Source organism: Mytilus edulis, chromosome 10 (genome assembly GCF_963676685.1).
Source record: "Mytilus edulis chromosome 10, xbMytEdul2.2, whole genome shotgun sequence".
Taxonomy (NCBI): domain Eukaryota; kingdom Metazoa; phylum Mollusca; class Bivalvia; order Mytilida; family Mytilidae; genus Mytilus; species Mytilus edulis.
This window is the reverse complement of record NC_092353.1, coordinates 38,277,584-38,349,672: the sequence shown is the minus strand read 5'-3', so window position 1 is coordinate 38,349,672 and position 72,089 is coordinate 38,277,584. Positions and strand designations below refer to the sequence as shown.

Below are 72,089 nucleotides of genomic sequence, written 5' to 3'. Positions count from 1 at the left end.
TTTTAATTTTACAAGAATTTGGGACATACAATTATCTTGACTCTGCAAAAGAGGGACGAAAAATACCAGAAGGACAATCAAACTCATAAATCGAAAATAAACTGACAACGCCATGGCTAAAAATGAAAAAGACCAACAGACAAACAATAGTACAAATGACACAACAAAGAAAACTGAAGAATAAGCAACACGAACCCAACCAAAAACTAAGGGTGGTTTCAGGTGTTCAGGGAGGGTAACCAGATCCTGATCTACATGTGGCATCCGTCATGTTTCTTATGTGATAACAAATCCGGCAAATAGTCTAATTCGGTAGGTCACATTCATGAAAGGGAAGGGGATTGTAGTTACGACGTTGGGAACATATCCGATATCCTTTGTGAAACGGTTATTCCATAACGGTGAACCAACTCGTGATGGCGTCCGTAAAATTTACGAAGGGATGATTTCAACCTCCCCATTTGGAACTCTTGGTTTAATAGCTTCCTTGTAAGCAGCAACCCTCTATCAAGAAAATCATGATATGAAATGCAAGCACCGGAATATCGTATCAATTGGGATATATATATACACCGTATGCAGGTGCTGCTGGAATGTTTCTACTTAGAAATGGAAAGTTCACAATTGGAAAGCTGAAATCATCTCTTTTGTCGTAAAGTTTTGTTTTCAACCGACCCTCATTGTCAATTTCTAGATGTAAGTCAAGATATGAGGCCGACTTAACTGTATCTGTAGTATCCTATCTCTAGTTCGATGGGATAGATGCGTTAGAATTATTTAGTGATAGAACATCATCTATATAGCGGAAAGTAGAGTCAAAGGATATTGCTTACTTCTTATCTTTCTTCCTAAGAAGTTCCTGTATGAAGTCAGCCTCATAATAATAAAGAAACAAGTCGGCAAGAAGAGGGGCACAATTTGTTCCCATTATAATGCCGGCAGTCTGTTGAAAAACACGTCCTCCGAACGTAACAAATATGTTGTCAATCAAGAAATCAAGCATCTTGATAATGTCAGTTTCAGAGAATTTTTTGTTTGAATCAGAATGATCCTTTTCAAAGTAGGATTTATCCCTCCCTAAGACAAGATACTTGCATCTACGTTGGCCATTCTTTTTTATGAAACAAAGCAATACCAACTCTTTTAATTTGTCTTTTAGTTTGGAATGTGGAATACTTTGTATAGTGTAGAAAAGTCAAACGTTTTAATACTATTACAAGATGAAGGAGAGTTAGATTGTATGTACTCTAAAAGATCTTTGGAATTTTTAAGTATCCACATCTGATTCACGCCACCTCTAGAATAGGCAGTTCACAATAAATTTGAAGCCTGTCTTTGATTGCTGATAAAATAGATCTTAATAATTTAAAAAAAGGTTTCGTGGAGCACTTGGAAGACCAGCAATATACCGCTGTGTGTAAGGACACTTATGTAGTTTAGGTATCCAATACAGTGATGGAAGATCCAGTTCTTCATCTTTGGTTAAAATTAATGATTAAGTTTTTCTAGATCTTGGAAAAGTTGCTTTACCTTTTTTTAATTCAAGTTTGATCGTTGATTTATAACGGGAATTCGGAATTAAATTCCTTTCTATCCTACTTTCCCGCTAAGTACCCATATATATTCTGCACAAAAAAAGGACGTTTAGATAATAATTTTGTTCCCTATATGAATCTCCACACGAACGTGTTTTTTTTTTAGTTTTTCAACGCTATCAATCAAAATTTTTTTTCAATATTTAACACAATATGGTTTGGGGAAAGTTTGGATTCAGAATATTTTTTTTCTGTCATCTGCTTAAAAAATCAATCGTGAATTTATCGTGAATCTATATATATGTGTACCTTTGATGTGTTTGAGCTTTAGATTAGATTAGAGACTTTTCGTTTTGAATATTCCTCAGAGTAAGGTATTTTCGTGATTTAACTTTTTGTCTGGGTCATATGAATCCCCAACTAGACTAAAATATAAATCAGTAAACTTTAGAGGTTGCGATTCCCTCAGAGTTTGTTGATTACCTGTCGCCTTTATCGATTTATGAGATTTAAACATCGACAAACTACAGTTGAAATTGAGATGGAAAGCAGGTCACTGTTGAACCCACAGTCTATTAGCAACAAAAGAGCCAAGTGACCTTGAAAATTCTGAAAATCTAAGGATGAGATAAACTTAATATTTTTTTCAATAATACACCACTGTTATGATAAAACTGATTGATCAAAATAACTTTTCGTATATAAAGTTTTCACTCGTCAGCCGGTGATTGTGTTATTGCATGAAGTCAACAATTTTATATCAAAAGAAATTTGAAAAAAAAAAATTTCACAGATAAAATACAAATTATAAAATATTTTCAACAAATTTTTCAACAAATTATTTTATTATCCGTGTTTACAAGAAGAATGATTGCTGCTTATTATAGTCTACATTATCTGAACAATTCGTTGGCCACATATTTTTTTTCCTTTTTAAAATTTTCCTTTCGTTTAAAAAGATGTTTAAAAAGGGGATCTATTTCAACCCCTTTTTATAATGGATCCATCAGCGTTATAGCCTGTGAATACTAGTAATCTTTTATTGAAAACGCAAAAACATATTGGCATTATGAGAATTATGCATTATTTCTAAGGTACAACTGCACACTTCAGTGTAGAACAACCCTTGACCAAAGCACTAGCAGTGTCCGAAACAATTATCTGTACAGCCACAAGAAGCATTCCAAGTCTACCATGCTGACGTTCTGTCTTTATCAATAACAAAAAACAGAAACCTGGTAACAACCATTGAACTTTTGGAAAAATAGAAGCATTCTAGATTTTGAACTGAACAATCCTGCTGCATCCTGGATAGGAAATCATCGAAATTCAAAAGCAATGCACATGTGTACATTTGGTTCTGCGAATATAAATACACTAATCAGAGTAACATCAGTATCAGTGTCTTACTAAACCTTTCAGGTCTTTATTCAAAAAGACAAATAAAAGAATATTAAAACACGTAATTGATATAAGACGATAAACAGCGTCAGTACCTAACATGTATATTTCAAGACCATCGTCTATTACCAGTATTTGGGCAGTTGATCAGAATATTTATCACTCGGATGAACCTTATTTTTTTCTAAAAGGACGAGTATTTCTTTTACATAATCCTGGTCCATCAACTACAATAGAGACTGAATAGATATGCTACTAACAAAAACATGCTACAATGGCTATTCCGACGTTTATGAAATGACTGTTCAGCGTCCAATACGTCACACAAATTCTGTTTACCGCATGTACAATGTAAAAGATATACAACATTTGAAGTCTTGCAATTAACATTGTAAAATATTGATTACTCCATACCAGTGGTCTGGCTTTAAAAGCCTGGGTATTCAGTATTAGATTGCGAGTCAGACATCGTTTGTTTCTGCATTGCTTGCAAGAACCCACTGACTAAGAGTCTAATTTAGAGAATAAATCAGTTCTCATCAGCATGTCTTTTACACTTTGAGCATTCGGAGCCAGAGCAGGTGGATCGGGAAAGATCTTGGATAGTTTTAGCATGTTTTCGATTTCTTTCAAATTTTCTCGGATATAGTGTGATAACCTGATAAATTTTTGGATGATGAGTCAGCACAAACTACACCATTTTGTTGACCTTTTTGTCTTCATATTGTAAAAGTTCATCTAGACACTTTACCAATGTCTTTTTTTCTGTAGCCCTGATTTTTATGTGACCGCAGAGTTCTTGTAGTCGCCTTTTTTGCAGTTTCATTGTTGGAGCAAATCCGTTTATTCGTATTGCCTGGCTATATGAAACTCTCTTGGTACAATGTTTAGAATGAGTAGTGTATAGATAAAAAAAATCTTAGAGTCAGAGATGTCATAAAGGATTTTTTTGACACTCTATTTGATTCTTTAATGCACATATTAATGTTTAACAATTAAACTTGGTATACAGCATTTCATAAAGGTTTTTCTACATGTTATCATGATGAATGAACACTTTATTGGACAGGTCTGAGGCCGCAGGCCCAAGGCCTGTTTAATATTTTACAGAATGGACTGTTATAGGCTTATATATTACTTAAAACATTGTCTAACACGTCGAAAAAGATAAAACAAAAGAAAAAGCAATCAAAGATTTATTTTCATCAAGTATGAAAATTGCTTTTTTTAACAAATTTTCTGTACATTAAAATATATCCTGCATGTTAGCCCCTTTAAACAGTAGATCAACTTTAAAAGACAAAACAAAAGTACAACTGAAGGTAAACAACATGTATTGCTACACGAAGATAAGACACAGGGTAGACGTTTCATGATTTTTGCGTGCGCAATGACTACTCGCATTTTCCTCTTATGGTTTTAGTGAAAACTTTTACATACGGTTTCTGTTTCAAAATGGATAAAGTGATGAAAGTATATTCTTAATGCAAAAACGAAAAAAAAAGAGATGTAATTATTAGTGATTGTGTTGTTTCAAACATTGGATTAAAATCAAAAGTGTATTCAGAACCTATTCAGATAAATTATTGTGTGGATTCATATATTCATTACAAACAGGAGATAGCCAAAGCAGCTTATAATGGCAAGTTTTATATATATATTATATTTTAAAGTGTAGTCCACTTCTACTTAGTTTCTTCTTGTTTCTTCTCGGGTTTTATTTTTTACTAGGTGAATGAGAAAAAAAAAACATATGAAGACAGGTTCTTGTTGAACCATATCTCAAATATATAATTAATATGATCAATTGAAGAGATAAAAACATGGAATCAGTTATAATCTTTTGTTAGAATTTTCAAGACACTGTTATTGTTTACCAAAACACTACCACCTGAATCCCCCCTTTTTTCAGTTTTTTTTTTTGGCTTTCTGCAAGGTCGTGTCGCTCTTTTTTCGTTTATTTGTGTATTGAGTCCCCTGTGTTATTTATATGTTACTACCAAAACGTAATTTTGAATCGATTCTTTTTGCAAAAAAAAACCAAAAAAAAACGATAACTGCGAACAAAGTCCGAATCGGACACACGATTGGTTTGTTTGACAGATTAAATGCGACAAGGTCTTCCTTTATTCTGCTTCCCATATTCATCGTCGTTTATAAGCGAAGTGTTGCATTATATTCATATTTAAGCAACAATCAGATAATATCAGACTTAAAGAACAACAACAATTAACACCAAAACTTGAAAATTATGAAAACTATTATAATCCCCTAGTTCATGAAAAAAGTTCTAGATACGCACTTTGTACACAGAATAAGGTTTAGGCTTTTCATGACCCTTGTATTTCGGCATGATCTATAAAATTTAGAAGCATTACGTTATTACTTTTTTTCTGTGATATAAGTATTGGAAGTGTTAAAAATCAATTTGAAAGTGAATTTTTCCTCAAGAAACCGTTTTGATGAGTGACAAAATTATTGTATTCAATGGTGACTTTAATTATCATTTGTTTTTGGTTGTATTTTTGTTTACATGATGAAAACAATTGGGGTAATTAATAGTTGTTTTTATTTCAGTGATTGAACCATCATTTACCTGTAGGAATCAGTTACTCCACCTTTAGCTGTCCAATATTTTTAGGAAAGAGGAGGGCTATTCTTAAAAATATTGGACAGCTAAAGGTAACATAATTGTTTCTTACAGGTAAATGATAGTCCAATCACTGAAATAAAGAACGGGTAAAACAATAGAATGACGTCACAACAATGTTTTAATGTTGATTCGGAACCAAAAGAGAGGTTAATGAAGAGAAGAATTGAGAATTTGTTGTTGTAATTTGCCCATAAAAATATTGGCATAAGACGGGGCCATCTTTAATGCCATTGTTTCTCCTTTAACCTGACGAAAGTTTTCGCCATTGAATGTGACGTAATTGCATTTTAATATAAAAGTCAGAGACTTGACAAGACATTCAGTTGGTGGGTGGAAGATGTTTTGATAGTTTCAGACTTTCCTGCAGGCGTTAATGCAATTGTCATGGGAAATGTATGTATAGTAAGTAGTGTTGTCAACGGTTAACCGGTTAACCGTTCGAACGAGCAATTACTGAAAACGAAAACGCTAACCGGTTAACCGGACTTTTTTCAATTTTAATAGATTTGATATAAATTTGTATTGAAATCATTAAATAGTTATGTTTTCTTTAAAAAATTTCGTCGTGGTAATTAATTTGACGGATCGATTGTCCAGTATATTGATTGCTATTGTTAATCCAAAAATATAAAATTAATTAGAACTTGTCTCTCAGTACGGGGCAAGATCTTAAGGAAACATAATTAGTTACATGTTTTTTCAACAATAACTTTAAATCAGTAGTACGATTAAATTTTAGGATTTACTTCATTATTTCATTTTTGATCTACTATTGTGTAGACCTACATCTTAAAAGTGCAATCTCCGTCGAGCAAGTCTTTGTCAATAAACGAAAAGCTAACTCAAAAACGTCAAAAAGTCAACGTGAATGTAATCAATGTATAAATGATGGTACGAGTATCAGGATTAATAAATTGAAATTAAAACACTCCACATTATTTTCGGAGACAACTAGAGAAAACAAAAAATCATCGGTTTCAGACATATTCAATTCTACGTACGAGATACCGTGTATCTGATTATTACAAGTCAAACTTCGACAGGAATCTTCACAGTCAATTCTTATAATACCAAAGGACAAACTTCAATTCATCTATTATAAAAACGTATCTGTATGACTTGGATGGAAGGTAGTCACATTGACACTCATACCACATCTTCTTATATCTGTGTGTAGGGTATTATTGATAAGGCCTTCAACTACTGGTTAACCGGTTAATTGGTCGAACGATTATACCGAGTAACCGGTTAGGCAAAAGTGTACGATTTGACAACACTAATAGTGAGAGATAACATCAACATAATCAAGCTAGACGAGGATTGTTTCACGTGGTAGAGGGTTCAAAAGATTCCGTTTTATTACGATAGTGTGGTATGTCTTATATATGGGATGGTAAATTCTGATGTTTTCTCTGTATGGTGGTCATTGGTACAATCAATTGGTCTACTTAGATTATTGACTTGGTTTAATTGCGGCATATGATATCTTTTTGTGGTTTCAGATATTTAAATATGTCTTTATCAATAGGACCCTATTCACACATGATTTCCAAGTTGGTGGTAACTTTTTTGTTGAATAAAGGGGTAGGATCGAAGTCGAATTTCATCTGCCATCAGATAATTTTCGTTCTGCCTTTTGAATGTAATCACATTTGTCAAAGAACCTGCCTTTATCTTCTTTTTTTTCTCTATAATGTCGTCTCAGCTTTAAAGCAACCACACAGCTGTAAACGATAAATGGTTAAATGTTTGGGAAGCGGCACTTTTTAAATATATTTATATCCATGTGTATATGCACTACCACAATCAACTGTTTGGTAAAAATTTGTCTATAATTTAAAAGTTTGCAAATATCTTGAAGCTCCATGCCATAATTTAAGTAAAACAAATTAATAATATGCATTAAATCCTAAATTAGGCACATTATTAATTGTTTAAAGACCACAGAAACAAATGTTAACAGTTCAAATATACAAACTTGGCCTTTTTCAACTTTCTCAACAAACAGTTCAATTTCTTTTGTTCAATTTCAGTTGAGTTTCAGCCTGGTCTATTATCAGCGATTATGAATCCTGTTTTCCATCTGGGGTATCTATAAGAACATTTCAATCGATACACATTCAATGGATTCAGTTTAAACAGTCTTACCAACGGTTATATTCATTTGAAACTAATGTTGCAAAAATGAGGCAAACGATACCAAAGAAACATTCAAACTCATAATTCAAGAACAAACTGACAACGTCATCGCATAAAACGAAAAACGACCAGAAGACAATTAAAAGTACACAAAACACAACATAGAAAAACAATTTAGATTACTGAGCAACAAGAACCTCACAAAAAACTGGAGATGATACAGAATTGGTTAGCAGATTCATCACAACATGAGTCAAACGTCGAGTTACTCCTATAAAATACATTGCTAATTAAATTCATCATAGATACCAAAATTATTATTATTAAGTTATATCAAAGAGACATTGCATAACAGCGGTTGTGTCATTGATTCATATCTAACCTTAAGACATCACCTTGTCAGCAAAATATTGTTTTGGACCATGCAAATAAACAATAAGTGCTATAAATTAAAAAATATTTAATTGATAAAATTGCAATTCGCGATAATTGGAAACAATAGAAGGCAAACATGAATACGTTATTCAACTTGGTACTTTACAAGAGTACATATTTTAAAAGGTTGAAAAGTTACGAATCAACTACAATTAAATCAAACATTCATCGTAAATTACCGGTACTGATTTTTTTGTGTGAAATTATACAGCCTTAAAATAAGAAAATGTTATAGGTTATTCCTCTCACTAAAAACTGAGATGTTTTTCTTTAATTTTGCCCATTACAATTGTGGCATATGATGGTCCATCTTTGATCCCATTGCTGTACAATTATCTGAAGAAAGTATTCACCATCGAAAGTGAAACTATTGCATTTCAATACGAAAGTCAGAAGCAGGACAAGACATCAGTTGGTTGATCTTAGGTGTTTCGAGAGTTTCAGACTTCCCTACAGGCTATAATACCATCGTCATTGGGATGTATTTGTATAGAGGGAGGTAACATCAAGCGAGACAATGATTGTGTCAGGTGGGAGAGAGTTCAACGATTGCATTTTCTGAAGAAAGTGTGCTGTGTCTTGTATATATTATAGTAAGTTTTGTTTTCTACATGTGGTCTTACACATGCTAAATGAAAGTCCATACATTCTGATATATTTTGTGTGGGATGATCATTGGCAGAAACAATTGGTTAACCTCGATAATTGACTTTGATTATTTTGGGCAGAACATAGAAACGCTTTAAGTTTTTGTCAGGTTTGAGATATTTGAATTAACTCTTTATAGATACCAGAATTAAATTTATATTTCTACCAGACGCGCGCCTCGTCCTTAAAAGACTTACCTTTTGGATAAATTTGCCTTCATCAATATGACTCTGTTCACACTTGATTTTCAAGTTTGTGGTGACTTCTTTGTTGAATTAAAGGGTGGGGTCAGAGTCTTATTTCTTATAAAAATCTCATTAGAAAGCAAAACGCACTGCCTCATATGACAATAACAGAGCGGCTTTTATCTGCTTGCTTTTTTTATAATGTCGTCTCAGCTTTAAAGCATGTATGTTTATGCACGGAAAAGTTTCACATGTACTTGCACTTACCACAGTTTACTTTCAGTCAGTGAAAATTGGTCTATAATTTAAAAAAAAACTAACTAATATCTTAAAGGCCTATGCCAAAATTTTAACATTCATAATATGCATTAAAAGTTTAAAACCTAAATTATGCACATTACTAAAATTATAAAGGCCATCGAAATAGATATTTAAAACAACTCCAATTTACCAACTTGTTCTTTTTCACCTTCTCTAACAAATTAAAGAGTTCAATTTCTTTTGATATACCTAAACTCAAAATTCGAAAACAAACTGACAATGCAATGGCAAAAAAACGAAAAACGACCGAAAGACTTTAAAGAGCTGTCAAACACAAGACAGAAACTTCAAGAAACTTAAGAGAAACATACAAGAACCCTACTTACAACTAGTACTCTGAATGACCTCAGGTGCTTCTGAATTATGAAATAAAAACACGTTTTCATAACAAAGGATAGACGAGACTATTGCCGTTATAAACAAAACAGACTTTAAAAATTAGGAAGCACAAAGAACATTACGCAAAACAAACAAAAAAACCAACACGAACACTTTTTAAAAAGCTAGATTTGATCTCATGTTCTCAGGAAGGGTACGAAGATCCGTTGTGCTTCTCATGTAAGTACAAACCGTCGAGTGGTCTAACTCATTAAGTCACATTCGAGGAAAGAAATGGGAACCGGATTGTAGTTACGAAATTTGGATAACATCTTTTTTTATTTAACGATCAACCAAACGTGATGGGAAATACTTGTTTAAAGAGTAGTATGTACTTGGCTGCAACTTTCACGGGTAAGTAAATCTTGTACAAAACATGGTGTTTTATTAAATGCCTTTTCTCTTTGAGTGTACGTAAAACGTGATTCTTTTTATATATCTGTTATTATTGTTTGTTCACAAGAATCTTTACAGTCCCTAGCAAACGTACGTGATCAGTAACATGCGTTGTGATTTGAGAAAGAAGTTTATAATAGTTTTCTCTAACAATCATGATAAATATCTATATAGTATGATAAATAATTGATTAATATATTGAAATGTAATCAAATTTATTCTACGCATTCTTTTTGTACCATACATTTATTAACTTGACGCAAAATTTAGTTAAGTGACGTCAGAGCGTTGCAATTAATTTATACATCGCTGCCTATTTTCGAAAGACGGAGCGATAAGAATATCAATGAACGTCTGCTGGCCTTTATCCATATTTTGTAAGTTAAGTGTTTTTCGACATTCGCCGTGATAGCATCAACGTAACTAACGTAATGCGTAAAATTTGACATTGAAATTGTTGTTGTTGTTTCCGTATTACGTTTAGGAATTAAGAGTTTGTTTTTATTTTCCCCTTCTTGTGCATTTCTATTCAAGTAGTATTAATATTTGAATGTTCTAAAATTTTGAATGATCATTCGCATTATACAATTGTTATATTGTTTTTACTTATATTATAAAATACAAACATTGGTTCGCCTTTCTTATAGGTCTCTGATTAACAACTGGAACCGACCGGAAAGCGTTTCCATTTTGTTTTGATATTAACAAAAACTGTACTAACAGGATGCTGCTGACAAACGCATGTACTATCACGATCACTTGAAAACACTGTTTACTAGAAATTAAATCTAAATAAAAATCATTTTCGACAAACAATCAAATGTTAACCTTGAAAATTCCCGCGAACATGTTCATTATTTCTTTCCAAGTCCATATGTAAGGCATGTATGTACATGCATAGTTAAAGACAAGGCAAATGAATAAGGATATATCTTGCTCTATTGCTTTTATTGGAATCATAAAATACTGCAACAAATTGTTCTTTGAGTAATATGAATAAACTTCGATTTGACCAATGATTTAAATACAATTAAATTACACTTACAGGTTTATGGACTTTCTGATTTGAATTTTCTTCTGAGTTCAGTATTTTTTTTAATTTACTTTTTAAGTGTCAATTGGATATGTGTATTACCATGGTTACATTCCTCATGGATACTTTGAGAAAGCAAGGTGAATTGAAGGATGGAAAGTTATTTAAAACAATTGGTCTTAAAAAAAATGACCAAACACATATCTATCTTAGTCAACTTTGTCTGAGAGTGGAAAACTTAAGGAGAAGACCCTTTTTATGGGGGAGGGGGAGAGGCAGACATTTTGGAGAATTTCATTTTCATCTATTGCTTTTTCCTTTTTTTTTAGGGTTTGTTTCCTATATACAGGATATGTATTTCTATCCTGTCTAATGCAATGCAATGTTATCTATTGTTGAGTTCTCCACAGGCCAAGATATGGATTTGTAAGCATTCTCGAGTTAGAGCGTAAATGTACGTCGAGAAATTCTGTCCTCTCTTGATCTGTTCAATATCGGTATTGAAATATTGTAAAATATCGAAATTATTTCAACTCAAATTTGAAAAATTTACGAACAAGATAAAAAAGAAATATTTTGAATTGACAAAAACAAATCAAATGTTGGTTCTACTGTTTAATTAAAAAACGGCTTTTAAATTTATTGGTTTATGGCAGAGGAATCTCCAAATGCCAAAAAATTTACAAAAACCCAATCCATCTGAAACATCGCGTATTGTACTTTCATTTTTTTATTGCTTTGAATTGCGTATTTGCGTAGGATTTACATTCACGATTATTCGCAAGTAATAAACAGCTTCATACAAGGAATTACAATACATGTAATTTTCATTTTAAGATGACTCATTGGTCAATATGTAATTAGCGAGTGTAGGTAGTCTTTTAAAATTTGAAAGTGGCTAAACAAATCCTAAATTAAGCACATTATTAATTTTTAAAGGCCACTGAAACAAATGTTAACAGTTCAAATATACCAACTTGACCCTTTTCCGACAAACAGTTCAATTTCTTTTGTTTAATTTCAGTTGAGTTTCAGCCTGGTCTATTATCAGCGATTATGGGTCTGGTTTCCATCTGGGGTATCTATAAGATCTTCTATTATTTGTATCAACTAAGATTTTACCCGAAAATTGAGGGAACCAGTTTATAAGAATATGGCATAAATAATTTCATTGTACTCGTAATTAGTTATCAAAGGTACCAGGATTATAATTTAGTACGCCAGATGCGCGTTTCGTCTATATAAGACTCATCAGTGACGCTCATATCAAAATATTTATAAAGCCAAACAATTACAAACATTTTAAACAAATTAAACATCTTTAATAGCGTTATGAAGAATTTCCTTGAACTCGAAAAATAAGTATATCTTATTTGTTATTAGTAATGAAAATATATTATTGTAATTATGAAAATTACGGAATGTTTCACATGTTATGTACTGATTTATAATCACTTCACTTTACACGTTACTATATTATTATGATTTAATAGAACTGTTGAACTAGCATTTCAATCGATACACATTCAACGGATTCAGTTTAAACAGTCTTACCAACGGTTATATTCATTTTAAGGATGTATTTAAGTGAGGTTTTGGGAATTGTGTCAAATGTTCGGACTCCTTGGTGTTTTTCCATACAATACAATGTAAAATATTTTGCCCCATAACACCCATTTATTTTTTCATATAAAATTTAATAGCTCATGAAAGGTCATTTATCAAAATTTTAGAAGGTTCTTGATTTTCTTTCTTATGTTTTGAGACCCAATAATATCAATGCAAATATAAGGTAAAGTCCGAGTCAGCCTTTTCCCGCCATATTTTAAATCTCAAATATCTCGAAAAGGAGGTCCATGACCTATCAATATTTTTAGCTTATCTTTATCCTTAATTGATGCTCTACCAGTTTATAGTATCAATTTTAATTTCTTAATTTCTTAATTTTTACCTAACCTCACCTAAGTACATCCTTAAAGTAATGTTGCAAAAATGAGACAAACGATACCAAAGGAACATTCAAACTAATAATTCAAAACAAACTGACAACGTCATGGCAAAAAAATGGAAAACAACCAGAAGACAATTAAAAGTACACAAAACACAACATAGAAAACAATTTAGAATACTGAGCAACAAGGACCTCACAAAAACTGGAGATGATACAGAATTGGTTAGCAGATTCTTCACCACATGAGTCAAACGTCGAGTTACTCCTATAAAATACATTGGTAAATAAATTCATCATAGATACCAGGACTATTATTATTAAGTTATATCAAAGAGACATTGCATAACAGCGGTTGTATCATTGATTCATATCTAACCTTAAGATATCACCTTATCAGCAAAATATTGTTTTGGACTATGCAAATAAACAATAAGTGTTATAAATTAAAAAATATTAAATTGATAAAATTGCAATTCGGTTTAATTGGAAACGATAGAAGGCAAACATGAATACGTTATTCAACATGGTACTTTACAAGAGTACATATTTTAAAAGGTTGAACAGTTACGAATCAACTACAATTAAATCAAAAATTCATCGTAAATTACCGGTACTGTATTTTTTGTGTGAAATTATACAGCCTTAAAATAAGAAAATGTTATAGGTTATTCCTCTCACTAAAAACTGAGATGTTTTTCTTTAATTTTGCCTATTACAATTGTGGCATAAGATCCCATTGCTGTACAATTATCTGAAAAAAAGTATTCACCATCGAAAGTGAAACTAATGCATTTCAATTCGAAAGTCAGAAGCAGGACAAGCCATTCAGTTGGTTGATGTAAGGTGTTTCGAGAGTTTCAGACTTCCCTACAGGATTTAATACCATTGTCATTGGGATGTATTTGTATAGAGGGAGGTAACATCAAGCGAGACAATGATTGTGTCAGGTGGGAGAGAGTTCAACGATTGCATTTTGTAGAAGAAAGTGTGTTGTGTCTTGTATATATTATAGTAAGTTTTCTACATGTGGTCTTACACATGCTAAATGAAAGTCCATACATTCTGATATATTCTGTGTGGGATGATCATTGACAGAAACAATTGGATAACCTGGATAATTGACTTTGATTATTTTGGGCAACACATAGAAACGCTTTAAGTTTTTGTCAGGTTTGAGATATTTGAATTAACTCTTTATAGATACCAGAATTAAATTTATATTTCTACCAGACGCGCGCCTCGTCCTTAAAAGACATACCTTTTGGATAAATTTGCCTTCATCAATATGACTCTGTTCACACTTGATTTTCAAGTTTGTGGTGACTTCTTTGTTGAATTAAAGGGTGGGGTCAGAGTCTTATTTCTTATAAAAATCTCATCAGAAAGCAAATCGCACTGCCTCCTATGACAATAACAGAGCTGCTTTTATCTGCTTGCTTTTTTTATAATGTCGTCTCAGCTTTAAAGCATGTATGTTTATGCACGGAAAAGTTTCACATGTATTTGCACTTACCACAGTTTACTTTCAGTCAGTGAAAATTGGTCTATAATTTAAAAAAAAAAAACCTAACTAATATCTTAAAGGCCTATGCCAAAATTTTAACAATCATAATATGCATTAAAAGTTTAAAACCTAAATTATGCACATTATTAAAATTATAAAGGCCATCGAAATAGATATTTAAAACAACTCAAATTTACCAACTTGGTATTTTTCACCTTCTCTAACAAATCAAAGAGTTCAATTTCTTTTGATATACTTAAACTCAAAATTCGAAAACAAACTGACAATGCAATGGCAAAAAAACGAAAAACGACCGAAAGACTTTAAAGAGCTGTTAAACACAAGACAGAAACTTCAAAAAACTTAAGAGAAACATGCAAGAACCCTACTTACAACTAGTACTCTTAGTGACCTCAGGTGCTTCTGAATTATGAAATAAAAACACGTTTTCAAAGGATAGACGAGACTATTACCGGTATAAACAAAACAGACTTTACAAATTAGGAAGCACAAAGAACATTATGCAAAACAAACAAAAAAACCAACACGAACACTTTTTAAAAAGCTAGATTTGATCTCATGTTCTCAGGAAGGGTACGAAGATCCGTTGTGCTTCTCATGTAAGTACAAACCGTCGAGTGGTCTAACTCATTAAGTCACATTCGAGGAAAGAAATGGGGACCGGATTGTAGTTACGAAATTTGGATAACATCTTTATTTATTTAACGATCAACCAAACGTGGTGGGAAATACTTGTTTAAAGAGTAGTATGTACTTGGCTGCAACTTTCACGGGTAATTAAATATTGTACAAAACATGGTGTTTTATTAAATGCCTTTTCTCTTTGAGTGTACGTAAAACGTGATTCTTTTCATATATCTGTTATTATTGTTTGTTCACAAGAATCGGAAACGTACGTGGTCAGTAACATGCGGCGTGATTTGAGAAAGAAGTTTATAATAGTTTTCTCTAACAATCATGATAAATATCTATATAGTATGATAAATAATTGATTAGTATATTGAAATGTAAGCAAATTTATTCTACGCATTCTTTTTGTACCATACATTTATTAACTTGACGTAAAATTTAGTTAAGTAACGTCAGAGCGTTGCAATTAATTTATACATCGCTGCCTATTTTAGAAAGACGGAGCGATAAGAATATCAATGAACGTCTGCTGGCTTTTATCCATATTTTGTAAGTTAAGTGTTTTTCGACATTCGCCGTGATAGCATCAACGTGACTAACGTAATGCGTAAAATTTGACATTGAAATTGTTGTTGCTGTTTCCGTATTACGTTAAGGAATTAAGAGTTTGTTTTTATTTTCCCCTTCTTGTGCATTTCAATTTAAGTAGTATTAATATTTGAATATTCTAAAACTTTGAATGATCATTCGCATTATACAATTGTTATATGTTTTCACTTATATTATAAAATACAAACATTGGTTTGCCTTTCTTATAGGTCTCTGATTAACAACTGAAACCGACTGGAAAGCGTTACCAACTTTGTTTTGATATTTACAAAAACTATACTTACTGGATGCTGCTACTAAACGCATGTACAATCACGATCACTTGAAAACACTGTTTACTAGAAATTAAATCTAAATAAAAATCATTTTCGACAAACAATTAAATGTTAACCTTGAAAATTCCCGCGAACATGTTCATTATTTCTTTCCAAGTCCATTTGTAAGGCATGTATGTACATGCATAATTAATTAAAGACAAGGCAAATGAATAAGGATATATCTTGCTCTATTGCTTTTATTGGAGTCATAAAATATTGCAACAAATTGTTCTTTGAGTAATATGAATAAACTTCGATTTGACCAATGATTTATATACAATTAAATTACACTTACAGGTTTATGGACTTTCTGTTTTGAGTTTTCCTCTGAGTTCAGTATTTTTTTTGATTTACTGTTTAAGTGTCAATTGGATATGTGTATTACCAGGGTTACATTCCTCATGGATACTTTGAGAAAGCAAGGTGAATTGAAAGATGGAAAGTTATTTAAAACAATTGGTCTTAAAAAAAATGACCAAACACATATCTATCTTAGTCAATTTTGTCTGAGAGTGGAAAACTTAAGGAGAAGACCCTTTTTATACTCTGGTGAGATAATTTTTTTAAGATGGGGGAGGGGGAGAGGCAGACTTTTTGGAGAGTTTTATTTTCATCTATTGCTTTTTCCTTTTTTTTAAGTTTTGTTTCCTATATGCAGGATATGTATTTCTATCCTGTCTAATGTAATGCAATGTTATCAATTGTTGAGTTCTCTACAGGCCAAGATGTGGATTTGTAAGCGTTCTCGAGTTAGAGCATAAATGTACGTCGAGAAATTCTGTCCTCTCTCGATCTGTTCAATATCGGTATTGAAATATTGTAAAATATCGAAATTATTTCAACTCAAATTTGAAAAATATACGAACAAGATAAAAAAAGAAATATTTTGAATTGACAAAAAAAAATCAAATGTTGGTTCTACTGTTTAATTTAAAAAAGGCTTTATGAATTTATTGGTTTATGGCAGAGGAATCTCCAAATGCCAAAAAATTTACAAAAACCCAATCCATCTGAAACATCGCTTATTGTACTTTCATTTTTTTATTGCTTTGAATTGCGTTTTTGCGTAGGATTTACATTCACGATTATTCGCAAGTAATACACAGCTTCATACAAGGAAATAAAATACATGTAATTTTCATTTTAAGATGACGCTTTGGTCAATATGTAATTAACCAGTGTAGGTAGTCGTGTAAACTTATTATTATCAATGACGTCTGTTTGTTCGCCCTCGCACATTTCCATGTACTCTTTGAAAGTGGCTAATCAACAATTGTATACTGCTGACTTTGCAGTGTTAATAATTTGATCGATATTTTTTATAAGGTATTGCTAAAACAGCAAAACAACTATTATGTTCATACGGTCTATGTTATACGAATGTAGTTTCCGAAATCTCCCAGTCTGTTAAAAAACTATCCTTCTGATGAATGCGTTTTAATACTGACAAAGTTAAAGATAGTGATGCGAACAATTTAAAATTTAATATACCAACGGTTACATTCACCAAGTTGATACACTGATAAACTGATTAATTGCAAATGTATTCTCAACAGCTTTGGAAACACTGAACAATTCACCTTTTTAGAATCTAAGGGACTCTGGGTAATCTCATTGTTCTCACACCAAAAATAAAAATAACGTTACGTCATTGGTCAAATCTCAATTTTTTATTACCTCTTATTGTGTACACTTATAAAAATATAACTCTGAATGCATTATATTCTAAAAGGGCGAAATTAAGTATTTAGTCGTTTTCAGTCCCTCAGTCCATTTTCAGACTGACCACCTGCTGTATATTTTGTACTGTTTGCATTTCGGTTGATGTTATTGAAAGTGATTAAGATATGTGCAGTCTGTGTAAAGCAGGAGATGTAAGTTATGAGTTTACTCGGTACTTGTTGAGTCGAAACACCAACTTGGTGACATTGTAAGTATGAGTATCCTACTAGCAATTTATGTGACTGTAAGTCATAAAACTTCCGAGCCAGTTTTTGTACTCAAACTCCAAAATCAACCAATCAAATTGCTGGATTTCATATTTCGAGCATGATTTTTGTACCCCAAGCACTGAGCAAAGTTTAATGACTTCAACCCCTGGTCCCCCTCCTTTTTGAGTTCATGCGATGTCCACCAGTTTTTTTTTTTATTACCTTGATTTGTCTTCTTGATAGAGATTAGTTTGACTTTCCCTCTGGTATCTTTCGTCCCTCTGGTATCTTTCGTCCCTCTGGCATCTTTCGTCCCTCTGGTATTGCAGTAATGTGTCCATAAACCATACGTCATATAGACCAGGGATTGAGTTAATTTCACAACGTCATGCATATTATAACACAAAAAAAATGAAAAGATTCGAAAATTTACTACAAATCATGAAACCTTTCGCAATTTCAAAGAAAATGGTCAATTATCCATATGTTACAGAAAGAAATTTTCATAAATAAAATTAACGATTTTAAGGGAAAAAAATACTTTTATTTTATTGTACTATCTGACACACCAGTGGATAAGGTTTCAAATATACCATGACATATTGGAAAGTGACCATTATCGGTACAAAATGTGAATTGTTCTAATGAATCCCATATACTAGTGTTGCGCCTTTTATTTTTTTCGCAAAAGGAACGACATATTTTCTTTTCATCTAATTGCACAGTATTATTGAGAGCGTTGAATCTTTTGACAGTCATATTTTTTTGGGGAGATTTGTTCCGCTTTTTGAAAATTCATTTGGATTTGAAAATGCCTGTACCAAGTCAGGAATATGACAGTTGTATTCCATTCTTTTGGTGTATTTGAGCTTTTGTTGTTGCCATTTCATTAGGATTTTCTGTTTTGAATTTTCCTCAGTTTTGGTGAATTTACTTTTTATCACAGATTTCGAAGTATAATTACAATGAATTACATTCACGATCCGATGCCAGATCTTTCACGAGCAGATTGCAGTGCTTGACCACCTTAACTAGTTCTTTCATAGAATTTATTTTATGTATGACTAATGACATCTGTAAACTAGCTGTACTAGTGAAGAAATATATTTACAGCATTTGCAGTATTGCTGAATAAAAAAAGAAAAATAAAAAACTGCTGATAACCTTTCTGAAGTGTTTGGATATTTGTTCGAGGAGCGGGAAGCTAACGAAATAGACAAATTGACGAAACAAGCATAAATTTTGGTCAGTATCTCCATTATAGTCTGCATATTCAATATAACATGTTTGTCACTTGAATATTTACTTTTTTTCAAAGTATCATCCAAGTTTTGAAAAATTTGTATTCTAGGTAATCGAAAGATTTGTAACAATCAAGAGATCCATCCAAGTCACTGTTTTATAATGGATTTATCGTCACTTAAGACTGTTAAAGATCTCTTCCAGCTGTAAAACTTCTACATATCGGTCATTTTATGCATTGCGCATGCGTTATTTCTATAAAGACTTAAATACACTCAGTCACAGCTGCACAATGCTGTTCATTGAAAATCTTAAACAAATGCACTTATAGTACCGTGACAGGAAGAGTTAATTTAAAAAACAAAATTGAGTAACGTCTCTCAAGATGCAGCTATGAGCATCAAATATATCCAATATGATATCCAAACTTCATTATCGCTTTTCCTACAAACCCCATCTGAGCGGTGATTGCAACTGTTGATTACAGGCTTTAGTTTTCGAACTGATAAAATAGACATCTTTATATATTTAGAAAAAAGGAAGCACTCTAGATTTTGGACCGAGTGATCTTGCTACATCATGAACTGGAATCCAAAGAAAATCTGTTATTTCTGCAGAATGCAATCCATAGCATGTCTCCATTTAGCTGTTTGAATAGAGAAAACCAAATGAGATTATGATCGGTATCATTGCTTGTAGAAATGGCCCTACTGTCTTCTATTGCTGAATGTTTGGCAGGCTCGAACATACGTTTGCTATATTGCTGATAAAACTCTCCGCAATAGTGAAAAAAAGAGGTGAGTATTTGATGGGTTAATTTCCAGTGATGGTTATGATCTTACATTCATTAGAATGTTTTGTAAAATTTAGTCTGTAATACTGTACATAATAAGACTTTACTCGTGCCAAGTATTTCTTTATTTGAAACTAAGAAAAATGTGAACAATTGTTTGAAAAATGCCAATGTAATAAAGACTTATTGGGAAAACAAGGGTGGTATTATACTCCTAAAAATTGAAATATAATTCTATATAGGGTAAATTAAAAGACAACAAGCAGCTTTAAAATCAAAAATGTACCCCGATGCACAATTTAAGAACTTCTTTTTCACGTTCAGAACATCAGATCAGAATGTCATCAATATGAATGCCATCGTGTTTGTCAAATTTATCTGTTGCCACTTTTATAAAGCATTCGTCTGTCATAAAACGGGTGAATATACAAGATATACTTGCTGAAAGCGTGATAAGATGATAAACCTGTAAATTGTCTCATAGAAAATGTTAATGTACGTTTCAGAAATGACTTTTATCCAACGGTTGTAGGTTTTCATATAAGCACCAATAGCGCTCTTCTGATATCCGACTTGTTAATGTACTGTTATAAATCAATTTATTGCAAAACTTGGTTAATGCCCGATTCCAGTTAATTGATAAATTCACCGAAACCTAACGTTATCAATATTGATATTTCTCTAATTCTCTAAATATATTCCCAAAGAACTTACTTAAATAAAACAAATAAAGATAGCGATAAATGTCGTTTTAAGATTAAGACATGGCAGTTTTAAACGGGAATCCCTATAAAAATATGCACGAAAAAAGGGCTAATTGTTTTCGTCTATAATGGTTAATTGTCCATTTTTTGGGGGGTGTTCCTTTTGCATAATCTCACGATTTAAAGATACAGGTATCCCAACTAATTCGCTTTATTAATGCCAGTAGTTCAAATGCTCTTTTTATGTGGTATGAGTTATGAAAATATGATATTTTAAGTTCATAACATAACAATGATTTTGATAAGAACTCTTTCATTTTTATTGTCAGCGAAAGTGACCATAATGATTTATGTGATTATATTATTTACTTTTATTATATTACATAAATGAGCTGCGTTCATTTCTTTCTTATATATCATCTGTATTTTAAATGTGAAATATACAAATCATTGTACGCAAATTATTTTACCCATAGTTGACAATTCAAAAGTATATATCTAAACTACACCTAATGAGTCATGCAGACCTTCCCTGACCTCGAATGTTGTTTAATTCCTAACACCAGTGATCATACTTAAACACCAATGCTTGACAAATAAAGGTAGTTAAAATATTAGATTCATCATATGACTTGTGCGGTGTTTTAGAAGAAATAGTCTATGACTTCATATTCCAATTAGGTATCTTGAATCGTGCTTTCAGCGCATGAACCTCAATTTATTTCACAGGAGTAATCATGGAAACACAAAGGCATGGTCCGGTGAGGACGATGACTAAAACACGCTTCATGCACTGAATCGGTATTCCTGCATCTATTGAACAAATTGTAATTGTATAAAATTCGATATTGCATGTTAGTTACGTAAGCGCGTCACTGTTTTTAATATTCTGTGGTGTTTTTCGTTGATGGAATACGTTTGTTGTCATGTGGTTTGCATGTTGTGTCAAGTATATAAATATTTTTTTTGTGCGTTTTCTCAGTTATGAATGTTCCTATTTATGTTGGTGCTGAATTTCTGTCACGTAGTGTTTTAGCTTTTTTTTCACATTGTCATAAAGGCGGAGATTTGGCATGGAATGAAAACCGGTTAAACCCACCAGTTTTTCTTAAAATGTACATATATGTCCTGTACCATGTCAGGAATATGGCAGTTGTTATCAAGTAGTTCGTTTCTATGTGTGTTGGTGTTTGTTTTTGATGCACATCGGTGTTCCTGTTGTTGCTTTGTTTCCCTCGGTTTGCGTTTGTAAATCAGTGTTTTCTCTCCATCAATTTATGACTTATGAACATCGATCCACTACTATTACCATGATTACCTTTATTGTATATTTCTTTATATATTTTTTTACTAAACTAATAAATTCCGTCACTCTAAATGATATGTATAATTTAGTCTGTAAGGGACGACATCAAAAGATCGATGTAGGATAAAAAAACTTAAATCAAATAGTTTGGGGGTGGGGGGGGGGGGGGGGGGTTAAAATTCTGCAAGTTTTGTATATCTAAAATCGATTTTGACATATATCCCTATTGGTAAATCAATATTTCCCAAATTAAGTTAAGAGGGGGGGGGGGGGGGGGGGGTCAGTGAAAAAACTATGTGAATTAAGTTTTTTATCCTACATTGAACTTTTGATGTTGTCCCTAATATTGGACATGTTAAAATTTTATCCATGCAAAGTATTCTTTTTTAAACAAAAGATAAATGGTTTTATTCCACTGCATGATGATTTTGATACGAAAAAAAAAATATTTGATTGGTTGAAACTATCACACGTGACGTCGAACAAAACTTCATATTCCCCTCTGAGTATCATATTCTCCACTGAACGTCGGGAATGTCTTGTGCGACGTTACGTACTCACGGTTAATGTTTAAATAAAAAACTTTTTAATATGGTTTGTTTTTAAAATTATTGCAAATCTAAAAGTAATTAGAAAAGAATTGATAAATATTAAACTTTCAATCGGTACTGATTATCATTGAATATGTTGTGTTAAGTTATAAAACAAAACGGATAAGAAAACAATTATGTCAATTGTATATTCAGAAGTAAAATCAAAATTAAAGGTAGTGGAATAAAACACATTCATTTCCCTTAGCTTCGTGGGATATGAAGATTTGTTAACCCTCGAAAAATCATATTTCCGTCGGGCGATGCCCTCGTGAAATATGATTTTCTGGAGAAAAAAAATCTTCATATTTTCCTCAGGAACGGGAAATAAATGTATAGTATTATACTCCTAAAACTTGAAACATATTTCTATATAGGATCTTATGAATTAAAAGACAAGCACCTTTAAATAGAAAATGGTACCCTGACTCAAAACTTCGCAATGAGTTTTTCACGTTCAGAGCATCCAGTCAGAATGGTTAATGTACTAGATATTCTTACTGAAAGCGTATGCAGATAATTAAATGTGTAAATTTTCTCCCTGTCAATATTTGTGTACGTTTCTGCAATGACTTTTATCGACCTGTTGTAGGTGTTCATATAGGCACCAATTGCAACCATTTAATAACAGACTTTTTCATGTCCTGTAAACCACAGTTTATTGCATAACTCGGTAAACACCAGTCCAACTCCATTTAAGTTGATAAATGCAACGTAACTTAACGTTATCAATTTTGATATTTAATGTAATAATCAAGAATTTTCTAAATATTATCTCAAAATTCATCCAAACGATCTTACTCTAAATAAATCAAATACAAAAAGCTATAAATGACCTTTTCAAGATTAAGTCAATTCAGTTTTATACGGGAACCTTATACAAATATGCACGACAAAAGGAATTTTCTATCACAATGGTTAATGGGCACAATAGTTAATGCTCCTTTTTTGTTTGACGGTGGTGTTTTTTCCCTATCATTCAACTATATGATAAATGCTAGATATACAAATCATTGTACTTAACTATTTTTTACCCATAATTGGATAAACTATACTACAACAATTGCGTCATGAAGACCTTCAATGACCTCTTATAGTATTTACTTCCTTACACCAGTGGTCATACCTTAACACCAATACTTGACAAATAAGAGAAATTTATATATTAGATTCATCATATGACATGTGTGGTGTTTAAGAAGAAATAGTTAATGACGTCATATGAGGTATCTTGAATCGTGCTTTCAGTGCATGAACCTCAATTTATTTTACAGGAATGGGTACAATATTAACACATATGCGTGCTGCGCGATGGCCTGCTGAGTGCAATGACAGAAACACTTTTCATGAACTGATTCGGTATCCTGCGTCTTTTGTACAATTATTTATAAAACAAACTTTACAAAACTTATAAAAATTCCGTCACTCTAAGACTTTTTTTTTAATGTAAATCAAGTGATAAGGCACATTTCATTTCAGAACTTTATTCAAAGAATTTATTAGGACAAATGGAACGGCTCATTTGTATTTAGCTAACGGCATTAAAGAACGTAAAAAAAACATCAAGGATCAAAAAGGATTTAGTCTTTTAATTCACAGAACAAAAGAGCTGGATGTTCTGTTTTTAAGGCAAGCATATCGCGAAGATGAAGATACTTATAATGTGTTCATTGGCAGGAATAGGAACGAATGATTCGAAATGGAAAATGACTCTTTATAATTATATTAAAACCATAGCAAATTACAACCGGTTTTAAAGGAAAGAGGGATGAAAAAATAGTCCCTTGAATTCACAGTTGTACGAGGTCCCAGCTCGTTTACTTTGTCCAGGTAATCGGTATCCTGCATCTATTGTACAATGCTTTATAAAAATCTTTATAAAAAAATCATTCCAGAACTCTTTTCAAGGAATTGTAGGAAAATGGAACAACTCATTTGTTTTTTACTTTCTTAAATTAACGACACAAAAGAACATTAAAAAAAACATAAAAAGGATCAGAAATCATTTAGTCTTTTAATTCACAGAACAATAGAACTGGACGTGCTAGCTGTTTTAAAGCAAGCATATCGCGAAGATGAACAGGGGAACCTGCAATCATAATTAATATGTTATGTGGAATGAAAGTAGGAAATGAAAATGGAAATGGAAAATGCCTCTTTATAATTATGTTATACCTCCAAATCATAGCACGTCACATCCGGGTTCCTACGCAAAATAGAGGGAAAAGGTATTGCCTTGAATTGATAGTTGTTCGAGATCCAAGCTCGTTGACTTTGCCCATGTCAAAAGTTAAAATTCGCTTTTAATGTCGTATGGGTTTGATCATTAGCTAACTCGAAGTTATACCATGGCGAATAAATAACAATTTATACTTATTGTTATACATATGTATTACAAATATGATATTCTGCAGTTAACAGCAAAAGCAATGATTATGATTTGTACTCTTTATACTTTTAGAGTATGGTAACGAAAAGTGAACAGTATGGCGTCATATTCCAACTAGGTATCTTGAATCGTGCTTTCAAGGAATCCAATTCAATTTATTTCACAGGAACATTATCATGTTTACTCAAAAGCGTGCTGATCATGAAATAATCAGTGTTTTTGAAAACAAATCGCATATTCCAATAAGGTATCTTGAATCGTGATTTCAATGCATGAACTTTAATTTGTTTCACAGAAAAGGATGTCATGTAAACAAAGAAATATATAATGATAAAATGATATTGTACTATTTGAAAAACATTTTTTATTAGCAGTTGATTGTTAGCCAAAGTTGATTTTTGATTGATTGGACTGTTGTATTTAGATTGAGCCTTCTTGCCTCCTGTGCGTGGCATGTAGTAGTGAAATAACAGAAACACGCTCTGTGCACTTAATCGATATCCTGCATGTACTGAGCAAGTCTTAGTAAAAAATGATTAAATTAATAAAGATTCCTCATTCTTAAGATTTTTTGTGATGAAATGATAACGAACGTTTCATTCCAGAACACTTTACAATGAATTGACGAAAAAGGGAAAACTCATTTGTTTTACATTAACAACATTAAAGAACTTAAAATCAACATCCAGGTCCCGAAATTATTTAGTCTTTTAAATTCACTGAAATCTTAACAAAATGCAAGATATTAGAAACTTTCTGGCTCAACTAAGATTATGCATAAGCGTCGCCAAACTATTTTGATAGCGAAAAGTTTATTGCAATTATTATAAAAGAAATATATAGCAATATAGCATCATCAGTATATATTATAAATGAATATAGTAAGCCAAAAAAAATTATTCCAAATAGTACAAACTATGCTATCAATGGTCACCATAGTTTCAAATTTCCGTTTACCAAAGAAGTTTAAGTTAAAACTCTAAGGTGCTTGAACATGTTTCAATAAGAGATACAAATTTTGCCAAGAACAAGAACCTTGACAGTTGTTATTCATTCGTTTGGTGTGTTTGATTTTGCATTTTGATTATTGACTTCTCTTTTGAATTTTCCTCGGAGTTTGGTATTTTTGTACTATATATTTTGTAGGTAAAAAGTGATAGAAATGGCTTCTTGTCTAATCACGGTGATAAAAAACAGGTCTATTTTTTATTTACATTGATATATAATTATTTATGCGGCAGATCGACACGACCATTTGATAATGCATTTCAATCCCAAAACTTCGGCATAATTCAGTTTGTGAGTTAGTTTAAAAATGAACTGAGACCAGGCAAGTATTAACGTATGTCGTTTGAACGGCAGCAAAATTCTCTAACGGCCAACAAAGAAGAGGAAATACAAATGTGTCAATTTTTATGCCTCATTTATGGGCATTATATTTTCTGGTCTGTGCGTTCGTTTGTTTGTCCATCTGTCCTGCTTCAGATTAACGTTTTTGGTCGAGATAGTTTTTGATGAAGTTGAAGTCCAATAAACTTTAAACCTAAGACACATGTTTCCTACGATATGATCTTTCTAATTTTAATGCCAAATAAGACCTTTAACAATAACTTCACGGTCCACTGAACATAGAAAATGATATTGCGTGTAGGGCATCCGTGTAATATGGACAAATTAATGTTATTATTCTATAAACCGCGATCTTGCAAGGATGTAATATCCTGGACAATACATTTAGTTTTAACAAATCATGATTGCAAAAATAAGCATGAAATAGTTATTGAACTGATGAAATAATGACCTTGAAACAATGGAAAATAGTTACCTATATATAAGAATCAAGTGCATTTATTCTTATTGGCAACATCTTTGAACTGAGAGAGAAACAGGCAGAAAAATATTTGTTTTGTCATTGTCTGAAAGAATATTGATACAACAGATATCGTAGTTTGTAATGTCTTTGCACTGAGTCCACTGTTTTACACTAAGCTTTAGTGATGACCTTAATTTCTTTCTTCTCATTTCACCCAACGAAACAAGTACCGGTAATTAAACGTAACGCTTGATTTGAAAGTGACGCCAATTTCTTTTGTTTGTTAAACATACATGTAATTATCCTACTTTTTGCGTTCTTTTACTTTCTGGTTCTTTTAAATTTGTTTATATGTACTTGTACCATTGTTTTTTTTATGCATTGTAAAGCGCTTAAAGTAAATGTTTATTTAGATAAGCGGTATATAAGCACTGTAAATAATAATAATAGAATCATATGATACTACAATATGAAAATAAACAGTTGAATATTTTCTAATATATTTGAATGCAAGTTTTACTAAAAAAACATGTGTACATAGACTGATAAAAAAAACCCTTATCTTATCAAAGTCTTCAGAAACACTATTGATATTGAATTGTTGTCTTCCAGTTCTCATACAGCTTTTCTGTATTAAGGGACCACAACCACGAGACCTGTGTTGAACTGTCAACAACAGTATAGCGGGTAAGAAAAACTATGATGAAAGGAAATGTACAAATAAAAAAAAACTGAAGTTAGAAAGTGTTAATTGATGCTAAAAAAAACCTTAATAAAACAAATCATTGAGCAACTTGTATCTCAAAGTTTATTGTACAAACGGAAACGTATGGCTAATTCTGAAATACAATAAACATCGCTCTATCATGCATCTCACTTATATTGCACGTGCTTTATGGTTCTACGTACAAATATGTATGCATTTATTTAAAAATATCATTAACAAAATAATGATGAGAAAATTGTTTTTAATATAATACTTTAATATCTTGATTTAAATATACTAGGGAAATTTTTAAAGCTCAGTATACATGCGACTTAAACTAGAGTGTACTGTAACGATAACCGAGCGGTCAGGCTTTTGGTGTTAACTGTAAATATTAGAACTCTTAGTGTGTTGCTATAAGAATGGAATATATGAACTAAAGTTATAACTGGCGACTCTTCTTTGGTAACGTGGTTCTCTGGTATCGTGGTATTCGGGTAGATCTACAGTTGGTTCTGTATAGGTTTTGTGGTACGTTGTGGTATTCTGATAGATCTTAGTTTGGTTCCGTTTAGGTTTTTGTAAGAATAACAAACTCGTCGAATAAAAATCAACTTGTATTTACGTGCAATAAATATCAGCAATTCGTACACATAATAAATAACTTAAGTAGCAGTATTCTAGTTTAACAAATAAATACCTTACTTTTATATTAGAATATCGTAAAGAAAATGGATAGCGGAACTATAATACATAAATACCTAGAAAGTTTACGAACAAGATAGTTTGGTAATCGGCAAATGGTAACGGAAATTCAATGTCAAAAGATAACGTTTCTCTCGAGAAGTAATTCTCTAAATACAACTTGTCATGGAACTAACAAGTCCTAACAAGCCAACATTATACGGAAATAGTCTGGTTATTTCTGGTTATTTAATCACTTGGAATTAGCGTGTGTCACTTGCCCAGGGTAAAGTCGTACTAAAGTCTTATCCTTTCTCTCCACCGTATTTATACTTAGGTAAACCATTTACCGAAATGGTAAACCATTTACCGAAATGCTTTACCATTTACCATTTCGGCTTACCATTTACCAGTGGTGAAAAATACCTAAACTACCAAAACCGGAATTGGTAATTACCAAAATAATGTTCGGAACGATTGGTAAACGTTTATGTACTTCATTGGATATGAACAATCGAGGGGAGTTCCGAATATAAATTCAAAACATGGACGTTAAGAATAATAAAAAGTTAACAATGTTTACACAAAGTTGTACAAGAAATATAAAATAAAAAACAGTCAATAAACGGTAAGGTTTTAACAACATCATCACACAATTTTAGGGAAAACAAGTTCCATTTCAAAGAACCCCCATTTTGTTACACTCTCCCCACCTTTGAAAAATAATGTTTGCCCTCAAACATGAATAGCCATTCCCTAAAATTTAAAACAAGTTCTCCAATATTTTTCATTAAAATATTCTAAAGCATACATATTCAAAATTATAAAACAATATTTGATCAAATATAAATACAATCTTCTGAGTGTACATTGTTCATTTTCATCTTCCCGCAAAGTTTGAGGCTTCCGCACAGTTCTTTATGATCTTTTAATTTTGTAAATGTTCATATAGCACCAACATTTCTTCTTCACATGACGATTGTTCATAAAACACGAGTTCTGTTTATTTTAACGAATGTTTATAGAGCACAGACATATCTTCTTCACTTGACAAATGTTCATAAAACACCAACACATCTTCTCATTACGAAAGTTCATAAAATACGAGTTCTGCTTATTTTAACAAATGTTTATATAGAGCACTGACAAATCTTCTTCACTTGACGTTCTAGACGAATGTTCATTAAGCAGCAACACTTCTTCTTCTCGTTATGCATGTTCTCGCATCAGAAATAATTATGTGTATTCTGACAAATGTTTATAGAGCACCATCAAATATTCTCTGCGGGACGAATGTTCATATAGGGCTATTTTACAAATAATTTTCCTGAAAACAAATTACATATTACACAACAATCAATAAATGTTAACAATATCAATAAAAATCTGAAATAAATTGACACTTAATTAAAAAAAAAACTATTTCCCTTATCCAATATACACATGGACTTTTATCTATAAAAATCAAACTCAATAATCATTGATACAAGTATATCTATGTCAGCAATAATGAGACACGATACCGAGTATTTATCAGACTGTGTTGGTAATACAGCAGTCCCCATCGTCATAACTACGCTTCCATTAGTCATGCAGGGGTATCCCACTACGTGTATTGGTTAACACTGTCTTCACAATCTTGGACATGGTATTATTCATGGATGAATAACAAATAATAAAAAAAAACTACCCACATACAATGGACCTGGTATCAATCAAACAATTTAATTCTATGTCAAAAACATTGACAATTACATATAAACTATCAGAATATATTTATCTGACTGAATTTCTCAAAATTATTGAACTCTCCTATAAATCATAATTATTCTCAGCTAAAACTTGGTACTCAGTTTCAGCTACTAATAATTTTCCCCGACCAGTCATTTGGTCTGCCACTTTTCTTGGAGTTAAATTGTTATTTCTGTTATATGGAATTTTTGAAAGACGACCTGAAATGTCATCATATTGTTCAGACAAATAAATTTCCCTATTTAGATCAAAGTTATTATATTTATTTACAGCACGGACTGGCTTAGTGTCGTAATTTACGTCTATTGTTTTGGAAGGCTTCATACTCAAGAGCTACTTGAATGGCGTTATCAATATTTTTTGCTTTGGCCTGGAAAATAGCCCATTCCATGTCAGCATCATTTAGAGAATCAATAAAACAATCACGTGCTAAATAATCCCTAACTTCCATTGGAGCTGATGGATACGCTAATCTTACTAGACGTTTTATGTCTTGGCCTAATACAGGTATTTGCTCTGTGCGACCGCGTATTTTACTTTTCATTTGCGCCCTGTACATTTCTGCTTGGTTTTCTGGTTGAAAACGTGACGCTAAAGCGGCAGTCAGTTGTACAAAATCGGTCCGCATCTCTGGTCTTAAATTGGTTAAAATACTTTGGGCGGAACCTCTTAAGCTAGTAGCTAATTCTAAAGCTTTCTCTAAGTCAGACCATTTATTAATTGCTGCAATTAATTCAAACTGAACTAAATAGTCTTCCCAATTAGTCTCTCCATCATAAAGCACTGGTTTCTTTTTGTAAAAGTTTTTATTTGGTAAGTTTATATCATAATCATGGTCAAAAATTGGTTTATTGCTAATGCCAGAATAATTTAAATTACTGGTCATTTCATCAGTACTGTGTTCATGGTCGGTCCTGTTAACCCCAACTCTGAATCGTCCGCGGGACGTCAAAGGTAATGCTTGGTACGTTGCCCCCATATTATGGAGTACGCCCCGGTCCAAAGTCCTAGGTAAATCTCCCGAATCCCATCTGGATTCACAAGACGTTGCGCCTCGTCTTGTATTCCCGGAGTCTCCCTCAGCAGAACCCTTTGCCTCAGCAGTAACCTCTGCCCCGGCATAACCCTCTGCTATAGCAGTACCCTCTGCTATAGTAGAACCCTCTGCTTTCTGACTCCAAAACCCATACCTAGACCTGGCAGCATGGTTATAAAGAGTGCTTGACTCTTCACCAAGATTCTGTTTTACCGGCCACGTCGCATTTGGTTCCAAATGCACAACCGTTGCCCTATTTGAAACTTCCTTATTTTTCGCTTGGTCAATGGCCACTTTCGTTGATGGTGATAAACCTCCTGACAATGGCCTTTTGTCAGTATGATGTATACCATCCTTTTCGTATCTATCTGTATTCTCTTGTGAGGGCCATTGATCTTGGTTCACTCTTATGCTTATCTCTCCGGTCGGCGTCAGATCATGGAAAGTTTCACAGGACCGAGATCGGGGGAGTACTGGTCTACCCTGGGCAGTTAACCTAGGTGTTTCAAATCTATTTTCCGCGCTATCCATTTTACTTATTTTTATTTATGCCTTATCTTAAATATTATTAAACTTATTGTAAGAATATAAAAATGTAGGTACATCCCACCGCTGCCACCACTGTAACGATAACCGAGCGGTCAGGCTTTTGGTGTTAACTGTAAATATTGGAACTCTTAGTGTGTTGCTATAAGAATGGAATATATGAACTAAAGTTATAACTGGCGACTCTTCTTTGGTAACGTGGTTCTCTGGTATCGTGGTATTCGGGTAGATCTACAGTTGGTTCTGTATAGGTTTTGTGGTACGTTGTGGTATTCTGATAGATCTTAGTTTGGTTCCGTTTAGGTTTTTGTAAGAATAACAAACTCGTCGAATAAAAATCAACTTGTATTTACGTGCAATAAATATCAGCAATTCGTACACATAATAAATAACTTAAGTAGCAGTATTCTAGTTTAACAAATAAATACCTTACTTTTATATTAGAATATCGTAAAGAAAATGGATAGCGGAACTATAATACATAAATACCTAGAAAGTTTACGAACAAGATAGTTTGGTAATCGGCAAATGGTAACGGAAATTCAATGTCAAAAGATAACGTTTCTCTCGAGAAGTAATTCTCTAAATACAACTTGTCATGGAACTAACAAGTCCTAACAAGCCAACATTATACGGAAATAGTCTGGTTATTTCTGGTTATTTAATCACTTGGAATTAGCGTGTGTCACTTGCCCAGGGTAAAGTCGTACTAAAGTCTTATCCTTTCTCTCCACCGTATTTATACTTAGGTAAACCATTTACCGAAATGGTAAACCATTTACCGAAATGGTAAACCATTTACCGAAATGCTTTACCATTTACCATTTCGGCTTACCATTTACCAGTGGTGAAAAATACCTAAACTACCAAAACCGGAATTGGTAATTACCAAAATAATGTTCGGAACGATTGGTAAACGTTTATGTACTTCATTGGATATGAACAATCGAGGGGAGTTCCGAATATAAATTCAAAACATGGACGTTAAGAATAATAAAAAGTTAACAATGTTTACACAAAGTTGTACAAGAAATATAAAATAAAAAACAGTCAATAAACGGTAAGGTTTTAACAACATCATCACACAATTTTAGGGAAAACAAGTTCCATTTCAAAGAACCCCCATTTTGTTACAGTACTAACCAGACGAAAAATCAAATACTGTTTACAGGATGAATAGAGTACAGGGCTTTTGATTGTGGACATACGTGTTATGCAAATAAACTCATTATAGATACCAGGACTAAATTTAGTATATACGGCAGACGCGCGTTTCGTCTACAAAAGACTCATCAGTGACGCTCGAATCCAAAAAAGTTTATGTTGTTGTGATAGAAATGAAATTTTTACTTGGTAATTTATTATATTTGTAAATACATCGTTTATTCGTTTTAATTTTCTTGCTTTCTTATCAATTTCAATGCCAAAAATGATAGGTTTCAAATGATATTACCCGGCCTTGTTTTATATTTAAGTAGTCTTGGTCAAGGATATGGTTCTATGATCTTAAAAAACAAAATAACAAAAATACCGTACTCGGAGAAAAATTCAAAACGGAACGTCTGAAATCAAATGTCAAAATCAAAAGCTCAAACACATCAAACTTTTGGATAACAACTGTTATTCCATATTGCTTAAACTTTAGTAGGTGTTTCTATATGGATGGGATTTTGATTAAATAAACATATTCACCTGCGGCAAAGTATTTTCACCGCGCAAAACGCCGCGTGCTTTTACGCGTGTAATTTTGGTAAAAAAAAACGTTTTATGTACAATTGATTCTGGTAAATATTTTCTATTATATATATTTCTCGCGGAATTTGGAATAAAACAATTACTGTCTTTTGTTTCGGTAAATGTGTGGTTTTATTGACTATTAAAAAACTGATATTCACTTTGGTCGTTGGCCTCAAAGAAAACCAGCTTTTCAAAAATCAATAAAACCACACATTTACCTCATCAATAGACAGCAATTATATTATATTATATTCCTGATTTGGTGCTGGTATTTTCTTATATACAAAATGGTGGATTAAATCTTGTATTATAGCTAGCTGAATCTCTCACTTGTATGACAGTCGCATAAGATTCCATTATATTGTAACAATATATGTGAACAAAACAAACAGACATCATAGGTAAAAAATGAGATACAGCAATGAACATTGTAATACATGTATAATCTTAATAACTATAGAAACAAAGAAATGTGTAACAAATAAACACAAAAAAGCACACAGACAAAGTACATAATAACAAATGAAAAACAAGAATACAAACTTTTCTAATATTGCACAATAACACAATGATGAGATGTGTAATATTTTTGCCGTCATTTCCAATGTCGTTCCCTTTAAGGCGCAATTCGTAGTGATATACAGCGATCTAAAGACGTGAGAGGTGATACTTAATTCAAAGAGGTAAACAATATATGTCAAAAATTTTCAGAACTCAAAACTCAGTCAAAATATATATTATGTTTATGTAAAAATAATGAAAATGAAAATATTTGCTAATAACGTATTCCTTTTAAAGGTATCAAATCATATAATAATATGGAAGAGGATTTTCATCAAACGAAATGAACATGTTTGCGGATAGTCAATTCATTTTCCCCTATTGCCACTAGAATGGCTAACATATTTCAGGCAAAATTAATTTTCGATTTTGTAACAATTATGTACAATAGGACTAAACAGCATTTTGTTTTGGCAAAACAAATAATACGTATGTCTAGGGCAAGATTATTCATTTTCGGTTCTAACAAACGTATGGTATTCATCTCCAAACTCCTTAAACATAAAATTGGGTAGCCGGTGGCAGCCATCTTGTATAAGTGATTGAGTTATAAGGCTATACAAACGGATCAAAAGTTTGATTTGGTAGTACAGTATCATCTGAAATTCGAATGAATCGCTAATATAAGCTGTAGAAACTTCAAAACTTTTCCTTTAATTGGAGTAGAAAATTATTGTTTAACGGTTCCGTAACTTTAGCAAGGAACATGATTATGGATAAGCTTTCAATAAGCAAATAGAAAACAATCCCAACCCTTCCTCGTTCATTCATACACCATCTAAATTCTGAATTCTATCTTGGGGTCAAAAATTACTTGTAAGAAGTAAACAAGAAATGTTTTGATAGAGATATAAATATCGGACAAGGTTAATATGATCAGAATCACATAGCTGAGTATTTGCCAAGAAAAACAGTTGGGTGAAACGATGATGCACTGAATCTGTTAAGCTGCATACTACGTCACATGAGTGAATGAAAGCTGACGTAATACTCTGGTGTATGACTGATATCGATGGGAGATCTTCAGAATGACGCTACGTGAATCAGAAGACAAAAATACATTCTAGCATGCATTAAGAAAAAAAATCACTAGAGAATGTTGTCTGTTGTATCCTGATTAACTGTATTTTGGTTTGGTTTTTTTTTTACATTGAGTTGATAGTATATTTTCGACTTATGAGTTTGAATGTCTTTAGATATCTTTCGTCTCCATTTTGCTACACAAAATTAAGTGGATTTTTATTTATTGGAAAAAGATCTCGCCTGGAGTCAAAGGTTTGGGGGATATAATCTTACCATTTATAGAATCTAACGATATCGGACACTTAATTAAAGTGTTGAGTTAACAAAAAATTCATGCACTTGTAGTTTTTAAAGGCAAATTTTTGACAAGATACTTCGTAGCGATAATGATTGGTAACTTTACATCATATAAATATGATTTACTATGCACAAAAATGCAACCTTGATAAATTCTGAACAAATATAACACTTCTACATGAAATTCGTTCGTATAATTTCAATTGTAGGTTATTGTTTCCTGAAAATTTACACTTCGAAATTTTTCTAGTTTCTGTATTTTATTCAATAATGTTCGGTTAAAGCTTTTTAAATTTCATTATAATCATATGTGGTTGGGAAATGAGGGCCCTCATGGGGTATTTGATTATGTGATTACTTGGCCGTTTTTTTAATGATTATTTGATTATTAAGCCAAATATTTCATGATTATTTGATTACCTAGGACTGTATTTTTAGTTTATGATTATTTGATTACTAAAGATAAGCAAATATTTAATGATTATGTGATTATATTGGCAAAAAAATGGTGATTATGTGATTACTAGGACCCCCCCCCCTCCCCATGAGGGGCCTCGGAAATATACCCTCCGTTTTTCTCTTATCTATACACTCGTACATTAACAAAGGTTTATACGTACTGTTTTCGTATTTATATGTTACACATCTTAAACATGTAGCTTATAATTGCAGCTTTGCACTTGTCTTGCATTGGTAAAATATCGATCAGTTTGTCAGTGAGTTATTCTTATAATAGTGTATTAAGGGCACCAGACAACGCACTAGATTAAATGTAGTGTCATTGCATGTCTTCAGAATGAATACGTGATGGATCCAGCGTGATTCTGTATAAAGCAAATGATATTTTGATTTTCGACTTCCGTAAACAACAACACGTGTGTATATCTCATTTATAAAAAAAATATGACAATGAATATAACCATCTATGATTTATGGGATAAAATGAAAGCAATATCTTAATGTGGAAGAAAGCTAACTAGACCCCCTTAAAAATGACCCCTCAAAGACAAGAAATATTTTTAAAAGAAGGTTTTTAAAGAATGATAGATATTGATATCGAAATACCCTCGTACCAACCTTCTTTGCTGGTAAAGCATGTGTGCTCAAAATGAGATATGATAAATAATTAAGTAAAGGGCCATAAGTAAATAAGACTTTACATTAACCTTGCTCGAACATAAACTTGATATACAAAAATAGAGTGAGACACTGAATTATACATATAGAAAAACAAGATAAAATTACGTGTTGGCAAAATATTTAAAACATCAATTTGATGAACGCCATGGCGTTGTCAGATTTTATTTTCGATATATGTGTTTGACTGTTCCTCGTGTTTGTTTTTCCCTCTTTTACAAAAAAATACAATTTCTATTATGATGAAAAACCTTAGATGATTCATTAGTTCTAGCGCCTGTTTTGTTGTGCGGGATGTAAAATACGCATCCATGTCCGACCAGAAAGTGTACGTTATATTGGACGTCTTTCGCGCGTCTGGCGTATCAAATTATAAGCCTGGTACCTTTAATAACTATTTACACCACTGGGTCGATGCCACTGCTGCTTTCTAACTTTATTTATATGAGCGTCACTGATGAGTCTTATGTAGACGAAACGCGCGTCTGGTGTATCAAATTATGAGCCTGGTACCTTCGGTATGATATAATTATGTATAGAGAGTGTTATATGAACCCTTACACTAATTCTTTAAGGGGTAAGTAGGTGGTCTGTTGCAAGATTTAATTTTAGTCCCAGTGACAGACCAAATTTCCCGCCATCGTAATTGATCCCGACAGTACAGTACCTATACTTATCTTATGTATTGTTAAAGTTCAGGACGTAAAGCGAACGACTACTGGTATTAGTCAATCCAAATGTTGGTGGTATAAATCGCTTTTTTACACTCCAGTGTACTGGTATAAGTTACCAGGAAACTAACAAATAGAAAAAATCTCGTTTACGTGCACTTATAGAAATCAATGCTTCCAACGTTATGATATTATGTAATCTATAACTGATTTGGTTCTTATAGAAATCAATGCTTCCAGCGTTATGATATTATGTAATCTATAACTGATTTGGTTCTTATAGAAATCAATGCTTTCAGCGTTATGATATTATGTAATCTATAACTGATTTGGTTCTTTATCAATCAATTCATATTTTTGTTTGTCTCCTGTCTCGTCAAAAGGAATGTTGAACTATATTTTAGAAAACGAGTTGTCATGTACTGTTTCTAAATATTAAAAAAAAATGTTGGACTCTGAAATCGAATCTTAATAAGACTATCATCACACACATGATTTAAAATTAACGCTGGCACAACTTAAAAGGCAGGCGCAAATTCTGTCTGGTTATGCAATCGTTGGGAGATTTCACATTTTTCTGAACATGATGTTAGTCCTCTTAAGCTTAGAAGGATATTATTTAAAGAACAAAAAGAAGCATGCCAAACGATTTTTCATACACAACAAATGTTAAGTGTCTTTAATATCCGCTGTATTTGTACGACGCTAAGAAAAACGAGCGTCAGCGAGCTATAAAACCTGTTTCGAGACGAGTACAAAAACAGCTGATATTTAAAATCACTAAACAGTTGTTGTCTCTGTCCTGCAATTAATTTTGTTACATTTCTCCCCGTCCCAGTCGCTTTATTTGCGATTGAAAAAAATCGACATAACTTTATCGCGGACTGCAATGAGGACCCAAATTGAACAGTGACGTGAACAGTAATTTAACATAACTGTTTACTCACAACAGGAGAAGGATACCAGGAGACTATATACGTCCAGTCTAGTATACGTATATCGCTTCCTGTTGTATGTACACCTGTATTAGTAAAGTAGAAAGGTGGATTGAAGGATAAAATAAATTCTCGACGAAGCAGACAGTAATTGGAATTCATGCAAACACATGTTGGGGGTGGCTTAGGAAGAAATAAATATTCAGCTATTAAATCAATGCGTAGACAAGAATTATTTCTTCAGAAATGAAAGTTTTTTGTTCCAATAAAACCAATGCTTCCTTCTAATTTATATGAAAAAAATAATTGATTTATGATATCATGAATGCTACAAAGCAAACTCTTGTTAAAAAATAAAAGGTTGGGTTAAATATATATGATTAACAACAAATGGTATTTCTGTTACTATTCATATCTAAAACAAAAAGTGTAGTAAATGACAGGTCAAAATATTTTGCAAATTATCTAGTTAGAATACATTTTCTATTATAAGCTTGGCACAACTGTTTTGGAATTTTGGGGTCCTCAATGCTCTTCAACTTTATACTTGTTTGGCTTTCTAATTATTTTGTATCTGAGCGTCACTGATGAGTCTTACATACAGTAGACGAAACGCCCGTCTGGCGTATCAATTTATAAGCCTGGTACATTTGATAACTATTAAAAGTGACACATGTCATATGATTTTGGAATTTCATTCGAGAAATGTGTACAGAAATTAAACCCATTATGAAACAATTCTAAATTGAAAACAACGTTCAAACCTTTGATTGCGTTGGATAAAAATTTCTATTTATATACGTGTGCATGCAAAACAAATTTCTTGGTAGAGGGCACAAATAAAAGTTTCCAAAAATCCTAAAAAGTGAAAAGTATAGTTTAACAAAACGCATTTGACTAGCAGGGAGACAACTGTTGTTCTTAAACCCTGCTGACTGTCATTGGTGATTGCCAAAAAAAAACCGGATCACCTGATGTAACAACCTGGATCCTTTTATTTATTTATTTATTACCAAACAGAAAACAAAATATATTGATGGTATACCACAAACATGAGGTGCTAAAATGTGAACACCATATCCGGATTTCGACAATTAATGTCTCTTCAGTGATGTTAAGAATCGAAACGGTATTTGGAAGGCCACATAATTAACCACTATTTAGGATAGACTCTGGAATTTTGAAAGAGTCGAAAGAAGTTGAACGGATCATAAAAATCTGAAGGCAAATATAATACCAGCTCTAACGAAAAAATATAGACAAGTCTAAATTGAAAACAACGTTCAAATCTATGATTGCGTTCGATAAAAACCGCAATTTTTATACGTGTGCATGCAAAACAAATTTCTTGGTAGAGGGGTCAAAATACAGCACACACAAGATTTTCAAAAAGACGAAAACAGTGAAATGTATCATTTACAAAACGCATTTGACTAGATGGTCGAACAACTGATGTTCTTTACCCTGCTGACTGCTATTGGCGATAACCAAATAAACGGATCATTAAATATAACAAAATGAATCTTATTTATTATCAAACAACAAACTTGCGGGAAAGATGTTATACCGCAAACATAACGTGCTCCAATTTGTACACCATATCCGCGTTTCGACAATTAAAGTATCTTCAGTGATTTAGGAATCGAAACGGTAAGTGGAAGGCAATTAAGTTTACCTCAATTTACATTGTAGGATAGACTTTTAAATTTTGAAATAGTCGAAAGAGGATAAACGGATCATTTAAACCTGAAGGCAAATATAATAAAATGCCAAACGAAAAAATATAAACAAGTCTAAATTGAGAAAAAAAACGTTGAAACCTATGATTGCAATTTTGTTATCGACCTTTGAGTTTGAATGTCCCTCTGGTATCTTTCGGCCCCCTTTTGATGAAGTTTAGTAATTATATGGGATTCACACGTTTTTAGTTATCAAGTATAGCATATATCTCCCCAGACTTAATTGAAATTGAGATGTTTTAAACCGTTAATGTTGCACCAATAGCAGTTCAATCTATATTACATAATAGTAAATAAATATATGTGTATAAATAATCTCTTTGTTTCAATTTTAACATTTTCAGTGCTGTATATCTGTGTATCGTTCACTTGTGTTAACAATTTATCATATCAGCATAAAATCATATTGCCTTCTAAAGTACACTTGATGTCTGCGACTTTTTGATGTAAGTAAAACATATATGTCATCTTTAAACGAAATATTTGTCTCCTTGCCAAAGTTGAGCAGTGATACGTAATTAGGGGTCAGACTAAGAATGTGTTATAATGATGAAAACATATTGTAATTCTGTCTGTGTGTCCTTAACCACAAATGTTTCAAGATTAATTGTATCGAGACACACTTTATATGTCCTTACGACCTCTTTTTACTACTAATTATGTTAAAAGCAACAAACCTCACACAAATTGAACATTTTATTTTAAGCATTTATCAAGACGTTTGATGATGAATAAAGAAAATTAAAATTAAAAAGAGATGCGAGTCCTTATTGCTAAGCCTGTATCACTCTCAATTTCAATACCGCGGCTTTTGTGACATTAAAGAAGAACTTGCCGTCAATTAAATAGCAGACATTTGCCACTATCCGAAACTTTTTGCCATATTCGATAAGCTCACTCGAACAAGGTTCATACTAAGACTAAAGTTTGATATTTTACAATACCAATGTGCAGAAATCCGATATTTCTTTACAAAACAAAAGTATGCAATCGATTTCAGTAAAACTGTTTTCTTCTTGATATACGATTTTACAAATATAATACTAGTTTTTTGTCTGTTGTCGGTTATATCAGTTTTGAAGTTTATTTTGAACTGATTTGTTCACACATCGTTGTCAATATACATGGTATTTGAGCGAATGCCATACAGGTGAGAGGTTTAGCTAGCTATAAAACCAGGTTTAATCCACCATTTTTTACATAAGAAAATGCCTCTACCAAGTCAGGAATGTCAGAGTTGTTATCCATTCGTTTGGTGTATTTTAGCTTTTGATTTTGCCATTTGATTAGGGACTTTCTATTTTGAATTTTCCTCAGAGCTCAGTATTTTTGTGATTTTACTTTTTTAAATTGTACATTCTTGACCTAGTACACACTCTGAATTGTCAAACAATAAAAAAAAAACATTTAAATTAGATAAAATCCTAATTTTAAGTTTATAAATAAAGGCTTTTACGTTTCGACTGATGGGTATGCATTTTTTTACGTAATTAGTCGAAACTACATGAAATGAGTAAATTCGTAAAGAATTCTGTAATATTAATTGAACTGCAGTTATCGGTCCTAAATTACGCCTTTGAATAAAGTCTTGGAAACTATGTGATTTACACGACCACCAATCTCTAAAAACACAAAACTTTTAAATTACAGATTTTCGCTAAACCTTATAAAATCTTATAGTAGTACTATACAATCCCTTCATGTACTATCCGGCGGTGCTGTCGTAAACTATTTATTTTAATAAAAATTAATTCAGAAGACGTGGATGCTTTATACCTTGCATACAGATACAATGATTTGTAAAGTACTATACAAATTATTGCATTCACTATCCGGCGGTGCAGGCGTAAACTATTTATTTTAACAAAAGTTAATTGAAAGACTTGGATGTTTTATACCTTGCATACAGATACAATGATTTATATAGTACTATACAAACTCTTGGATGCACAACCCGGCGGTGCAGGCGTAAATTATTTGTTTTAACAAAATTTAATTGAAAGACTTGGATGTTTTATACCTTGCATACAGATACAATGATTTGTATAGTACTATACAAATTCTTGCAAGCACTATCCGGCGGTGCAGGCGTAAACTATTTGTTTTAACAAAATTTAATTGAAAGACTTGGATGATTTATACCTTGCATACAGATACAAGGATTTGTATAGTACTATACAAATTCTTGCATGCACTATCGGGCGGTGCAGGCGTAAACTATTTGTTTTAACCAAATTTAATTGAAAGACTTGGATGTTTTATACCTTGCATACAGATACAATGATTTGTATAGTACTATACAAATTCTTGCATGCACTATCCGGCGGTGCAGGCGTAAACTATTTGTTTTAACAAAATTTAATTGAAAGACTTGGATGCTTTATACCTTGCATACAGATACAAGGATTTTGTATAGTACTATACAAATCCTTGCATGCACTATCCGGCGGTGCAGGCGTAAAATATTTGTTTTAACCAAATTTAATTGAAAGACTTGGATGTTTTATACCTTGCATACAGATACAATGATTTGTATAGTACTATACAATTTCTTGCAAACACTATCCAGCGGTGCAGGCGTAAATTATTTGTTTTATTAAAAATGTGATGCAGAAGAATTGCATGCTTTATACCTTGCATACAGATACAAGGATTTGTATAGTACTGTTCAAATTCTTGCAAGCACTATCCGGCGGTGCAGGCGTAAATTATTTGTTTATACAAGTTAAGTGCTAAAGACTTGGATGTTTTATACCTTGCATACAAATACTTTATGTCCCAAAGTTTCCGATTGCCAAGCGAAATTATCTCGCCAATCAGGGTCACTGTGAACAACTTTGTAGAAACTACTTTTGTGATTTTTTTGAATGTTTGTTTGATTTTTGTTGGTCAGTTGAATGGTATGTCTGTGATGAATGTTTACATAAGCATAAGCAACACGGCGGGTGCCACATGTGGAGCAGGATCTGTTTACCCTTCCGGAACACCTGAGATCACCCTAGTTTTTGGTGGGGTACGTGTTGTTTACTCTTTTCTATGTTGTGTCATGTGTACTATTGTTTGTCTGTTTTTCCTTTTCTTTTTTAGCCATGGCGTTGTCAGTTTATTTTCGATTTATAAGTTTGACTGTCCCTCTGGTACCTTTCGTCCCTCTTTAACACAGTTTTGGATGTTAGATCTCATCTTATTGTCCCAATAACCTACTATGTATGTTTGGGTTACTCGCCCCATTTTGTGTACCAAGTCAGGAATATAACAGTTGTTTTTTCACTCGTTGCAATGGTTGTATTGTTTGCTTGTGTTAGTTTTTTCCTTTTACAACAATATTATGCACAATATGATTGGGAAAAAAATAAACAGAAACATAATACCATACTATAACGTTATGGACAGGATCAGAGCCTAACACAACATGTGTCTTACATAACTATTATATCAAATCTCATAATAATTAAAATATTTTATATATTTTGTTTACATCTGGATCTTATTTCTAAACCTTTAATAATGTAACTTCGTAGATATATGAATTGTTTTACGTTTAGTAACAACATTCGGTTAATAATAATCAAAGGTACCAGGATTATAATTTAGTACGCCAGACGCGCGTTTCGTCTACATAAGACTCATCAGTGACGCTCATATAAAAATAGTTAAAAAGCCAAACAAGTACAAATTTGAAGAGCATTGAGGAATCAAAATTCCAAAAGGATGTGCCAAATACGGCTAAGGTAATCCATTTTTTTCTTTAAAATTACAATGTACCTAATCCAATTGCTACCTGCGAAATCAGCACCGAGTTCAACATAGAAAGGCTTTGCAAGTTGTGACCGAAACTGAAAATCATTTTTTACTAGACTGTACAATCTATTTTGATATACGAGATAAAATTGAGAATGGAAATGGGGAATGTGTCAAAGAGACAACAACCCGACCATAGAAAAAACAACAGCAGAAGGTTGTATTTGGTGAACTTTTATTAACTACTTCCTTTATATCTATAGACAATAAAGAAAAGCTTATATTTTTAATTACAAGTCATACTCGAACACTAGCTAAATACATTGAACAGGCATATACCAAAAGACGCAATTCTGTTTACAAATAGCTCATATGTTTATATTTAAAAAAAAAATAACATTCGTTAACTTAAAGATAATTTCATGAATAATTTGTCATATTCAAGAACGTGATATAATTGTTTTATAATTATTTAATTTCATTGGAGGTGACAATAAATATAAATATTTTTCATATATTGTATGTTTATAATTTGAACATATTTACACATATCACTATAATAAGTAATTTACTTACTTACTTACTTTATAAGCATTTTTTTTATTTGTCGCATGTTGAAAAGAAAAAAAAACCTGTGCGCCACTTGATTTATACAGTTGGATTGTATAAAGTTGAAGTAAAAGGATACATGTGAGAAAGATTGTATTTCATAAAAACGTTTTATTAAATGTCAAATATTTGTTGAGTTTTGTAATCTTGACCTTTTTATTGCTGTTCCGAAATATTGCTTTATGAACAAATCACCGATATATGTACACCTACATGATTTCTATCTGATCAGATATGCACAATGTTAAAGTTTTGGTTTGAGTTATCCCCTCGTTGAATATCATGTAAAGAATAGTACATATTTTTCTAGTTTAATTTAATTTATGTTTTTTTTTATGTTTAAAATCCTTAAACCGTATATCGCACTTAGAAAATTGCAGATGAACATCTGTAGTTAAGTTCAAAAAAAATATTTGATTCTAATATACCATTTGCACAAACGATTCTTACTACGAGACAAATGCTCCAAAGGAAGGCAACCCTTGGAAGAAAAAAAATATATATAAATAAACGATTGCTGCAAGAAAAAAAAAGTAACACTCTACACAGTATGTTCTGTTGGTAAGGCCAGATTCCTAGTATAATGTTAATCAACTTCCATAGAAAATAAAATGAACGGTTCTTTAATTTGAAGGGTAGTTAGTATCGATATATATCCGTATAGTTATATTGTAATAAGGAAATGTAATTCTTTTTATAATTAATTAGTCCGGCATTAAGACCGTGAGCGACGACATGGAGCAATCAAACCACAGGCGTTTGGATACACGATTCATATATGTTTTTGTATACTTAGCCCTAATATGATTGTCATACCTGACTCTTACCTTGTTTTAGTGATATTAAAATAAAAAAATTATCAGAATGGCGTTTGTTGCATTTCAGTGTTCCTGTTGTTCCTGTTGTTCCTGTTGTTTTCCTTTTTCTGTTGATATGTCTTTCTCGGTTTTAGTTTGTAACTCGGATTTGTTTTCTCTCGATAGATTGATGAATTTTGAACACCCGTATACTACTGTTGCCTTTATTAGGCAGAGTGGCTAAATTCATCAAAAAAAAAAATAAGAGAAAATTGAATGTAATTTGCAAACCATAAAAAAACGTATTCAAATCTTGCAAACAAGTGCCTGTGGATCAAACGACATAAAAAAAAGAAGACAAAAAGCAGTGAGTCTGGGTGAAAATTAACCCTTAAAGACACTTTATTCATTGTGCTAATTGGACGTTGTCCTTTCAAGTTTTTGACTGAGGTGATTTGATTTGATTATCATCGGCATAAAACATGCTCTTTAAGTTTTATTTTCAAAAATTAGGTCAATAAGTACAGATTACTATTTGCACGACCTTTTGACAGTTGGTTTATATCCAAAAGACCCAATAGACAATGTAGGTCATAACTTTAAATGACCAAGTGAACATAGGTTTCGATCATATACAAACAAACTTGACCTCAAACAACACGTACTCATTTTAAATGAAAAAGAGATACTTCGTACATGTGAATTTCGACGCATGTTTCCCCTGCGTGGTTATATCAGTTACTGCAATTATCTGTTGCTAAGGCATTGACCATTCATATTTAGCGGTGAATTTTTTTTTAAGTCAATTATTTACTTCCTAATTGTCGTGAAATAACTCAATGAATTTGTTTCAGAAGGAAACGAAAACACTGTTTGATATTGTTGAAAATTCAGACAAAAATTGTTTTGTTTTAACAAACTGTTGTTGAAAAAAAATAACTTACTTTAAAGTTGAATTCAAGAAAGATCCAAACATGATAATCAGAGATATTAACTGACTGGACTTTATTTTGATGGATGAAGTTTCTAATGCATGCTGAGATTAAAAAAATAACCATTAAACACTAATGGGACTTTATTTGAAGGTAACATATATACAGAAAACATATTTCGTCATTAAGTCTTTATATGCTTAGATTTTCAAAGGAACAGGTGCGCTAAGCTTTGAAAGTTTTAAAAATTTGTTTAATATTATAACTGTCATTTTCAAGTTAGGTCCCCGCCATAAGATCGAAATATTATGAAATAGTTTAAACCTATCATAAGTTCATTTTTCAGGAAATTCCTCATTGGTTATATTTGGTTTAAACTTAATTTCTATTTATATGTGTTATTCTACTTGTTCGTGGTGAAATTCATTTAAAACTTTCTAACAAGAAAATTCCTGAAGCAGATGTATTGATTACAATCAATAAACATCATATCATTTTTACGATCGACTGAACATATTGAAATGAGTTCCATTTAAAAAGAAAAAGGAAACAAATCGTTTTGTTTTAATAATTCATTTATTTTTTTGCCTGTTCAAATTCATTCATATTTCGTAGACAAAATTATATCTCTGGCATACTAACCTAGACATGTCACGTGATTGACATTTAATTCCATAATGTTTATAAACAAAGTCAGATGACTTGCTCAACCAATCATGTAGCAAAGCTTTACGCACACCTACCTTTCGCCATGTGATTTTTACTATAATACTACGTCCTTTACAAATCCAATACATTAGTAAATAGCGTTTAAAGTGAGACGTTTATAGTTATTATTATATAAAATATTAAAAAGAAAGACTGTTTTACATTGTTTACAACATAGAATACAAAATGAATCCGATATTTCTCGATTGGGCATGTACATTGCTATTAGGAATTATAACGTTCACTCTAACTTATGTTTACTTAGACTCACGAAAGACCAGAGCTCTTTTACCTCCAGGACCACGAGCCCTGCCGTTACTAGGAAACATCATTCAGCTATTTGGCAAGGACTTACATATTGCCTTGACCGATTTGAGTAAAACATATGGAGATTTGGTATGGTTAAAACTTGGAGGAGAGAGTGTTATTGTTATAAACACAATGAATGCAGTTGTAAAGAGTTTTGTCAGACAAGGAAGAGTGTTCTCAGGTCGACCAAGGACAAGAAAAACTGTTGAAGTAATGTTGGGTGAAGGACATGATATTTGTATGAACGATGTTGGTCCAGAACTAAAATTTCACAGAAAAATCGTCCACCACTTTCTTGCTTCTCAGACGAAACAAGGAAAAGACAAACTAACAAACATTTTACATCAGGAAGCTGGTAGTTTCCATCAGACACTTGAAGAATTATGTAAATCAGGGAAGCCATTCGATCCGAAGTTTGACGTCGCCAGAGTTGTTGCCAATGTATTATGCCAGTGTATACTCAACAAAAGATTTGCGAAAGTGGACGAGGAATTCCATACACAACTCCGAATTATACAGGATATTGTTGACAATATAGAAAGTTTTAATATTGTTGATATGATTCCATGGCTAGAGGTGAGTCAATTTATTCCTTTACTTATTTGTTTGTTTTTGTTTTTAGTATACAAGCAAATTATATAATACATAATATTTTATTTAGTTAATAGTATTCTCTCTATCTCTTCGAGTATAAATATAATAGTACTTTAAAGGGTACTGTTGCGGAAGAAAAGGGGGGAAACCCAATAACTGAATATAAACATTAAAAATAAATCTACTTTAATCTAGTATTAGTTTAAAGAGAACTGTTTCGCAATAATAAAAAAAAAGAGATAAAAAAACAATACATTAAATATAAACATTAAAAATAAATCTACTATAAGCTTCGTAAATAAGTTTAATTACATTTCAGAAAATATGTAGTTGGTTGTGAAATTGTCTTGTACTTTTAAGAAACGCATCATTATTCAAAATAAATCAGCATGTGAAAACAAAACTTTCAACATTCTCACCGACTTTTAAACGGTTAAAACTATTTTGATATACTGCCAAGTAAATATATCTTCAGACAAAACGTTGCATTTCGATTTCATTTAACCCCATTGTACTGTAGTGCAAACTTCAGCTACGACAAAAAATGTGATTGTATTAACAATCCTATTGAATGGGGATGAGAATACTATTTTTATCATATTTCAGTAATCTAATACAGCCCATCCGATTGAATGAACGACATACCTGTAATCACTGCGGGAAAGTCATTCATAAAAACAAGATAGGGGATATTTAAATTTGTGAAAAGTGTAGCCTTGAATGTATATTTTATTTGCATAGCCAATCCTCAAATGTTTGACTGAGTGGGGTAGATGTTCCATGTTTATTTGTAGATTAATTTAGGTATTTCCAAATCTAGAGCACAAATATCTTTCCTTCTCAGATGAAATATCGCTGTCATCGATATTACGCAGGAATTTGGTATCCTTCCAAAGTGTATCAACATTGCTTTTAAAATATGAGTTTACTTTCATCATGAAACACTTTAAAATTGTAAAAAAATCTTCATTTTTTGAAATATTTGCTGAAATGATTTGCAAATTACAATTTGTTGAATATTTCAACTTATCTTATCTATCTGTTGGAAAACGTCAAACGATAAATTAATGGGCTCTTTTCTAATAGTATAAATTCATCTTTGAATGTTTTGTTTTGAAAACATTTTTATAATTTAATGGGAAAGCATATTTTATCTTTATGCTTCGGGAATGTACATGTATTTTTCAAATCCTACCATTTTTTATGCACATTTCTAATATGAAACGGTTGTGGGTTTTTTTCTCGATATTTCTCAGTTTATTCTAATAACGTTTTACATATATAAGTTGTTGTTTTTTTTAATCAAATTCTAATAAAATTTTCCAAAAATAACTTTTTTTATGAATCTATCTAAGATCTAACTGGCACCACCCCCTTTCCTCTTCACAAAACTAGGAAGTTTTATCCACACCGCATCACCCTTTCTACGGTTCAACTAGATTTCATTCATATGCGCAGGTGTTCATTATACTGTAAACTATTCCAAATGGCATGAATCACCACGGGTCAGTCAAACCTTCATATTAATCATTGTCATATCACAATTATTTGTAAACAATGTAATAAGTAGCAGGGGCAAATGCCAGGTTATGAACTTAATCTTCGGATGTACTATAAGGTAAACAAACTAAAGGATCAAAGTCCACATTTAAACCTCCATCAGTTTTTTAAGCTTCCGGTGCACCCGAGTTCACTCCTGGCTTTCAGTCAGTTCGCATGTTGCTCAATCTAAATATGAAAAGGAGATGACTGCGTTTTCCTTGATATTTATTGGTTGTAAAAATTACTTGTCTTCCTATTTTATTATGAACCTTTTGTCTCCTTTTTTCTCTCTCTTTATTTTTCTTTTTGTTTCTGTCATTCTTCGACGGATGTTCAAGACATTGGCAACTACTCTAGCGACATTGAATATCTTAACTTAAGACTTTAATAATAACTGGTTCTCTTCTTGCCTGTTAATTATAGAAATTGTTTCGTTTACTTTATAACAAGAAAACTAAATCCCATAATTCGGATTCTTATACTTTATTATTGTATTTATTCATTTATTTATTTCCGTTTAACTTTTATATCTATTCGTTCTAGTTCTAATTAATGTAAACAAATGTTTTTTTCAGCATTTTCCTATTCCAAGTTGGAAACGGTTCAAGAAAAGTCTTGCCAAAAAAGATGACTGGATGGCTAACGTCTTAAAAGAACACAGGGTAAGGGATTGCTTTTTTATATCCTGTTTTAACTGGAAATAAGTAATATATTGTACAAAGTTGAACACTATTTCTTTTAACTTTTGTTGTAGTTTGATTTGTGAGGCCCCTCATGGGGGGGTCCTAGTTATCACATAATCACCATTTTTTTGCCAATATAATCACATAATCATTAAATATTTGCTTATCTTTAGTAATCAAATAATCATAAACTAAAAATACAGTCCTAGGTAATCAAATAATCATGAAATATTTGGCTTAATAATCAAATAATCATTAAAAAAAACGGCCAAGTAATCACATAATCAAAAACCCCATGAGGGCCCTCATTTGTATGGGGCGGGAAAATAGGAAAATATAAGTATATTTTAAATGTTAATATCAATAATTGTCTTCACTGTGTCTCTTTTACTTCGTGAATTAGATTTATTTTAGTATTGAATAGATACAGAAATTCGAAAAAGGGAATAACCATTTAACTTCAAGGGGTTATGTTTTTTGCTAATTCAGAAAAAAAAAATCGCGAACATTTTTATTTGTTTTTTCGACGCCATCATTCAAATTGTTTTTTCTCAAAATTTAATACTATAAGCCATGGGAAAAATCTGGATTCAGAATAATTTTTGTTGTTGTTATCTGCTTAAACAGAATAGTTTTTTTATAAATTAGGAACCATAATATTTTTTAGGAAAAAAATCATGACCCCCCCCCCCCTTTTTGAAGTTAAATGGTCGTTCTCTACGTGCAGGGATATCGTCTTCGTCTCTCCAATTATGTTGGATCTTTATATAATGTTGTTATTAAATTTACAACGTAGTTTAATACTATATAATTTTCAATTTAGGAAACTATTACTGAAGGTGTTAGCCGAGATCTTGTAGACACTATGTTGTTTTTACAAATGGAAGCAACGGCAACAAACAACACGGTAGACTTAGAGCGTCTATCAGATTGTAACATTGGACATATAGTGTATGAACTTTTTGGAGGAGGGATAGAATCTACAACAATGTCTATACTATGGTTCATGATCTATATGATTCGTCATCCAGAGGTAAGTAATTGTTTTATATTTATTTATTTTATCTATGTCATGCGATATTAAGCGCTCATATTTACGGTCCATACCTTTTACTTTTGGAGCTTGTAGTCCGGAGTCGGCTCTGTTCAGCTGAGTCCCAAACCATTACTCAAAGGACCACAAATCTGACAATGTGCCGCCTGGATCCCAATAATAAAATTAGGATTAAGCCCGAAGCCCAGAGCGCGGGCTATTCTCCTCATAAGGCAAAATGATAATAAACGAGCTCATACGTTGACAATTTGAGTAAAAGGACCTGTGTTTTAAAATTAAAAGACCTTTGGTTAGAAAGAAAATTAAATTTTGGGAGAAAGAATGAGAATGCATTGAGGATCAAAACAACAAAATCTACCTACTTATTTCATTTTTATTGTTTATGTATTTCGCAAGTGTAAACTTACATTTATACAAAGACAATATGCATCCTTTTCATTTACTCTACATTGTGCGTACTTTTTGTGGAGTGGCCAATACAAATTAAGGTATTAAACATATTTCTTCTTTTTACAGTGGCAAGACCGTATATATCAGGAACTCAAATCAAAGACCGATGAGAGCGGCATCCCCTCCCCATTTGATAGAGGGAGTTATCCTATACTGGAGGCTTGTATCAAAGAAGTTTTAAGAATTGCCTGTGTGTTGCCTGTAGGATTTCCTCATCGGACTATGTCTGATACAACGTGAGTATTAATTGCATTTAATTTGTATTAACACAGAACTGATTCACTTCAAGATGCACACAATTAGTTATTAGCTAGTAAATACAAGTGAACAGGCAAATTAGGCCGTCAGTTTTCTCGTTTGAATTGATTTGCATTGTCATTTCGGGGCCTTTTATAGCTGACTATGCGGTATGGGCTTTGGTCATTGTTGAAGTCCGTACGGTAACCTATAGTTGTCAATTTCTGTGTCATTTGATCTCTTGTGGAGAATTGTCGCATTGGCAATCCGGACATACCACATCTTCTTTTTTTATATGTATGTGTAATACTATAAAAGGCAATCGTTTTGTATCAGCAATCCCTGATGATATCGATATCAGTTAAAAAGAAAATGAAATGTTACGGTTGCAAATGAAACGTCATCTCACGTTACAAAGCTCAGTTTTCTTCAAACCCTTATTAACGGTATATAACGTCATATAAGGCGGCAGATCAATTACGATTTAATTTGAAAACGAGTGCATGGACCCCTATTTTTTAAAACGACATTTTGCAGAAAGAAATCCGAATTTTGAGCAAATATACAAAATTTCGACCTCATTTAACTCAAAAAGTAGCACATGAAGGTATATTTTTTATTGCATATTTGATTTAAGCAGGCAAAAACTACTCTATATGGAAATTTTCATCAAACTGTAAATACAGGATCAAAACTGTATCGTATGCCCTTAAGAAAAGCAGGGTTGTTAGGCAGGTAGGTAGGATTTTTTTTTATTTTCACTTTTATACCATGGGTTTATAAAGAGATATGACAATTTTGTCACGATTCATTATTAAAAGTGCCAATATAATTTCGGGTAGGCGTTTTATTGCATAAAAAGGTAGATAGGGAAACCTTAAACACAATAAGTTTTATTTTATTCTATTCTAAGTAGGTTAAATAGTAATATTTATGACTATATGGTATTTAAGTCGTCCTAGACAACTTGAAATATATCTTATTTAAGCTTTAAATAGATTATATGGATGAACTATTTGGGTAAATGTTTGCTTAATTTAGAATTGAAAGTTTAAAGATAGTCATTTTGCTCTATTTAAAGCATCGAAAAATGTACTGTTCTGTTAATCTTTTCATTTAGGTCACTAAAAATTTGTAAGGGTTCCGCGGAACCCAGTGTCTCGCCTACTTTTGCAGTTAATCACACACTCATCAAAAATGATGAAAAAAATCAATAAAATTATTCCACTCGATTCTATCTTTTGATTGTCAGAAGCTTCTGTCCAAGTTTGGTAAAAATCCAGCCTAGTTTAAGAATCTTAAAAAATGTTTTAAATACTTTAAATGCAGACTGTATGTAATGTTAACTGGAAGAAAAACTAAGTCCATTTATAAGTAAAATACGGGAAAAATAGAATTTTATTTTTACAAAATTTAATTCTGGATACTATCTTCTGATCTTAAACAAGCTTCTGGCCAAGTTTCTTACAATTCCAGGATAGTTTAAGAAAGTTATTTAAATTTTAAAAACTTTAACCACAGAGTGAATGTAATGTTTCCTGGCAGAAAAAACTAAGTCCACTTATAAGTAAAATACGGAAAAAATGGAATTTTATTTTTACAAAATTTACTTCTGGATACTATCTTATGAACATAAACAAGCTTCTGTACAAGTTTCGTACAATTCAAGGATAGTTTAAGAAAGTTATTAAAATTTCAAAAACTTTAACCACAGAGTGAATATTTGTGGACGCCGCCGACGACGCCGACGCCATGTAGGATCGCTATGTCTCGCTTTTTCGACTAAAGTCGAAGGCTCGACAATAAAATGGACGGGAAATTATATTAAAACATATCAAACATTTTCCACTTCGAAACTCTCTAATATTAAATGTTGGTGTGTGTGTGACTGTATATAGATATGTCGGTTTTTAGGAACTTGGGTTGCTTTTAATGTACTATGCAAAATTCCTAAAAACGAACTTCTGTGTCATTTTGGTCTCTTGTGGAGAGTTGTTTCATTGGCAATCATACCACACACTTCTTTTTTATATTTACAGTTGTCTATTTAAATATTTGGTTATACAATTTCCAATGAATTTAAAAAAAAAAAGAAGAATTTTAAGGAACCAATGGGTAATCAAAGAAAGATTAACCAAATCACCATGGCCAAATGAAAAAAAAACGAATAGAGAGAACTAAAGAATGATAAAGCGACACGAAATCTAACAGTAATTTTATCGTTATTCGAGCTAGCCTTATCTAATCTGTAATTTATGTTTCCAGTCCACATATGAAAATAAAGACTGAAAACAAAAGTACGAACCCTATCATTAAATGGGATGATTCGAGTTGGCCTTGCTCAATTATTCTATGATTTTATAATGTAATAAGATTAGACCACACAATTTGAGTAACCCACGTAGTAACCAGCAGTGATACAAGTTGGTTTCACTAATGTATTATTTAACTTTTTTTTCAGACTAGACGGTTACCATATCCCTAAAGATACGATGGTGATTATGAATATTTGGGGAATACATCACGATGACCAATCATGGAAGGATCCCTACGTATTCAATCCAGGTTAGTTACATTTAGTTTTGAGGATCCCATATTTACACACTATGAAGACAAAGGGGCTAGTAATACAATTTTACAAGTAAAAAATGAAAACCTAAAATAGGTATACCGGGTAGGAAAGAAATTGATATGTTAAAAAAATTTAAGATACAACATTGATAACAAAAATCATTTTTCTGTGTGGTTTGAAAAAAGGTTTTTCTTTTTTTTTTAAGATAGAAAAAAAGTTCTTTCCAAGAAAAATCTCTATAATAAAATTGAGAATGGAAATGGGGAATGTGTCAAAGAGACAACAACCCGACCATAGAAAAAAACAACAGCAGAAGGTCACCAACAGGTCTTCAATGTAGCTAGAAATTCCCTCAGCTGGCCCCTAAACAAATATATACTAGTTCAGTGATAATGAACGCCATACTAATTTCCAACACAGGAAACTAAAATTAAAATAATACAAAACTAACAAAGGCCAGAGGCTACCGACTTGGGACAGGCGCAAAAATGCGGCGGGACTAAACATGTTTATGAGATCTCCCCCCCCCCCCCCCCCCCCTATACCTCTAGCCAATGTAGAAAGTAAACGCATAACAATGCGTACATTTAAAATTCAGTTCAAAATGCATTCGTGGTCTAAACGCGATGATATTATTAGTCCGTTTCGAAAACATCAAAGCCTATATGTTATCATCTTGTATTTGTTTGTCCGTTTTGTAAGAGTAGGTCACATGTGTGTGCTGTTTTCCAAGGCTAGTAGGTTTTAAGATTAATGTACATCAAAAGAAAAATGATAACGAAATTGATTAAATGTGTCACATGTTGGTCACAATTACGTTACACTTTATAATATGTGAACGTGGGCTGCTATTTGTTTTGGTGATAAAACAAATTCGCAAACAAATTGTGGTCGGAAAACCAAGTTCCACAATAAATAAAAGATAAAGATGCAAAAATATTTGCTTAACACAAAATGACCTTTTTACACCTTAAAATTCTTTTCATCTTCTTCTTTCAGAGAGATTCCTGCATCACAATCCAAGTGAACGATACAGCTATCTTCCCTTTGGAATTGGTAATCGAGTTTGCCTTGGTTCAGTTATAGCAAAAATGGAAGTATTTCTTTTCTGCGGATGTTTGTTATCCAAGTACTCTATAAAATGTCCAGAAAACGAACCACTTCCTGACACTAAAGGACTTTCTGGTCTGACAATGCGTCCACTTCCGTTTAAAATTATCTTAGAGGAGCGGAAGTGAACAAAACGACAATTTTATCGGTTCCGTCCAATTTACAATGCAAAAACTCAATCATACAGTTTTTAAAGTGCAATATATTTTGTGTTCAATGTTGTGATAGTAAAAAAGTGTGTGTATGTGTGCAGTGGCGGATCCAGGATTGGGTGAAAAGGGCTTACGCTATTATAATTTTTATTCAAATATCTTGTTGCTCACGATTTATGTGATTTTTTAGCATAACATCGACCAAATTTCGACTTGCTGATCTCGGCAGTGTCTATTACGTTTCTAGAATTATGCCCTCTTTTCAAAAATCCTGGCTCCGCCCCTGATGTGTGTAATGCTAGATGCCTTGTTGGGCTTGGTATACACTGTGATATTATGATTATAATCCATTTCCATTTATTCACATTCTATGTCAACTTTCATATATAAGCGAAAATGTGTTTGCTAATTTTTGCACGAATGAGAGAGTAAGAGTAAAAAAAGAAAGAAGACTGTAATACGTTTATGTATAATGTATATTAATGAATATTTATTATAAATATTGAAATTGTATATCATAATAATTTCTCTAGTGAGATGCATTTGTTAAAAATAAGCTGCACAACGAGATATTTTATCAACTTTATTTGTATTTATAGACAAACATGTATTTGTTATTATATTTATTGTTTTTATTTAAAATTTGTTGTTGATAAATAAACTGAGATTGAAAATTATCGTCGTCTTAATTCCGTAATAAGGGAACAACCATTTACCTATAAGGGAGGATTATGTTTTTCCCCCTAAAAAAACCCATTCTGATCCCCCATTTGATGAGAATGATGATTGTGGACAAGCAAATGGAACAAACATTTTCTGAACCCAGAACTTCCTGATATCCTATAGTGTTTTATTTTGAGAAAGAAAATCTGACTAAAACAAAAAAAACTATAACCCCCTCTTGAATTTAAATGGTTTCCCCCTTACGATAGAGGTAGGGCTAAATTGTCATATGACAATTTTTCTAAAAGTCTTCCAATCGTCACAAAATATCAACAGTATTAATATAATTTTAAACAATTTTGTCATACTTTTAAATATATGATAAAAATCTCGGTACCATATACAGCTGCAATTTGGATGTATATACATATATAGTTTTTATACTTAAGGCATTTACAAAAAAGGCAAAAAAACACTAATAAACACATTCGACGTTGGCAAAATTAAAATTCATCTGAATCAAAGTTTAGCATTTTCTGTCAGATGAACATTATTTTCATTTACATCTAGTTGCGAATTAATCAGGTTGACACGAATACAAACATCATCTAACATAAAAACAAAGGACACAAATAACCTAGCAAATATAACTCGTAATTTCTAAAAGCTAGTTCAAAGCCAAAAGCAAGAAATCATTTTCTGACAGACAAAAGTATAAATCAGAAAACATCCAACGGATTTAGCGTAAAACGTCATAAACAGTCTGAAAAATGTATGACCATGTGCAATGCAACAAATAGTATATTATTGCGACAGAATGTAGGACCATAAGTCTTCATAAATGCAAAGCAATACATACTTAACTATGTTTTATTTAAAATTATCCCCAGTACCGAATGAAACACATATTTCAAAGATATCTACATATGAGTTTAACCAGAAGCAATATGTGCATGGATCCGATTTTAATCCTGTTGGTACAACAAATGCCGTGGAAATGGGCCATATCTTCGTCTATTTCTGATAATTGCATACAAAATATTGATAGCTGAAGTAATAGAAAAACAAAGGATATGGTGTATCAATCCATGACACAAAATCAGTACATTCACATTGAACAAAACCCCACAAAAAGAAAAGGAACGGGGCTTTTACTGCTGTTCTTCATCTCAAAGTCACATTGAGGCCTCAACACGGTACAACAAAAAACTCTCACCTCACTGAAAGTTTCAGACAGCCCCTAGCACTGGATTCAGCGGAATACTTTGCAAAAATAATTTTGGATAGACTTTGTAAGATGTGACATCATCCGGTCGGGTGTTTGTCCGAATATTAGAGAATTTTCCTTTCATCGACTGAAACTAATAGCTCCGCAACGTAATGCGAAGCAATAAAACAAATCAGTAATAAAAAGTGTATGATATTATAAATGAAATTCAGTGCTTTTGATCCTAGTATAACATTTGTTGTCCTTCTTCGTGCGTTATTCAAAAACAATATAAGTAAGAAGATGTGGTATGGGTACCAATGAGACAACCCAAGTCACAATGTATAAAAAAAAAATTATAACGCGTGCTATGTTTGTAAGTCTACACTTAATAGTTCAATGGTACAAATGAAATTAGAACGGGTCATGTTTTGCAGCCTATTTGTCTGCATATTCCCGTACTTATAAGTACTCAAAATTCAATTTGTACGCTTGCTATGTACTACAAAGCATTATTTCCTTGTTCGTTTGATTGAGGAGTATGAAGTCGTTGGAATGTACATAAATATGAGACAACTTAACATTGTCGGATCGGACTGACAAACGAGCATGATATATCTGTCAAGTAAATTGTCTACGATTATAAAGATATATGTTTGAACTAGTCCTTGAATGTAAAGCTCATGTACTGCTTAAAGAATGACAACAAATGTTATACTAGGATCAAAACCACTGAATTTCATTTATAATATCATATACTTTTTATAACTGATTTGTTTTATTGCTTCGCATTACGGTGCGGAGCTACTAGTGGAACAAATTTGTCCAAGTCTTAAAATATGACGATGGTGCATGAACATTTTTCCCACAAAAGAGATCCCCCTGGATCCGCCGACGGCCTAGTCCTCTAAATCTCTTTAAATAAATACAGAAGTTACGAACTAAACATAATTTTATATTTATATAAACATTATAAAAAATTGATGAGTGTTTTCCAACGCAAACTTCCTAGTTGTTTTTAATTAGTTTTTTCTTTCAAATTTGCTACATGAGCTGTTTTTGTTTTACTCCCAAAAGTCATAGCTATCATTTACTGTATCCGCTATATATCAAAGTATATCTTTAAACGACCAATCTCTCTATGATGCATTATTTTAATGCTGCTATATAAATCACTTCTGAATTAAAAAAAAAAACCTGCCCATTAAAGTACATGATGTACAAACACTCATTGGGACGGGTTTGAAACAGTATATATATGCGTATACTTCAGGAAAACCTGAGATCGCTACCGTTCAGTTTTGTTTGTTGTTCGAAGTCTTTTGTTTTTATGTTGTCTTTTATGTATGTCCTGCTGTTTATCTTTTGTTCGGTTTTTTTTTCTAAAAGAGGGGCGAAAGATACCCAAGGGACAGTCAAACTTATAAATCTAAAACAAACTGACAATGCCATGGCTAAAAATGAAAAAGACGCACATATGACACAACATAGAAAACTAAAGAATAAACAAAACGAACCCCACCAAAAAACTAGGGGTGATCTCAGGTGCTCCGGAAGGGTAACATGGCATTGTCAGTTTGTTTTCCATTTGTATCTTTGCCTCTCTTTCGGAACTACTATAACAATATTTTGATACTTAGTTGGTTGACATCAACTTCAAATATTACAGCTTATCACGTTCAATTCTAAGTATACAATTTATATCAAAAAGATTTTATCTATCCATCTTGTGAGTGATGCACTCAACAATACATGCCATGTTGGTGGTCTTGTAAAAAAAAAGATGTGAAATTATCTTACATTACCATATTTTGACAGGTATGTAGGCCAGAAATATGCATTATGAAATTAAATGTACCAGTTTCCCATTTATTATACAGGAGATAAAACCTAGAGAGATTTGAACCATGTCACCTTTTTAAAAATACATGTACAAAATTAAAATAATGAAGATGTATGCAAGGTTTCAAAAAAGAATTGCTAGTTTTTAACGTAAATCAGATAACGTTTTGTGTTTAGTTAAGGTGGTACCTAACACCTGAACTAAAATTAATTTGGCTCGTTTAATTTTCTTAAAATTTTGACAAAGTATTTACTTTGACCCTTTGACAAAAATATAAAAAAAATCAAAAAAATTGAAACAACCGTTTAATCAGAAAAAATACACTGGTTATATAGCAGTTTGACAAACACTCATTTTGATCATTGAGAAGCTTAATATTCCCTTTAAAACACAACGTCATTAAAACGTTCTGTTGATTTTACAGAGTTATCTCCCTGTAGTGTTAGGTACCACCTTAAGGTGGCTCATGGGTACAAAAATTTTAGCAAAAAATTAAACCTTTATTTTTTCATTACAAATTTTATTTATTACACTATTAGTTCTTACTTTATGATATGGTACAAAAAACAACCCAAAAAAATTATTTGGTTTGGCCCCAGATGACTTTAAAAATTGAAAAAGCTCCAAATTATCTCCCTTTGGTGCAAAAATGCCATTTTTTGGCCTTAAATTTAAAATATCTTTTTTAACTCATCGGTGACCTATATTTTTTATTATTGTTTTCAAATAAGCTGTACATAAACTAAATAATTGTAAAATTTAAGCGATTTCTTATATTAGGTTATTTTTTTATTTCGATATTTCCTCTTTTTCTCCTATTAGTTCAACAGAAAAAAAGGACATTAACAAAAATGTATGCTTCTTCTAGAGGCAGATTTTAGCTTAAATGAACGGTGACCCCATTTTTTTATTTCATTTTTCTTTTAAGTATATGATAAAGTTCATTTATGAAAAAATATAGCGAAATCCTATATTAGAAAAAAAAATTCATTTATACCCAGGAGCCCCCTTAAGCTGTAAATGTAGGGAAACAAATAAGTATAAACCCTACCACCCACGGAGGCTTATTCGTATATGGTTTTTTTTTTACCAGAAAGTGGAGCTAGAAAGACACATTCGGTCATTTTAATCAATAATTGATTGATTGTTGATTGCTAAACGTCCAGTGGCACTGAAATATTTCATGCATGGTCAAGACGATTTTTCTTATGAAGCAATAAATGTAAAAGCAAAAGAAATTAATCCTTATTTCCACATTATCTTTGAAAAAGAGCTTCCTTGACATAATAATATACAATCATGTGATACTAGTTTAAAAAAATAATAAGTAAAAAAAAGAAATTGTATCGCTGTAATTTTAATTCCATTGTTAACTATATTTGGCGGGGTTAATTCGATCTCTAAGTATGACAAGAATGCGTAAATATGAGCCTAACGAACATATGCATACTATCTAGACCATGGTCTTGGTTATTTGTTTTTGTTTGTATGTGAAAATAATGAATATATATCTATATAACATGTTTAAGTGGACAAGAACGTAAAACCGTTAGACTTTTTTTTATAGATCAAAACACGATTTGTGTAAATATTTGCAGATTTATGACAACTTTCACGCGTTCTGAACATTTCTGTTACATTTTTTGTCGAACGGAATGATAAGAATTTCAGTCGCAATGACATTGTCACTTTAAATGACATCTTTTGTAATTTTACATAATAAATAATCTTTAATGTATATACAAAACAGAAAAGAGTGACATAAAGTACACAAAAATTAGCTTCCTTACACGTAAACACTTATTATTTTTACCTTAACCAACCGTGCTATGAATTATATTGCTAGAATGATCCGCCGTCCTTAATGAGGCAAAAGCTGCAAATCCAGGCTACTAGGATGAAATTTGGAAAAAAAGTGCGGGATGAGTAGCTTGACATAAAAAAAAAAGGCAGGATGACAAATTTATTAGTTTAACAAAAGTCAGGATAAACTGATTAAAAAAATGCAGGACCGAATAGAGTGAAACATAAAAAGGAAGAACAGAGATTACCACTAAAAAAATGAAAGACACAATTTTTCATCCTAGCTCTGATCCATAGATACTAGTAGTGTTCATTGAAATCAAACACATGCATCGCGAACGCATGTACAATGAACCTTATCTTGAACACAAACATTATTTTGAACGCATGCAAATAAGTGAGTTAAGTATCACGTAATTACATCATAAATATAGATACAATCACTGCAATGGATGTGTTACGATATTTCTCCACTGGGGACACTTAAATTTTGATATTTAAAGCCCGAGGCTTGCCGAGCTTTTTAGATAATTACAATTTAACTGTTGACAGTTGAGAAATATCGAAATACACGAGATATAGTGGAATCTGTTTCTCTTTAATATGATTTCAATCCTTTCTTTTTAAAGATTTACAGAAAGTTGTGTTCTATATATGTGGTATCATCAGGCATGGTCGCAATTCAGGACGTCACAATGGCAAATTCAGAAGAAATCAAGAAAAATATAACGTCATAATTAAATTTCGACCAATCATTTACTGAGAACAGATATGTCACTAATGATGAGAAATATTTTTCTAACACCACTCAAGAAATGTGAAAATAGTATGAAAATTAAAGAAACATAATTTTTAAAGTTTGCATTCTAAACGTTATCATAAACACATATTTACAACATAACCATTTATTCAGAGGGCATACAAGATTATCGTATACTATCTCAAATACACAATAGATATAAACATTATTAGGAAGGCAAACACTATTAATCTAATCTTAAGCATACACTTTCATATGAACATTGATAATTCTGAATTCAAATATGCATAATTAATATAATCATGAACATATACATGTACATTATAATGAACGCATGCAATTTTTACCATATCCTGAACACATGTACTTTACCAAACCATGAACATATACTTTACACTATCATGAACAGAAACTTTACCAAATCAGGAACATATACATTACCAAATCATGAACATACACTTTACCATAGCATGAACATATAACTTACCAAATAAAAAAATATACTCTATCAAATCATAAACATATACTTTACCAAATCATGAACATATACTTTACCAAATCATGAACATATACTTTACAATATCATGGACATATACTGTACCAAATTATGAACATTTACTGTACCATAGCATGAACATATACTGTACCAAATTAAGAACATATACTTTACCCTATAATGAACTTTACAATTTCATGAAAATGTACATGTGCTGCAACAAATCATGATCATATACTTTACCATATCATGAACTTATACTGTACCTTATCGTGAATCATGAACAAATACTGGACCTTATCATGAATCATGAACATATACTGTACTAAATCATGAACATATACTGTACTATATCATGAACACATACTTTAACAAATCTTGAACATATACTGTACCAAATCATGAACATATACTTTTCCATATCATGAACGTATACTGTACCATATCATGAACTTACTTTACCAAATCATGAACATATACTTTACCATATCATGAACATCTACGGTACCAAATCATAAATATATATTCTATTATATCATTAACATATACTGTACCAAATCATTAACATATACTTTACCAAATCATTAACATATACTTTACCAAATCATGAACATACACTGTACCATACCATGAACATATACTTTACCAAATCATGAACATATACTTTACCAAATCATGAACATACACTGTACCATATCATGAACATAAACTTTACCAAATCATGAACATATACTTTACCATATCATGAACATATACTTTATCATATCATGAACATAAACTTTACCAAATCATGAACATATACTTTACCATATCATGAACATATACTTTATCATATCATGAACATATACTTTATCATATCATAAACACATACTTTACCAAATCTGAACACATACTTTATCATATCATAAACATATACTTTACCAAATCATGAACATATACTTTACCAAATCATAAACATATACTTTACCAAATCATTAACATACACTGTACCATATCATGAACATATACTTTACCAAATCATGAACATATACTTTACCAAATCATGAACATACACTGTACCATATCATGAACATAAACTTTACCAAATCATGAACATATACTTTACCATATCATGAACATATACTTTATCATATCATGAACATTAACTTTACCAAATCATGAACATATACTTTATCATATCATGAACATAAACTTTACCAAATCATAAACATATACTTTACCATATCATGAACATTTACTTTACCAAATCATAAACATATACTTTACCAAATCATAAACATATACTTTACAATATCATGAACATATACTGTACCAAATCATAAACATATACTGTACCAAATCATGAACATATACTTTACCAAATCATTAACATATACTTTACCAAATTATGAAATATAAATTACCAAATTATGAACATATGAACATATACTTTACCATATCATTAACATATACTGTACCAAATCAAGAACATATACTTTACCATATCAGGAATTTAACCATACCATGAACATGTTCATGTACTGTAACAAACCGTCTTAAGTAAGGAATCGGATGTACAGTAGTTGTCGTTATTTATGTAATTTATACGTGTTTCTCGGGTTTTTTTTAAATTTTATATAGATTAGACCGTTGGTTTTCCCGATTGAATGGTTTTACCCTAGTAATTTTGGGGCCCTTTATAGCTTGATGTTCGGTGTGAGCCAAGGCTCCGTATTGAAGGCCGTACATTGACCTATAATGGTTTACTTTTTTTTAAATTGTTATTTGGATGGAGAGTTGTCTCATTGGCACTCACACCACATCTTCCTATATCAATTAACATATACTCAACTATAGTATGAATTTACCATGCCATGAACATGTACATGTACTGTAACAAATCATGAACATATACTTTATCATAGCATGAACTTTACCATACCATACCATAAACATGTACATGTACTGTAACAAATCATGAACATATACTTTACCATATCATGAACATATACTGTACCAAATCATGAACATATACTGTATCATATCATTAACACATAAATTACCATATCCTGAACATATAAATTACCAAATCATGAACATATACTTTATATCATGAACAAATACTGTACCATACACTGAACATATACTTTACCAAATCATGAAGATATACATTACCAAATCATGAACATATACTTTATCATATCATGAACATATACTGTACCATAGCATGACCATATACTTAATATCATGAACACATACTTTACCAAATCATGAACATATACTTTACCATATCATGAACATATACTTAATATCATGAACATATACTTTACCATATCATGTCCATATACTTAATATCATGAACATATACATTGTACTTTACCAAATCATGAACATATACTTTACCATATCATGAACGTATACTGTACCTTATCATAAACACATATTTTACAATAGCCGAAGTCCTAAACACATACTTAAACATATCTTGAACACACACAAGACACTATTAACCGTGAATAAATTATCAGTTTTATTACATTTTAATAGGCACTGTTCTGTCATAGACTACTCCATGCTCTTGCAGAATCATGTAAAAACATATATAATAATTCATGACGACTTACCGACACCATAAGTATTTCAATCACAATATGACTATAAAACGTTATTTTGATTGGCTAGCAGAAATCTGGCATTATTCTGAAATTAACCTTCATTTCAATAATGATGACATGCGCTTCCCAAATAAAGTGTCCAGGTAAATTTTAAAAAAAACTTGATAGAAATCGTGTTTTTAAGTCATAGCAGGATTCTGCGCTTCATACAAACTGTACTCCGTGCAACGCTGTTACACCACAAAAGAATTTACTAAAAGAATTATTCACCTAATCATAAGTTATGGTATAGACATTTAATTATCCTTAATGGTGACGATAAAAACAACATCGAATGCAATGGAGATTAAAGGGTTAAAGACTATATCATGGACACATTTCATCTATGAGCAATATTTAAACGATAGTGCATACCTGCCAGAATATATGTTTATAAAATTGTATTGTGTTTAATTTAAACCGTTACAAAGCATATTATTTCATAAAAAAATAATTGAACTACCAAAGCGTTAAATATTTGAATGTCCTCTAACCTGGTTTGCCATTGATTGATTTAAGAAAATCATGAATGAGAATTTTTCCATTTAAACCTATAACAATGTAAGATCAAGTTCAAGTTCAACATTGAACTGTCAATCAAAGTTACAGGTACACAATTCAATATATATATATATATATATAGGCTTTCACATTGGTATTCTATCTCGGTCATAACAAAACAAAGTTTGTAAAACAATGTATTAAACTACTGTTTGTATACAACCTTGAAAAAAATATAGAACAAGACTTTTTATTTTTCAAAATAAAAAAACACTTGTGATTTGGTACTAGCTTCAGAGACTGCTTGATATGGATAACACGGGCTGGTTATTTTTTTTTTTAGAATATTGCTCGGTTCACACTTTCTAGAAATCAGCTGATAAGATATCGCTCGGTTCGCACATGCTAGTTCAGCTTCAAAGATAATGTTCGGCTTACACTTTTAAGATATTGCTCGGTTCACACATGCTAGTTCAGCTTCTAAGATATTGTTCGGTTTACACTGGCTAGTTCAGATTTAAGATAATTGCTTGCTTCACAGAGACTAAGATATTGCTAGGATCGCACTGGCTTGTTAGCTTTCAATATATTGCTCAGTTCACACAAGCTAGAGCAACTTTTACGATATCGCTCGGTTCACACGGGGTTGTGTTCAAATATCGTAGCAGCTACATAGGGCTACGTAGATTATTTACTACTGAACGTGTAGCTAGCCTAGCTGATATCTGAATCTATTTAGCAACTAGTCTAGCTACGAGCTCAATGGTAAAAAATCTACGTAGCCCTATGTAGATATATGTAGCTTCTACGATATTAAACGCAACCCAGCCTACAAGATATTGCTCGGTTCGAAAAGGCTACTTCATCTTTTGCATTGCTCATTCCGCCCCATGCTTGTCAAACTTTACGATTTTACTCGGTTCACACATACAAGTTCAACTTTGAAGATATTGGTCGACTCGTTAAGGATGTTTCATGTTCTAAGATAATAGATAGAGGAAGATGTGGTATGAGTGCCAATGAGACAGCTCTCCATCCAAGTAACAATTTATAAAAGTAAACCATTATAGGTCAAGGTACGGCCTTCAACACAGAGCCTTGGCTCACACCGAACAGCAAGATAAAGGGTCCCAAAAATTACTAGTATAAAACCATTCAAACGGGAAAACCAACAGTTTAATCTATATAAAAACAAGAAACGAGAAACATGTATGAACCAAATAAACAGACGACAACTACTGTAATGTTCGTTTTCTTATTGAAAGTAATCGACTTATCTGTTTTAAGTGGAACAATCTTATCTGATCCTAAATGTCAGGGGATAACCATTTGATTTTCTAATGTGAGGGACCCAGTGTTTTGAAAATGAGTATATTATCGGATTAGTCTGGTCAAAGACTGGTTGATAATCCATTTTCTGTCCAACAAAATTCAGACAATAATGCACGAAATAAAGCCGGCTCAGCGACAACCTAGTTCTAGGATGTCCAACCGCAGAAAAGGAAACATGTCGAAAAAAAGATACTCGGAAATTTGAAAAAAAGTCTATTGATCGTTTATTTGCGATATATCGGGCCTGTTGGGGTAGATTATCTATATACTCTTAATCGATGTTGTCGATCCATCATGGTCATCGATTTTTATGTATTTTATCGTTAATTAACAAACTTTTTTGTTTTGGAGACATGTGGTAATGACATCTCCATGACTACATAAAACAATTAAAGGAACATTTCATTTATAAAAAATATTATCAATATTAAAAGACAATAAAAGTGCATTGACTTGACATATCAACAATATAAGGATGAGGCTTAGAAACGGGGAAATGCGAGGCACTACCGAGCTTTTTCCCCGTTTCGGGCCGAATCCTTATATCGTTGATGTGTCAAGTCAATGTTCTATTATTGTCTTTATACTGCAATCTAAAAAAAACATTTCAATTGTTGTTTAATGTGTTAATGTCACTATGGATTTAAATATTGGGAAACTTCCCCCTTTTATAAAAAGGCCTCATATCATGCAGGCGGAGAAATATACAACACGATGAAATGTACATTTACCTGTTGAAATTCGCAATCGATGGTGAACGAATTTGTTTAAGAATGAACTAAATTATTCCATATTGGTATTATTTTAGTAGGTTTCTCTATATGAATTGGATTTTGAATAAAAAAGCATATTCACCTGAGAAAGTGTTATTCACCGCGCTAAACGTCACGCGCTTTTACATGCAACGTTATGGTAAAAAGTTTCATGTAAAAAAAAATATTGGTGTATGTTTGTCATTAGATACATTTTCTTCTCTCGGACTATGGAATAAAACAATTACTGTCTTTTGTTTCGGTAAATATGGGGTTTTATTGACTTTTGAAAAACTTATATTCACTTCGGCCGTCGGCCTCAGTGAATATCATTTTTTTCAAAAGTCAATAAAACCCATATTTACCTCATCAAAAGACAGTAATTGTATATTATAGTATGCAGACCAATCATATTAACTAGTGAAGTATGATTTTTTTTATAAAAATTGCAAAAGAAGTAAGTTTGAGTCGTTGTATACATTGAAAACAAGAACAGTTTGAATAGGTCGTATGAATAATTAATTATAATCTCGGCAATTTCTATTTAAATATTCATGAGGAAAAGTGATATCATGTCAGTGACTGTAGATCGATATGACATAGAAATATACGGTCAACGCAATTTGACTGCTCAAATAGAACGAGTGCAGTATAAATGTATTTTTTATAATGTATTATGACCACTTTATGCTACCGTCTTTTATTAGCTGTGAAATATTTAGTATAACGTATAAATCAAATTTTAATGTTTTCATCATTTTTTGGTAAAAGAGCTTCTGCAAAAGATTTTATTTTATTATGTATATAAATGTCATCTATGGGGTTATTATTTTGTCTTGAGGAATTTGTTTCTAATAAACTTGTTATCGTTTCATATTTTGGGATATGATTTATTAAATAGAAAATTTATACCGAGAAGATTTAATAATAATATCTTTTCAAAGACTAGATAATATTTCAATGCAAATGATGACACGTTCTAATTGTTGATGTAATTAAAAGGGAATATTTGAAAATGAGCTTCAGATAAAGTTATAAATTTTGATTCAAAGGCATACAAATATGTTTGTCATTTAGGGAGCTACCATTTGATTTTTATGGGGGGGGGGGGGGGGGGGCTAGGATGAAAAATTTTGTCCTGCATTTTTTTTAGCTGTAATCTCTGTCCTGCCTTTTTATTTTTCACTCTGTTCGGTCCTGACTTTTTTTGACCTAAATTGTCGTCCTGACCTTTTTTTTTGGCAAGTGTCTCATCCTGCCTTTTTTTTAATCAAATTCTGTCCTGCCTATTTTTTTCAAATTTCATCCTAGCCCCCCCCCCATAAAAATCAAATGGTAGCTCCCTTAGATCAAATTCCTTCTGTGTCATTTTGTTTAATATATGAAAGTCTAGATGGGAATTAAAAGTTCCGAATAAAGAGTAAAAATAATAAATAAAAGAGAAACATTTAAGCCAAAAAATAAAAAAAGAGAATAATGGGGTGATGTATTATAAATAATAAGGAATACATGATAAAATAAATAATAAGGAATACATGATAAAATAAATAATAAGGAATACATGATAAAATAAATAATAAGGAATACATGATAAAATAAATAAAGAATAGAGAAAAATTGTACAGCAGCATTTTGCGCCTATCCCAAGTCAGGAGCCTCGTGGGGCCTGTTTATCGAAGCTCTCTTAGAATTAGGACGTGTCCTAAGACCAACTTAGTCCTAAATGGGTTTATAAAACATGTCGCAACTTAGGAAAATCCTAGGAATTGTCCTAACTTTAGGATACCAATTTAGGTGTCTTAAGATGGTCTTAGGATGGTTCTAACTTTATGATACATTCGAATTTCGGCTTTTGTTCATTTTTACGCGTATTCTTTAATTTTAAAGCAGTAGTAAAACTATTTGAAATTCTCCGTAATGATATGAATAATGCACGAGATTTGCATTTGAACTGTTAAAGGATGAAAATGTGACACTTCGAATTCAACTCACTCAAAAACATGTTATGATTTTTACGTATTATATATCTTGTTTACAGTTAGTTTGTTATTTTTTTATTTTTGTGTCATGTTTTTTTCCATACATTTTAAATGTACAATTATTTTACAAAAATAATTTATTACCTTTAATTTAAAACTACACATTATTACACGTTATTAGATTCTCAGTGGCGTATCCAGAAATTTTCATAAGTTGGGGCCCACTGACTGACCTAAGAGGGGGCCCACTCCAGTCACGCTTCAATGATTCCCTATATAAGCAACCAAATTTTTTCCCAAAAAGGGGGGGGCCGGGCCCCCTGGGCCCCCTCTAAATCCGCCTCTGATTCTAATTAACCATATTTGAAATAAAATTATTGATAAAATATGATATCATAATTACTTTTTTTTTATATTCGGTTTGTATTTTTTTCCCGCTAATACTTAGGACATCAGTTAGGACGTCCTAGCTAAGATATTCCTAATGTGCATGCTGAGACGTGTCGTAAGTCGGTCCTATCTTTATCCGAACTTCTGTCCTAAGAAATACTTAGGACCAATCTTAGGACAGTTTCGATAGACAGGCCCCTGGTCTTCGTTATTTGTTATTTTTTGTTCATTTATATGTTTTAAGTGAAGTGTGAACTAGAACACAATTCTATTTAGGGGCCAGCTGAGGACCACCTCCGGGTGCGGGATTTTCGATTGTTGTTTCTTGGACATATTCCCCTTTCCATTCTCAGTTTTATAAAAGATAAAAAAAAAAAAAAAGAATAATGAAATGAAAAACTCTAATCCAGACCCTAATATATTCTAGTATATATGAATTCAAGTGTTTTCAGGTCTCAAAAGAGATAAAACACCGCTAGGATATATATGCTGTTAACGTTTTGAACATGTCAGCTATTGTACGTTTGTAAACGTGTAATGATTTCTTTATGAATTAGAATTGTCCGAACTGTAACATATTAGACATGGATAAGTTATTTGTTTATCGCACAAAATGACAGGTGATTGTATAGCCTTGAAAAGGTGATGGGGCGACATACTTTAAGTTTGAGGAAGAAGTCATGACTTAAAATATTAGGATAGTACGTTTGGACCTTCCATCCCTCTGCCTTATACAAATTTCAAATTGCAACTGCGAGTGAAGAGTCCTTAAAAGAAAAATATACATTCGGAACTGCTCCTCTCTAACCCATAACGAGCTCGAAAGAATTAGCTTAACGTACAGTGTTTCTTCGTCCCTATATGTGAGAGTGAGCGCAATATCAATGACTTCATCAATATGTTTTATATTTGTGAGCAACCTATAATATAATTATATGATCTTTTCCATTGTGATCAAACACGACGAAAAAAAGTGTCATTTTCCGGCGTTTTTATAGTGCGTGTGGCTACTGTTGAAACCAGATTCATACACCGTAGTTGTCTAGGTTAATAAAAAGTATGCCCCCTTAAATATTTTCGTTGCATACGAATAAAAGGAGATGAGTTACATAACCTCATTGAGACAAACACAAAGCGAAATCTAAATGTCAACATTTACGGTATATATTTTACAGCAGACAGTAGGATTACAGGGGCGGATCCAGTCATTTTCAAACTGAGAGGTGTTCCCAACCAAGATAGAAGGGGGATTCCAACCATATCATCATATGTCCCTATTCAAATGCATTGATCGTCCAAAAAAGGACGTTCCAACCCCCGAAAACCCCCATCTCTTCTCTGTATGCGCCACTGGATTAAACATATTTTCCTTTACTGAAATTTCAGAGCACCGGGTCATGCAAATTGTTGTAAAATAAGAAGATTGAATAAACCTATACACGAACACGTAAAATAAAGGACAAACAGGGGGGGGGGGGACTTTTATAGTTAAAATATCATTATAAAACATAAAAAGGGGGATAGGTTTCCTTGGCCACAATCTTCTGTGGTATGTGCATTCTAAGCTTTGCAGCATACCATTTAGGCATCGACCATTAATTCTTTTTTATCGTGTGTGTGGGATGGGGCATAGCGGTTTTTTTCTTTCCCCCAACAATTTTCAATGTGTATATTAAAAAAAAACTAAAAAAAAACTGAAGATGTTTTTACTTATATCAATAGAAAACAATACTATATCACTTCTAAAACAAATCAATTTTTTGTCAGAATCAACAATTTATCTAAAAAAGATGAACATCAGATTCACTTCGTTCTTTCTTTCTGAGAAAGATGGCCTTCTTTCCAGGAAAGATAAACGATATGTGTCGTATTTTCACTACTCGATCATCTAATTTCATTTTTCATCTAAAGTTCATTAATGATACACTTAATATATTTTATTAATATCATCCGAAAGCTGATATCCATACACTGATTGTCCTATTGTGGTCGTAATATTAGACACTAGTACTGGTTAACGTCTTAAGCGATGGGATATTTCATCTCTATAACAAAGGTGTATTCGGGTAAAATCTGTATCCATCGAGTTGACCGTAATACTAGACACTAGTGCTTGTTAACGTCTTAATTAAACGGTCGAATATTTCCTCCTATTCGGAAATATCCCAGATAATTTATGCGCATAAATAACGGAGTGTACTTTTGCCATGTCATTTCAATATGCAAACGTTGACAAGGTAAATGTTAGGAATGTCTATAACTTAATTATTAAAGGATTTAAATGTCTTGCAAGATCGTCTTCTTTTTGTGAATGATAAATGTTAGTTGGAGAATTATTACTCCTGGGTCGTGTATAATTAGTATCGTTGCAAGGGGTAAAATTTTTATGCATCTTTTATTTGTTGATATAAAAAAAATGCAGTGAACTGTTTCTTGTCAGTACATTGGTAGACTTTAAGTACTTGCATCAGAAAAGCTAGGTTCTACTAGCT

The 72,089-nt window shown here is 32.0% G+C and overlaps 1 protein-coding gene across 1 annotated transcript; it reads left to right on the top strand.

The window, feature by feature from the left end:
* Positions 1-46,620: 46,620 nt before the first annotated feature.
* On the top strand, positions 46,621-55,915 carry LOC139491092 (steroid 17-alpha-hydroxylase/17,20 lyase-like). The gene is made up of 6 exons (XM_071278402.1): positions 46,621-47,420; positions 49,556-49,642; positions 50,487-50,696; positions 51,234-51,403; positions 53,866-53,969; positions 54,976-55,915. The coding sequence occupies exons 1-6, from the start codon at positions 46,722-46,724 to the stop codon at positions 55,212-55,214; spliced, it is 1,509 nt and encodes a 502-aa protein (XP_071134503.1). The 5' UTR covers positions 46,621-46,721; the 3' UTR covers positions 55,215-55,915.
* Positions 55,916-72,089: the final 16,174 nt, after the last annotated feature.

Coding starts and splice junctions, on each gene's coding strand:
- LOC139491092 (XM_071278402.1), top strand. CDS start 46,722: ATGAATCCGATATTTCTCGATTGGGCATGTACATTGCTATTAGGAATT. Junction 47,421..49,555: donor ATATGATTCCATGGCTAGAG/GTGAGTCAATTT, acceptor TGTTTTTTTCAG/CATTTTCCTATTCCAAGTTG. Junction 50,697..51,233: donor ATATGATTCGTCATCCAGAG/GTAAGTAATTGT, acceptor TTCTTTTTACAG/TGGCAAGACCGTATATATCA.